This window comes from Apium graveolens, chromosome 9 (assembly GCF_009905375.1).
Source record: "Apium graveolens cultivar Ventura chromosome 9, ASM990537v1, whole genome shotgun sequence".
In the NCBI taxonomy this organism is placed as follows: domain Eukaryota; kingdom Viridiplantae; phylum Streptophyta; class Magnoliopsida; order Apiales; family Apiaceae; genus Apium; species Apium graveolens.
The window spans coordinates 230603847-230675935 of record NC_133655.1 but is presented as its reverse complement, the minus strand read 5'-3'; the positions used below and the strand labels follow the sequence as shown (position 1 = coordinate 230675935).

Sequence of the window (72089 nt, the reverse complement as noted above, 5' to 3'; positions counted from 1 at the left end):
GCGTCTACCTCGACAAGGCTATTCATCCTTGGAGGGCACATCCTCTGTAAGAAGAGCATCTACCTCGAAGGGTCTTCCACATAATATTTCACACCCCCCTTGGCCTTGGGTAATTTCTCCAATGAGATCAATTCCTCACAACGCGAAAGGCCTAGGACTGGTCAACGAAGTGATAAACGTTACTGGTGCATTAGAATAGTTGGCATATCATTGGCAACGATCGCATGCTTTAACAAACTTGAAGGCATTCTCTTTCATTGTTGGTCAGTAATATCCTTGTCTGAGGACTTTTAATGCCAATAAATCACCCCCGAGTGATTGCCACAAATGCCTTCGTGCACCTCACTAAGGATGTAGTTTCCTTCCTCCAAGTCCACACACTGTAACAGTGGTTGGTTAAAACCCCTTTTTTTGCACAATACTCCATCATATTCGACATACCTCGCAGCCTGATAGCGAAGGCGCCGAACTTGTGATTTATCTTCCGGTACTGCTCCCTTTTGAATGTAATTATGAATCGGAGTCATCCAAGTCTCTTGTGAGATCACTTGAGTCTAGAACACCCCTATTTCTGGGATACTTGGGATTTATTGGATCCCCAAAGGGTTTTGTCCAAGCAGCACGCTATCCATTTATGATCCCATTTTAGCCAAGGCATCAACATTACTATTATCTTCCCGAGGCACACCTTCTAGTTTAACACTTCCAAATTTCTCTAGCAGATGCCGCGCACATCTCATATATATCTCCGTTCGAGGTCCTCGAGCTCGAAAACCCCCATTGACTTGGTTTACTACCAATTCTGAGTTACTTCGAACGATCAGGTTCACAACTCCCATTTCCTGAGGGAACGCCCTGTACAACAAGGGCATCAACCTCTTCATTTCTGGAGGGCGCCCCCTGTACATCAGGGGCATCAACCTCTTTTACATTTCTTGATGATAAGGGCGCGCTCTCAGGGAGAGAGGCATCTACCTTATGTGTGTTCATCCCAAGACTCTGCAAGATGTTGAGTCTTCCTTTAAGCTTTTCCCCATTGAAATCTGCTTGGACTACTTGGCCCGGAGATCCTTCATCATCTAACATCTCAATTCTGATAGTATCTTCCAAGAACTGTGTCGCCGAAGGCAATTTAGAGGAGCATTCACCTTCCTGTTCGACATAGTAATGGACTCAAATTTCTTCGATTGGTTGTTCGATGCTTCTTTCTCGTTCGTCATCCAACGCATCCCCAGTTTCTCCATCTTTTCTCCTGAAGCCTCTCATGGCTTGTCTGTAACATTCCCTGTCTTGGGAATGTCATCATTAAAAAAGTAGCTTTGGTCTCAGGACTTAAACACAATTTGCTGAGTGTGAGTCAAATCTGTGACAGAGGTTATCATGTGGATTTCTTTGAAGAACACTGTGAAGTTGTAAGTAAATCTATAGACAAAGTTGTTCTGAAAGGATACAGGCATGGTAACATTTATGAAGCTAAGCTTTCAACAAATTCTGATGGTTCTACAATCTGTTTGCTGGGCAGAGCATCAATTGAAGAAAGCTGGAATTGGCACAAGAAACTCTTTCATTTAAATTTCAACAATATAAATGAGCTTGTCAAGAAAGATCTTGTGAGAGGACTGCCAAAATCAGTATTTGCTCCTGATGGCCTTTGTGATTCTTGTCAGAAGGCTAAACAAATAAAATCTACTTTCAAGAGCAAGACTGAGTCATCAACTCTTGAGCCTTATCACTTATTGCATGTTGATCTATTCGGTCCAGTGAATGTCATATCTATTGCAAAGAAGAAATATGCTATGGTCATAGTAGATGAGTTTACCAGATACACATGGGTGTATTTCTTGCACACAAAAAGTGAGACTTCATCTACCTTGATTGATCATCCTTGATTGATCATGTCAGACAGCTGGATAAATTGGTCAAAGATTCTGTGAAAATCATTCGGAGTGATAATGGCATTGAGTTCAAGAATTCGATTATGGAAGAGTTCTGCAAAGACCATGGAATAAAGCATGAATTTTCTGCTCCTGGAACGCCACAGCAAAATGGAGTTGTTGAAAGAAAGAATAGAACTCTCATTGAAGCTGCACGAACTATGCTTGATGAAGCAAAGTTACCAACTTACTTTTGGGCTGAAGCTGTGCAGACTGCTTGTTTTACTCAGAATGCAATACTTATCAACAAGCATGGAAAGACACCATATGAGATGGTGAAGAAAAAGAAGCCAAATCTGAAGTATTTTCATGTATTTGGATGCAAGTGCTTTGTTCTTAAGATTCACCCTGAACAGCTATCCAAATTTGATCTAAAAGCTGATGAAGGAATTTTTGTTGGATATCCATTTTCCACAAAAGCATTCAGAGTCTACAATTTAAGAACAAGGGTTGTCATGGAATCTATCAATGTCTCATTTGATGATAAGAAGATTACTGGACTTGAAGATTTCAATGAACATGATCAGCTGAGATTTGAGAATGAACTTCTAAGTTCTGACAATGTAAATTCTGATAGTCTAAATCCTGATACTGCAAACTCTGATGGATTAAACTCTGATGTTATTGAAACTGTGGTGACTACGCCAAAGGAAGATGCACCTGTGCAGGGGGAGCATATTGAAGATTTAACCACGTCTCAAGAAGCATCAGAACCTAGAACAGGCTCTTCAGGTTCTGACTCATCAAGTTCTGATAAGCCAAGTTCTGATAATTCTGGAAACTCAAATTCTGAAGGATCCAACTCAGAGAGCATAATTTCAGGGGGAGCATCAGAAAATGTTGATGGAGACAGCATGGATTATGGGGGAGCATCCAGTTCTAGAGATCAACTTCCTTCTACAAGAAAGTGGAATAAAGCACATACACCTGACTTGATTATTGGAGATCATGATGCAGGTGTCAGAACTAGAACTGCAACATCAAATGAATGTCTCTATCATTCCTTTCTCTCTCAGACTAAACCAAAGAAAGTTGAAGAAGCTCTTCAAGATGCTGATTGGGTGCAAGCAATGCAGGAAGAGTTAAATGAATTTGAAAGAAATAAAGTCTGGACCCTGGTTCCAAGACCAAAGAACAGATTAGTGGTTGGTACAAAATGAGTGTTCAGAAACAAGACTGACAGTGACGGCATAATTACAAGGAATATAGCCAGGCTGGTTGCAAAAGGCTACTCTTAATAGGAGGGAATTGACTATGATGAAACATTTGCACCAGTTGCAAGATTAGAAGCCATAAGAATCTTTTTGGCTTATGCTGCTCACAAGAAGTTCAAAGTCTTTCAAATGGATGTGAAGAGTGCTTTTTCTCAATGGAGAATTGGAGGAAGAAGTATATGTTGAACAACCTCCAGGCTTTGTAGATCCCAAATTTCCAAATCATGTCTACAGGCTCGACAAAGCACTCTATGACCTTAAGCAAGCTCCAAGAGCATGGTATGAGACTTTAGCCAAGTTCTTACTGGAAAGTGGATTTACCAGAGGAACTATTGACAAGACATTATTTTATCTCAACCATGGGAAGGACTTACTTTTGGTACAGATATATGTTGATGATATCATTTTTGGTTCTACAAATGACAAACTTTGTAAAAAGTTTGCCAAACTGATGCAGTCAAGATATCAAATGAGTATGATGGGAGAACTTAGCTATTTTCTGGGCCTTCAAGTCAAGCAGAATGATGAAGGAATTTTTATCTGTCAATCTAAGTACACCAGAAATTTGCTGAAGAAATTTGGAATGCAAGATTGTTCAAGTGCATCCACTCCCATGGCCATTTCTACAAAATTGGACAAGGATACTGGTAAATCAGTAGATATTACTGATTACAGAGGTATGATTGGCTCATTACTCTATCTCACTGCAAGTAGACCTGATATCATGTATGCTACCTGTCTTTGTGCAAGATTTTAAGCAGATCCAAGAGAACCTCACTTAATAGCTGTGAAAAGGATTTTCAAGTACCTTAAGGGTACAGTTGATCTAGGATTGTGGTATCCTAGGGAATCAGACTTTAAGCTAATAGGTTACTCAGATGCAGATTTTGCAGGTTGCAAAATTGACAGGAAAAGCACAAGTAGAAGCTGCCAATTTCTTGGAGGCAGATTAGTTTCTTCGTTTAGCAAGAAACAAAAGTCAATTTCCACATCAACTGCAGAGGCAGAATATATTGCTGCAGGAAGCTGTTGTGCACAGATTCTTTGGATGAAGAATTAGTTACTGGATTATGGGTTAGAACTTTCTAAAATCCCTATTTACTGTGATAATCAAAGTGCTATTGCTATGACAGGTAATCCAGTTCAGCACTCCATGACAAAGCACATCAGCATAAGGTACCATTTCATAAGGGAACATGTAGATGAAGGTACAGTGGAATTGTATTTTGTTCTAACAGATCAACAACTAGCAAATATCTTCACAAAACCACTGTGTGAAGCTACTTTTACAAGACTGGTAAATGAACTTGGAATGATTTCAGGTTCTTTCTTTAAATCTGCTTAGTTTATGTTTTGTTACATCAGATATTATGATCAGTATTTACAGATATAACTCTCTTTGTGTATTATGTGCTAAATTGAAAAATTTCTTAAGTGCTGATTGTTGTCTGATGTGAATTTCTAAACTCTGATAGTGATATGAATGTTTCTGTGACTATTCAATCCAATGAGGAAAACTGTGCTAGATGCTGACTTAGTATTCTTTCATATACTAAAGATCCCATGTTTGAAGTAATTATTTATGTGGAAATCTCTTAACACAAGCAAATTCTGATATTGAGCTTAGTTAAAGTTTACTTTGTGTATCTTATTACTAAGTCAAAAACTAGAATAGTGCTTCTTATCTGTTAAGTTCTGATGTTAGTAAACCTGATGGATGTACTAAGTGCTGATAAACCTCATATATCAAAAGAAAAAGAAAAGAAAAGAATAAATATCAGGTACTCCTTTGAGATCTAGAGAAAAATAAATGTGAAAGGGACGACCCAAGTGCATTGCTGGTATTAAGTAATATGCATTAGAAAAGAAAAAATAAAATTTTCTTGGTGACTTTTCACATTCTCTGATTACTGGAGAAATACTCTAATAAACAGCATAAATTCTGATAAGCAGTCGTGACTCACTTACACTGAGAAGCCACTGTCAAAAGGAATTTCAAAAGATGCATAAAATGAGCACAAAATAGTTGAGGTGGACTTATGCATAAACTCATTCTAAAGTAGACTTCAGAATCATGACAGATTTTGAGCAAAGTTCTTAGTTATGCCTTATTTTTAAGATGTACTGAAGTGAATCAGACTTTACTCCTTGTCTGATATTTAGCTGAATGCACACACTTACACTCCATATGAATGATGAAAATTACTGTGGTGATCAATGTTATTTTAGATGAACAGTTAATGTGTCATTTGCATAAATTCTGAGGATAAGTGCTGATGGAAGTTCTGAGGAAACCATATCAGTATTTGTGTGAAGAATTACAGGAATAAAACATTCACTTTTCGAGTTAAGAAGTCATGTCCTGATGACTGTGAATTTTTGATATAAGTCTAAGTTCTGATGATAAATTCTGATTCTTTACTTGACTTATTTGTGGTTAAATCTAAAACAGTCCTTCTTGACCTGACTTATATTTTTGGATAAACATATAAACAGTCACATAATTTGGGTTGGTGGTACTTGAATATGAGCAGTCATTACTACTTGTTTCGTGTGCTCATTAACTCCAGTTTTCAGTTTTCTATGGCTGTTATAATTACTCATTAGTCTAGGGAGATGAGGTATAATTAATTTTACCTGTACCTCTTCAAATTCCTTGCGTCTCCTGATACTCAGTTGGTTATTTAAACCAACATCTCATTTCAGCCAACACATCTTTCACTTTCTCAAATACTTACTCTCTCTACATACTCATTCACAAACATGGTTCTTTAAAATTTGTTCATGAACTATGAAACCTACACCGTAGAGCTGAGTTGTGCTGAGTGGCAGCATGAGTGGCATATCACTTCCATTCCTGAAGACGTTTGGAACTCAGTTCCACAAGAGGTGCATACAGACCTCTTGTTCTTCGAGGTGGACTACCAGCTCCATCTTGACAGGCTGGAAGAAGACATGAGAGAAGCTCTCCGTCAGCAAGAATGGATTATCCGTCTTGCAGTGCTCTTCGTCAATAGTAGGAGAAACTAGTCGTTAGGTCTTCTTAGCCTAGGACTAAGGCTGTTGATGTTAAGTAGCATAGGACTATCTTGTAATGTTTGCATTTAATTGCTAAATTTCATGAAATGTACTCCTCTAATATATTAATGAAATTTCTTTTACTTGCAAGATTTGTTCCTTGTTTCTCAAATTCATTAACTGTGCAAATTATTAATCTTTACTTCATCGACTTTAACTTTATCTTCTGATGAATGTTTTGATTAAATTCTGTTGATTTGAGGAAATATTTGAAGCAACAGGTTTTCTGTTGAAGTTGAAGCGATATTCTGATGACTTTTAAATGATGATACAAATCAAGTTCTGATGCTGACGTGGCAGTATTTGCTTACTTGATTTATTTTGGTCATTCCCACAAATGAATATTTTTTACAGAATATTGGCTTTGCAGTATAAAATGGTTAAATAAGTGGGAACAGTTTAAATTTTGAATTAAAACTGACTTACCTCGATTAATGGGATTACTTGGTAAGTGGGACGGTTTTTCCTTGAAAAACTGCATGTGGTAAGTAATGATTACTGTTTTCCCGGACCCATTAACTATTTTTCTACTGCATGTCTGCCAGGTGTTCAACGGTTACTTTTTGTGTTAAAGTAAAAGAGAGGAAAGATTGTCAAATCTTTTAGTTACTTTCATATTTTATCTCTCTCTTTACTTTTGTTCTCTCTCATCTACTGACGATTTTTCATCTAGACATTTTATCAAACACAATACAGGCAACCAAATTTCTCACAAATTCTAATGGCACCCAAGGACATAATCTTTGATGGAGCAACATTTGTTCCTAATAACTTTTCTGCTATTCTTAGCAAGTCAGAAGCACCCTCTGAACTTCACTTCATTCAGGACTTTCTTGCTAGTTCTGATATTGGGTATGCTCTGACTCAACCCGAAGCAGTTTTTGGTACTCAAGTACTGGAGTTCTGGAGAAGCGGTGTGTATGATGATGGTGGTGCTCAAGGGTCCCCAAGCATCATTTTTTCTTCAGGGGAGGATGAGTACATTGTGACTTTATCTATGGTTCGACAAGCACTGCAGCTACCTGAGAACTGTGTCTACTCTACTGTTGACGAGCCAGTTCTTTAAAACTTGATGGCCAGTCTGGGATATGAAAGGACTTTGGCAAAGCTGGGCCAGTTGAAGAGATCTTTCATAAGGAGGGAATGGAGTTTCTTCTTTGACTGTATTACCAAGGCTTTTGCAAACAAATGCTCAAATTTCGATGCAATTCCCATATTCAGCCAACAAATCGGGTATGCTCTCATAAATCAAACTGATTTTGATTATGCCAGTGCTGTCTTAGGTTTCTTTGGGGATAGAATGACAAAAGATAGATCTACTGTTTATTTTGCTAGATTCTGTCAGCTTATCTATAGTTTATGTTGTGAAAATAAGCCCCAAGGTTTTGGTGATTTAATTTCATCTTTCAGAATAGCTAAAAGAGCTTTCACTGACTTATTATCTACTGATAATAAGAAGGTTGTGTTAAAACCCCTCTTAATTCCTTTATCTGTCAAACAAGCCTTAATAACCTATGATCCCGTTCAGTACACTGCATTATATCCTGATGTTCAACCATCCACACCTACCACCTTTACTCAGTCACCTCGAACCTCTCAATCTCAACCTTCAAAACCTACTGTGCAGCCTTCATCTTCCAAATCTAAGAGAACTAGGAATGTACGTCAGCCAAAGTAGAAGAGAAGGAAGATTGTTTTGCGAGATGAGACAGATAGTGAGGAACAGGTTCCAGTCTCGAAACCTGTTAAAGAAGCTGAGAAGGTTCCTTCTCAGAAAGATTCTACAATTGGGGGATCTAAGCTTCTCAAAAGACTTAGAAGAATGACTTCTGCTGAGCCTCCTAAGGAATCCCCACCTTCAAAAAGATACAAGAAACAGAGAGCGAAAAGGCCAACTTCATATGATGAGGAAGCAGCAGCTAAGGAAGGAGGTCAGGAATCTCTGATCTCAGAAGAACCAGAATTTACTGCAGCTACTGCATCTCCATTTCTATTGTCACCATTTCATGAAGCTGCTACAGATAAGGTACAACCACAATCTGTGTCTCCTGTACATGAACCTGTATCTACTGAAGACCTAGGCACAAGTGCTGAAATTAATATTCACAACCTGGTTGTGCCTGAGGTTATCTACCTAGAAGCTCCAACAATAATCAATCCATCTACAACACCTTTTCTTGATGCTACTCAACATTCAGAATTGCCTACTATACCTTCTTTGAATCTAGATGCTGAAGATCAGATATTAGGTGAGCATCAGAATGAGGTTGTTGATCAGAATTTAGCAGCAGATCAGCACTTAGAAGCTGATGGTGAAGCTTCAATTGCATCTCACACTATTCTTTTATCAGAAGATGCTGATTCTGTAAGTTCTGATGCTGATAATGCTGAAGTTACTGGTAATGCTGCTGTAAATGTTAATGCTGATGCAGCTGGTCCATCAGGACATGCAACCTTACAAGCTTCTTCCAAAGCTGAATTAGTCAAGAAGTTTGTTACAAGGGAAGCACCAGTACCTTGGAGTGAAACTCCTAGAGGACAAGAGTGGACTAAGGAATGGAACACAGTTACTTTTGTTCCATCTGAAAAGATTCTTGTTGAGCATTTAGCAAAAGCTGATGAGATGTTCATTAATGATGATTTCAAGACACAGCTTCGAGTCACTGCATTGGGTACTAGACATCTGCAAGGTCTACATTCAACAACTCATGTAGAGGTACATAAAATTCAGGAAGAATTGCTCAAGCAAGAAACGATTAAGAAAATTGAAAAGAAAACTTTCTTTCAACCTATCTTTGATAGAGTTGTTTCCATTGAGAAAACACAAGAGAAGCAACAGACCCAAATTGTTGAGGTTCTGGCTAATCAAGCTTCTCAGAAAGCTCAATTGGATGAAATCCAATCTTCAGTTGAACTTCTTCTTTCTCTCTTACTTCCTAATGATGCCAAAAAGGGGGAGAAGGTAGTTAAGTCCAAATGCTCACCAACTCAAGAACTGAAGAAATATGATGATGTAGATGATGACCAGGGAAACTCTAATAAGAGAAGAGGTCAACAAGGAAAATCTTCTAACAAATCAAGTTCTGATATTCTGATTAAAGGTGGAAGTCAAGATTCACAGCAGTTCATGCAAACTCTTAAGTACAAGGGGAGGCAGACTACTGTTTACTACAAAGATCCTAAGATTCAAAAATTTGATGAAGAAATTGCAAGAAGATTATTTCTGAAGCATAATCCTGGAATGGATTTGGAAACTCTTAAGGAGGAAGAAGCTAGATTTAAAGATGAAAAGAAAAATCTAAAGTCAAAAGCTTTTGTTGAAAAGAAACCTCCAAAGCCTAAGGAGAAAGGAATTGTGATCAGAGAGAAGTCAAATTCAGAGGCTTCACAGCTCGTGACAAGATCACAGATTGATTTCAAAGATAAAGGGAAAGGGAAAGTTGATGAACCAGTAAAGTCACAGGAGATAATAATTTCTCAAATCCTGATGAAACCAGTTTTCAACATGGTTCAAGTTACTGATGATACTCTTTCTGAAGAAGAGGATGTTCAAACTTTGAAAAGGAAGAAGATTTCTGCAGATTCAAAGACAACCTCTAACAAAGCTCAAGTTGTTCAGAGTGAGGAACATCAAGCTACAGCAGAAATAGCAAGTTCTGATAAAGTCAGGAAATCAACCTCTGACAGTGCTCAAGTTGATTTGGACAAGATGAAAGTAGCTAACAAAAAGAAACTCCTATGGAAGAATGTCAAACCATCAGATCCAAAGAAAAGTCAATTGTTATCTGATTTCATGACTGTTGGATTGAAAGCCAGAGAAGCAAGGAACAGGGCTGGACTAGGTTCTGATAAAGCTAAGATCATGACAGGAGTTGAAGTTGCTACTAAAGATCCATTTATGTTAACTGATAAACCGCTTGAAGATGTTACACAGAAACATCTTAACAAGGTCATATCTATGCAAGTGGTATTGGATACACTTGATGAGGATGAAGTGAAAGAAAATCTGATTCTATTTCTTGAAGATGGAAGGACATTTCAGATGTCAGAATCAGATGTATTGAATAAAACTCTGAAAGAACTTCAATTCTTTCATTACCTTTTAGAGGTAAAATCTGATATTATCAGGAGATGGTCAAAATTTATATTGAAGACCATCAGAGATAAAGCAAGAATTTCTAGTTCAAGATTTACAGTGTTCACTCCAAGCATAGTTGAAAATGATGGAAGTGAGATTCCAATGAAGAAGGACTCTGTAAAGCTTGAAATGATGTTGAAAGAGAAATGCTTGTGCTATAATGAAGATTCAACTCGTCCAAAGGTAATCAGATTGAATGATGGTTTAGAAAGAAACCATATTTCTACAATAAGGACTGCAATCTACCAGATTGGAAGTCAGAATGAAGAAATGAAGCAAGTCAAGACTACACTGTCTCAGGTCCTGAGGATTAAAGAAGAAAAGCTAATATCAAACTTTGTCAAGAATCATTCTGGATTCAAATTGACTCAGTAAGATTGGTAAAAGCTACAAGGACTGTAAGTTGTAGTTATCTAGTTAAATTCTCATGCATTTGTACTTAAATATTTTTGACATCATCAAATATCTATTGAACTTGTATATTATGTTAATTTACAAGTTGGGGGAGATTGTTAGATATATTTGATAATGTCATGTTTTATGTGTTTCATGTTTAGTCTTACAGATCTTACTTACAAAGGAAGATCAATACTATACTTGAAATCAGCACTTACTGGAAGTCAGAACTTAAGGATATCAGTACTTAAATTATCAGGAGATAATTATCAGAAGATGGATATCAGAACTTAAGTGTTGAAGGACGAACAGAAAAGGAAAGGCTGATTGAAAGGAAAGAAGATCAAGACAAACATAAGAAGAGATGTGCATGAAGAAGGAATTCTATGAAGAATAAAAGACTTGTGAAATAAGATATCTGAATGATATATTTTAGGAAGCAGAATTATATTCCATATCAATTAGAAGATCTTGTAACTGTGTACTATATAAACACAGACATAGGGTTTACACTATATGTGTTATCATAATCGAGAATATTATTCATTGTAACCCTAGCAGCTCTCGTGATATTTGTTCATCACTGAGAGAAGACAGTTTCACATTGTAACAGAGATTATTGAGTTAAATAAGATCTGTGTTTTGTTATCTGTGTTCTTTAAACCGATTTGATTGTGTTATACACTATATTTAACCCCTTTCTACAGTGTGTGTGACCTAACAGATTTAAAAATAATTTAATTTAATTACCTAATAAATCAAATGAGATATGTTGGAAATATTTGAATTTTGCATAATTATTAGAATAAATTTAAAATTATATGAGTTGTGGACATAATGTTGTATTAGCGGAGAAAAAAATATTGATTAACAATTTTGGAATGAAAATATATTACATAATTTTTGTAAATTAAAAAAATAAGCCTTTGGCATTTTTTATAATCAAGACTCTGACATTTTTTAGAATACAATGAAAATTATATGAGCTGTGGACGAATTTAAGTGTTTGTGGGGATAAAATATTCTCTTTATGAATCAATAAATTTATTTTATTGTAGCATTAACTAATTCAAAACTAATTTATTTTAATTACGTAATAAATCAAATGAGATATATTGAAAATATTTGAATTTTGCATAATTCTTAGAATAAATTTTAAATTATATGAGTTGTGGACGGAATGTTGTTTTTGCAGAGAAAAAAATATTGATTACCAATTTTATAATTGAAATATATTACATCATTTTTGAAAATTTTAAAAAATAAGTCTTTGGCATTTTTTATAACAAGACTCTGACATTTTTTAGAATACTAGGAAAATTGTATGAGCTGTGGAAGAATTGTAGTGTTTACGGGAATAAAAAATTTCAATATGTTGTAATGAAAATATAATACGTAAATTTTTACAACTTTAAAATTTAAGACTTTAGCATTTTTTTAAGTAAGACTTTGGCATTTTTTAGAATATAGCTAAAATTATATGAGTTGTGGATGAATTTTTGTGTTAGCGGACAAAAAACATATTTTCATAATTTTATAATGAAAATATGGTACTACTTCGATTCACTTTTCATATCTATAAACGATAAACGAGGACAGATGCACGAAAAAGAACAAATGCAGTTAGTTAAATATAATAATATATTTAAACGTTAAACGAGGACAGATGCATAAAAAAATGGAAGCAATTCGTTAAATTTAACAAAATTTTAATTTTCTTTCTTAATTAGGTTCGTAAAATAATTTAATATACTTATATTAAATCATGGAAATTGGGAAAAAATTATCGTAAAAATTTAAGAAAATAAAAAAACCCGTGTGCGTAGCACGGGCATATTACTAGTATAGTATAGATAGTATAGATAGATTTGTCAATATATTATTAATAATGTTAAATTTCTAAAGAATGAGTTTGATAATGAAAATTCTTGAAAACAAAAAAATAGTTTAGATATACAGGTTAAGGCCTGGATCACTTATCTTTAAGTGTTATTTATAAAGAACTAACAATGAGATTTACAGAAGGGGGGTTGAATGTAAATCTCAAAACTTTTTCAAGTTTTGAGCAGTTTTAAGACTAAGTGAATACAATACAAGTGTGTGTGAATTACTTTAAGCTGGTGCACACATATGTAAATTCAGGAACACAAATGTAAATAACACAAAGACTTTAAAAACTTTTCTGGTGGATTTGTTGTTCCACCAGAGATGGTATTTCGAAAAATCTGTGATTCAAAGAATTGATCACAGCTGCGTCCTAGTACAAACTAGATGATTTTCTCTCAAGGTTTTTCTAAACAGCTCTGGAAAATTCACATATAATTAGTAGCTGCAACTTGGTTTATATACCACCAAGTTTTACAAGTGAAGACAAAGATAAAGTACAATAATAAAATAAGTTCTCCACTTGTTTCTACTCCATTTCTATCCAGTACAATATTGGAATATCCGTTGACTATTTCCCTTTTGTACCAGAGTAGAACGGCTGCTTTTTCTGTTGTCCTCCAAAGAGGCTACTGCATTCCAGTTGTCTCTGTCAACCCATGTGCCTCTGTCTGCTTTGTTAACTGTCACTATCAACTGCTATGGAACTGAACATCCGTTGAAGCTTTCATCCGTTGATGGCTTTATCCGTTGATGCTTTAGCAGTTGAAGCTCTATCCGTTGATGCACTCATCCGTTGAAGGATGTTATCTATTGAAGCTTTAGAGACATCCGTTGAAGCTTTGTTTCTCATCCGTTGAAGGCCTTTAAGTTATCAGTTGATACCACGTCACTTATACAAAATTACAAGGCATGAAATATTTACAATTGGCCTTCCTATTTGCATATCCTCTAGTAGTCAACATGACTTATAATTTCCCACAACTTCTAAGAATTATATCTCAAATACAGAGACTGAAATGTGCTACAAAACTAGACTTATTTCTAAGTAAAGCTACACCATCAACGAATAGCCAAAGTGGTCTTATCCGTTGAGGCTACAAACACTAGATTTCTACTTAAGTGTTTTATTTAAACATATCATCAAACTAATGTACATATATTCCTAACATTAAGCATATTTGTTTAAAGCAAAATTTTGATCAATTTTTTTTTTATCGTAGATAACCCGCAACCGCTACCATTCGGGTGCGTACTAGGTAAACTACACGGGCTCACACAATATCCTGCAAATCACGTGAATCAAGTTAAACCGCGTTTAAGCGACAGACTCTAACCTAGGAGACATAATCATAAATTATCCTCCCGTATGATTCGAATCTGTGATCAAGAGGGTAGTTATCCCCTCTTTAATTAACTGAGCCAATCTTGCGGACAATGCGGACAATTTTGATCAATTTTACGTGGATTAAACGTAATCATTTATTATGCAGGTTGATCAAACACTTAATTACTTGAAGTTAAAAAGATCCATCACATCTTTAAAAATAAGATGAATATGCTCTTAAATCTTAGATTTCGAGCCTAGCCAGTGATCATTTGTTGAAACAATATTGATCTTGAAGTTTGAACCAATTCCAAAATCCAGAACTCGATTAATAAGATTGTAAACTAACAGTTCGCGGATAACTCAATCACTACATCGATTTTTGTTGGCCAATGGATCTGAGTTGATAATGTATAGACGTGACATTAATGATTTATGGGTGACAATAATATTTTTATTATTCATTCACTTTTTAATTGTTAACTTGTTATTAGTTATATTTGGTGTGCAAAAACTTTTTAAAAATGGTTTATAAAATTTTGATTTATATTTGGAAAAATATTATTACTAGCCAAATACCGGGCAACTTTTTCTATTTTATGTTTTTAAGTTTTTTTGTAATAATATATTTGAATTAATTAAATAATAAATTATATTTAATTTAATATTAATTAACATTATTAACGTTTTTTTAAAAATAACATGTTTATAATTATAAAAATAAATTCAATAACATAGTGTCTTACACGGTAACTAGTCTGATTTATATAATGGAAAGTAATCTATACTATACTATAATAACCGGAATGGAGTATAATTTGTAGTTTGGTTAACCCCTCATTTTGGTTATCCCTTTACATCACGACCGTCCGATCTTCTTCATCAAATAATCAGAGCCGTTCGATCCACATACTAAAAAAAATACACTCCACAAGTTCTGAGGTTCGAATCCCGTCAACAACAAACATTTATATTATTATTTATAAAAATACATATAAGTTCTCAGGTTGGAATCCCCTTAACAACAAACATTTATATTATTTATAAAGATACATATAAGTTTTCAGATTCGAATTTCACTCAACCACAACAAACATTTACATTATTATTTATGAATAAGATATCATCAATCATATATTATCTATACTATTTGAACCTAACTTGAAATTATAATTATATAATCATTATTTAGTATTTAATTATTTATATAAAATTTTAATAAAATTATATAAAATAAAATTAAAAATGTAAGCTAGTGGAAAGTAATAATTGAACTCCTCTTATTTAAAAAACAACAATTGAGACAGGATTAAGGGCTTGTTTGGCCATCCCCTTATCGGGGGCTTATTAACTTATAAGCCGTAAGTACTTATCGAAGAGTGTTTGTCGACGCAACTAATAAGTCGAATTTACAACTTATAAGCTGATAAGTTCAATGTTGGTAACGACGTACTTTTTCTCAACTTATTTTGAATTTTCACTTTTTTATTAATTTTAGTTTTTAAATATATGTTTTAAATGTTAAGTTAATTTAAAAGTCATGAATTAAGATAATAATATTTAAAAATTATTTATTTTAGTTCATTTAAGTTAAAAAAAATTCTAACTTATAAGTAAAATTAACCAAACACTTACATAACTTATAAGTATTCATCTATTTATCACTTTTAAGTTACTTATTAATTTTAAGTCATAACTTACTTATTTTAAAATTTCCCAAACGGGTACCGTCTCCCCAACATATCCGTACACACCGATAGTACACTACACTTGGGTCTAAACAGTTCCTGTTTGCCTTCTCTCTCTCTAACATTTCCTGTTCAAGCTCCAGCTTTTATGAACTCTCTCCCAACCTCGATTCTCCATCGAACATCAATCTAAAGCTAATCTGAAGGTAACATCAACTTTTACTCGCTCTAACTGTATTCTAACTGTATGATTTGCTATGAAAATTTATACTATACATATGTGAGTCTCCTAATTTAGTAAATCAATTTATGTACTTTGTAAATTTTAGGATTTTGGATGACTTCATGTATTTGTTTGTGTTGCTTGATGTATCTATTTGATTGTAACTATTTTAGTTTTCTATCTATTCGATTGTCTTAATTAGGTATGTCCCTTTATTGAAGAATTTACTGCTTGCCTTAGTTGTTAACATAAAGCTTATTATACTATAAAGTTTTTTAATCTGCAGTTTCAATGGAGGGAGTCCAACAACGTGTTCGTGTTGTTTTCGTTGGGGATCAACACACGGGAAAAACAAGCTTCATTTATAGTGCCGTATATGGATACAGTTACGCCATGTGCCTGCCTTCAACCCTCCATCCTTTCCGCATCGCTGATACGGATTTAATCGATACTTCTGCTAATTACAGGTTACATTATTTTCCCCCCTTTTTCGTTACAATGTTACACACATGTATTGTGTACATTAAAACTTTAAAAAAATATATCCAACAATTTCTTCATGCTTTCCTTTCTTAATGTTAATCCCAATTATTTACCATTTCTAAAGTTTCTAAAAATAGTATAATTTTATTACATAAAAATTAAATTAACTACCCTCAGAATATGTATTGATCGGTCCTCCTTACTTTCTTTAACTGCTTTACTTGAGGCCGTTACTCGATCCAAACCCAAACGCAAACAAACGAGCGGGAGTCCAAATTTATGGTCTCATATTCTGTACATTTTGATTAATGGAACTTAAGACAAATTAAAGGCAAAATGATTAAAACACAGTGTGCTTTTTTAACTATCCACTATATATTATTCGGCACCCATAATTTATTTTCATGTAATCTAACATTTTGTTGCAATTACTAATCTGAAGTGGACAAAAACTTCATCAAGAACTGAAGCAAGCTGATGTCATGGTGCTAACTCATGCTTGTGATGTTCCTGCCACTCTTGCTCGCATTCATACTTTGTTAGTCCCTTAACAATGAAACAAGAATTACAGAAGGGGGGTTGAATGGAATTCTTGAACCTTTTTCTTAAATAAAAATGTTCTACTCGAGTATATAAATATAAGTGTTTTAACTAGCACAATGCGGAATAAAAATTAAGTGAATCAAAAACACAAGTAATTAAAAACAAATGCCTTTAAAAACTTTCTGGTGGATTGAATGTTTCCACCAGAGATATATTTATAATATATCGAAGGAACTCTGTGTGCTAGAAAGCTCACAGCTGCTTACAAATTGAACAACTAAGAGAACAAGGAGAAATGCTAGAAATACAACTTACAAAGATTTCTCTCTTCTTAGTTTTCTTTTGTTTCTACTCTCTTGGTTGTTTCTATTTGCTACTCCTTGATTTATATAACATCAAGGTTACACAGTAATAAAACTAAATGAAATAAGACAAAACGAAGTAAGACAAAGTTCATTAAGTCTTATACAGTGCTGCTTCATTGCTCTGTTCCAGTAGTAGTCAACGTTTCCACTTTAATACCGGAAATGGCAATGTTTTTTTGCCCTTAAACCCTGTCAATGGGCTCCCACACCTCCGTTGCATACATTTGGCGCATATGACTGCAATGTCACTGTCAACTGATATTTGAATCCCTTATCCGTTGAGTATAATATTATCCGTCGACAGCTTCTTGATCATCCGTTGACAGCTACCTTGGACATCCGTTGACAGCTACGTTTGTTATCCGTTGATAGCTACATTTGTTATCCGTTGGTAGCTGTTTTAGTCATCCGTCGAAGCTTTGCTATTCATCCGTTGATAACTCACTTGGTACTTGACTTCACTTCACTTATGCAGAATTACAAGAAATCACATATGTATAATTAATCAACCTATTCTGCATATCTAGTTGACACCAACATACCTTGTGAACTATTACAGAATCTAAGCAAAGGTGTATGCAGAGATGTGCTACAAAACTTATTGTTACATAAGCTACTCACTCGATGAATAATGGAAAACATTATCCGTCGGGACTATATAGAGTTATCCGTCGGGATTAGTTTCCATATCGGTCGAGTGCTACATTATTTGCTAAAAAAAATTAACTAAGGTGTTTTGTTGAACAAATCATCAAGTTCACAACATATCCACAACATACTTACTGGCTTCCTATATTACGAGAATTAGAGGTTTTCTTATTACCTTTTTTTAATACTTTCCCTTTAGATTAGAACATTATCCTTAATGTAAGTTCGAAAGCACATAAGTAGTTCCAAAACTAATCTTCATATCCTCTTTTTTGATGAAATGTTTGGATTATGGTGGACATGTTTGAGCAGGTTAAGGTGCAAGTGATAGTAGTGGGTTGTAAGCTGGATTTTCTAGATGAACGATAAAAATTTGAACTAAAGCACTTGACATCCGTTGTTATGAAACAGAATCCCGAGATTGAGATTTGCATAGAAAGTTCCGCAAAGGAGAATATAAGGGTACATATTTTGCTTCACTCTTGTTTTACTTGCACCATCAATGTCATTGCTTTGTTACTACTTATTTCATGTATTTTATCCACATGTATGATTTGTTTATTGAAGTTGTCTACTACATTTAAGATATAAGTTGATATTGGCTATAATCTGTTTCCAGGAACGATTTTTTTTTAATATTAAAACCATAGATAACTTTTAACAGTCAGTTCCTGTTAAAGATCTCTTCACTTCGGTCCGTGTGACATTTGATTTGTTTTCTCAAACAAATTTTTGAAGTCTAGACAGTTAAGAATTGTATCGAAAATTAACTTGATCGTTTTGCAGATTCGTAAGGTTTTGGAAGCTTCTAGGATTGCAGCGAATTATCCTTCATCACCGTTATTTGATCAGAATCGAATACTAAAACCCCAATGCATGAGTGCACTGACCAGAATCTTTCGTTTATTAGACACGGACAATGATGGTTGCCTCAGTGAGGAAGATGTTGACTCTTTTGAGGTTTATGTTACTTTATCAATGTGCTCTATTGAAGTCTCCATTGGTACTTCATTTCGAGCTAGTATTTTAGTTTACAATCCTATAATGCACGAGCAAGAATTTTAAATTATTTAATAATGAATTGCAACAATATACATGTTTTCATACTCTTCGCCTTCCTCCTGAAATGAACAATCTCAAGAAAGAAGTGGCAGAAATTTTGACAGACGGCGTTTATGATGGGGGTCTTACTTTGACTGGATTTTACCATTACTTTAGACGGTTAAGAGAGGAAGGCCGATTAGATCTAGCATGGGAAGTCCTAAAGTCATTTGGCTGGAAAGATGACAGCAACTTTGAAATTAAATTTAACGTCAATTTTGACCAATTTAATGGGGATGACTTTCAACAAATAGAAGAACAGACTCGCGATATTGTAAATTTTATGTGCTCTTGGTTCATGTTTCATATTTGGTGTGATCTTATTTCTTTTTGTGAAAAGACATAGTTTTTATCATTATCACGAACAACATCTTATTATTAAATAAGATGTAACTAAGAGGTTGAGGGTTCAAAACTTTACCCAAAAAAGTAAATGAATCGGTTCAATTTCATGAAATGTTCAGCTTAGTAATTGAAGTTTGAAATGTTCATGCAGTGTTACAATGTGTATGAGAATTGCCACATCCTTTAAGATTGAGGGGATTCTGTATTACAATATTTGTGTATTTTGCAGTCAAGCTCTTCTTACTGGTTCTGTTTCTTGTATATCAATTCCACCAGTTGCATATTTTAATATTGGTTATTAAAAACACTAATGCCTATTTGTCTTTTACTAGATTGTGGAGCTTACAAATGAAGCCGTTGAGTTCCTTAAAGAGATCTTCTATACATATAACATTGATGGTGTAAGTTCGTGTTTCTATTGCAAGTTGTCGGCACTTAAAAATTATGCCTTGAGTATATTTATAAATCTTTATTAATTGTTAACCTAATAACCTACGTGGTATTGAGATTTTTATAGCTAATTTAGTTCTATATATTACATTGAGAATATATTTTCCCCTCCATGTGCACTTTGTATTCATGTATATATTTTCCCCTATAATAAGGCAGACCCAATAATAAAGGCCCAGGGCCCAATTACAAGAGCCCAGGGAGTACTCAGCTTTAACCTGGAAGGGCCCAGGACACGTGGCAACATCACCACCGTCCAGGTACCCGGGATTCAGAACGTTCCTACGGTCCGGATCGGGTAGTACTCTGACGCATCCTAGGCGTCCAGATGCCCTACACTCCAAAAGGCAAACCTACGGTCCAGATTAAAAGGTACAAACCTCTAAACCCTAGTAGGAGGCCTATAAAAGGTAGAACAGTAGGAAGATTACAGGTTACAATCTCACATACTCTCTCTCACCTATACTTGCATACACACACGTACACACCATAAATATACTCGCATAATTCTTGTTTTGCCTCTCTTCTCCTTAAAACCCTTTCTCATTCTCACGCCGGAGGTGCCGCGGGGACGCCACCCCCCTCCAGTTCTGTTTTGTAGGTTCCCACCCTACAGCTACACCGCACGCCGCCGCCATTTCCGTCCAAAAGGAGTTGAGTCCGGGCCCGGCAAGGAGAAGGCCCTATGGTGATTTGGGATTATCATTGGCGCTAGAAGGAGGGGTCGGACCTCCGTCCAGTGGTTTTCATATCCTCAACATCTACCCTATCTAGCAATTCAGAATACCACCCCTCACATTGAATAACCATGACTACGAGAAAGAGCAAAGCGGCCGTTTCTACTTCTTTCCTTCCACCTCCACCCCAACCCAGGGATGGAGATATGGAAGATCTGGATGAAGGGCCCCCCATAACCCAGACTCCATCTCAAAATCTCCAACTAGGAGATCAAAGAATAGTCATCGAGAAAGCTGCCCATAAGCACACGGGGACTTCCGCCAGCCCGTGGGGAAGTATGACCCCAGAACAGATACAGGCGGCGATGGACCTGTGGAAGGAAAAACATAATGCCGAACCTGAGATCCGCCCAGGAGATCAACGAGAACGCTCCGGAGAATCTCGAGGATCTGTCTTTGACCGGATTGCAAAGAACTTAAAAAACCCACCAGAGGATGCCAGGGATGAAATAAAGAAAGCTGCCCTCCGTGAGAGAATCCGGAAAGAAGAAGAGGCTAAAGCCCAAGAAGCTATCGAAAGGTGAATCCGGGAGGAAGAGGCAAAGCTAAAAAGAAAAGCACATCGGATTCAGGTTTCTTCTGACTCGGAGCCCGAAAAGGAATCCAAGCAAGAGCAAATGGCCCGGGCCCTCCGGGATCTTAAAAGAAAAGTAGAAGGCGATATGGAAGTGGGAGCAGCAGCCACCCCTTACACCAAGAAATTGGAATCTACCCCCAGAGAAGCAGGGCTCAAACACTTTAGTTTTGACTATTTCGATGGATTAGCCGACCTCGACGAGCATCTGAACTATTTCGAGCAAATCTCCAATATTTATGATTATAGTGACCTGACCAGGTGCCGCTTCTTCACATCAACACTAAAGGGGGGAGCCCAGAAATGGTTCAGCCGCATTCCGTCCCGGAGTGTGGACTCCTGGAAAGACTTCCGCGAGATATTTTTGAAAAGGTTCAGAGCAAATCGGATGAACGAGCTGCAAATGTGTCATTTGGAGACAATCTAGCAGAGAAGCAAGGAATCCCTCCCCGAATTTATCAAGAGATTCCAGGAAGCGGTCAATCAACTTTCTAACTTGGAAGAAAATGAAGCAGTAAACATCTTTCGGAAAAACTTGCATCCAATATCCTGCGAAGTATACGTAAAAGATTTGATCCACAGGGAACGTCAAAGCCTGGCGTCTGCTTATGCCTTGGCATCAAAGTTCATAAAGGAAAATGATTTTCTCAGGTCAATGAAAATGAATCGGAGAATTCAGGACGACGACGAGTCCCCGGTGCGTCGCTCGTCGTCCCGAAAAGACAAAAGATACAAACTGGACCAACAGGCCAACTACATTCAACAATCTCGGGGAACCCCACCCCGGGAAGGCTACTCTGAACCAAGGAAAAATGAAAGAAAATCTAAGGCCAAAAGGGAGCCCAAGCCGGAACCCGAATGGACCCCCCTCAACCGGCCCCGGGTAGACATTTTGCGCGAGGTTGAGGGTAAGCCGTTTTATTATCCACCGAAACCTTTACTAGCACCTCCGGAGAACAGGGCCCGGGACAAGCATTGTGGCTATCACGAAGATCATGGCCATACCACAGATAACTGTTTCTCTCTCAAGATGTTCATAGAAGACCAGATCAAGAAGGGAAACATGAACCAGTATCTTCAGAGGAGGTTGAATGAAAAAGACAGGGCCCCGGGAATCGACAAAAATGTGGTGAATGTGGTCTTCGGAGGCACAACTTCTCCGCCCCGGAGCCTGGACCAGGAGAATGACGTGATGATGATCCAGCCTCTAGAGGATGAGCCAATCTGCTTCTCTTACTCTAATTATGAGGGACTCAATCCGGATCACAATTTGGCATTAGTGGTCACCCTAGATGTTGCGAATAACGAGGTAAAGAGAATTTTAGTTGACAATGGTTCCTCTGCTAATATTGTATTCGAACACACACTTAATAGGATGGAGCTCGGCCACCTCCGAATGGACCCCTGTCTTGAAGATCCCTTGTACGGATTTGGAAATACAATGATTCCAATCCGGGGCATCATTTATCTTCATATTATCTTTGGTACTACACCCCAGCAGCTCTCTCATGTGATGAAGTTCTATGTGATAAGTGCAACCTCATCATACAATATGATCCTGGGGAGGCCACCATCACCAAGCTCAGGGCAATCCCCTCAACTATTCACTTAAAGCTCAAATTCCCCACCCCGGGAGGCGTCGGAGAATTGAAAGGAGATAGGGAGATGGCAAGGAGATGCTATGGTCAAGCCTTGGTCATGGCAGAAACGAAACCAGAGAACAGGAAAAAGATAATATCCCTACCCAAGGGACAAAGCAGAAAGAAGCACCGGGAACATCTCAATAAAAGGGCCCGATTGGACGTAAATATGATTGAAGAGTACGGGTACAACGTAACCAACGCTGATGCCCGGATTCAGAAATTTGTGGAAGGCAAGGAGAAGACAAAGGTCGAACCTGCCCAACAGACAATTAAAATAGAGTTAGAACCCGGGAACCCCACTCGGAAAATCAAAGTCGGAAAAGGCCTGGAAACCACGTTCCAAAAAGAGCTTGTGGATCTATTGAAAGAATACGCTGATGTATTCGCTTGGTCCCCGGAAGATATGCCGGGGATTGATGAATTTGTGGCAATGCACAGTCTGGACGTAAATCCAAAACAAAGACCAATCAAGCAAAAACGAAGAAACTTTGCTCCGGAAAGACAATAGGAAATCGATCAAGAAGTTGAAAAGTTGTTGAAGGTAGATATTATCTATGAAATCAAGTATCCGGATTGGCTAGCAAATGTTGTGCTAGTCAAAAAACCCAATAGAAAGTGGCGAATGTGCATGGATTACACAAGCCTCAATTCTGCATGTCCTAAAGACTCCTACCCCCTGCCCAACATTGACCAGCTGATAGATACAACCTCGGGTCATGTTATGCTAAGCTTCATGAATGCCTTTTCAGGGTACAACCAAGTTAGAATGAATCCGGCGGATATCGCGAAAACGGCGTTCATTACACACCGGGCTGTCTACGCTTTTGTTATGATGCCATTCGGGTTAATCAACGCCGAAGCAACATATCAGAAAATGATGAATACCATCTTCAAAAGTCAGCTGGGCAGGAACATGGAATCTTATGTTGATGATATGATCTCTAAGTCAGTCACAATCCCGGATCACATCAAGGATCTCAAGGAATGCTTCGACAATTTGAGAAAGTACAACATGAAGCTGAACTCGGAAAAATGCGCTTTCGGGGTCCCCTCTGGGAAGTTTCTTGGTTTTTTGGTCAGTGAGCGGGGAATAGAAGCCAACCCGGAAAAGATCAAAGCTATAATGGAAATGACAGTCCCCCGGACTCAAAAGGACATTCGAAAGCTTGCAGGATGCTTAGCAGCCTTTCGAAGATTTATCCCAAAATTGGCAGAAAGGTGCTTGCCCTTCTTTGAGCTGTTAAAAGGAGCCCGGAACAAAAAGCTGATCGATTAGTCCGCGGACTGCCAGACAGCATTTGAGGAAGTCAAACGACATCTGATGAACCCACCTATCCTGTCAAAAGCAAAGCCCGGAGAACCCCTTTATCTCTATATCGCAGCTGGAGAAAGGGCGGTATCTTCTGCACTCGTCCGGGAGGAAAATGGTTCACAAAGCCCGGTATATTATGTAAGTCAAGTCCTGAAAGATGTTGAGACCCGGTACCCAAACTTGGAAAAATTGGCCTTGGCTCTCGTGCACTCGAGCAGGAAGCTAAGGCAATATTTCCAAGGTCGGGAAATCAAGGTCATCACTAATCAGCCACTTCGGAAAATCATCCATAAGCCAGATGCCTCCGAGAGACTAGTCAATTGGGCGATTGAATTAAGCCAGTTCAATATCAAGTTTGTCCCAAGGACAGCTATAAAAGCCCAGGTGTTGGCCGAATTCGTCATGGAATGCACCTTTCCTGAAGTCCCGGGGACACCTAAGCCCCAATCCGAAGAAGAAAAAGAGACCAACGATCGAGATTCCTGGACACTACATGTTGACGGTTCGGCAACAACCGAGAGGTCCGGAGCTGGCCTGATCCTTTCCAGCCCGGGCGGATTCACGATCCAACAGGCCATAACCTTCGCCTTCAAAGCAACAAACAACTAGGCTGAATATGAAGCTTTTCTCTCCGGACTCAGGTTAGCCAAATCCCTTGGAATAAGGCGTTTAACCATTTATAGTGATTCTTAGATTGTGGTAAAACAAACCAATGGTAAATATATCGCAAAAGATCCCAAACTGGCCCGGTATCAGAAGATGGTAAGGGCAATCCTGGAAACCATCCCGGACCCAACCATCTTGCAGATAAACAGAGAAGAAAACGCGAAGGCAGACGAGATGTCCAAGCTCGTCCAGAATACTTCAGATTTGAGCAGCTCGGTATACTTCGAGGAGCTCAGAGCCCCCAGCACCGATCGGCCCGAGGTATTATGTGTTAGTAGCCCGGATAACTGGATGACTCCTTACATAGCTTATCTTAAGGACGGGAGCCTTCCGGAAGACCAAAACAAAGCGCGATACCTCAGGTATAAGGCGACCCGTTTCTTTCTGGAAGACAATCAGCTATACCGCCGCACTTTCTCTGCCCCCGACTTTAAAATGCGTGGACCCGGACAAAGTAGATTATTATCTCCGGGAGGTACACGAAGGAATCTGCGGGGATCATTTAGCCGCTAAAACCCTAGCTTACAAAGTCATTAGACAAGGCTACTACTGGCCTACCATCCACGCTGATGCAGTTTCCTATGTAAAGAAATGCAGCAAGTGCCAAAAGTTCAGCAATGTGCCGAATCAAGGATCAAGCCTCCCCGGGTCTGTTCTCTCCCCGATTCCATTCGCTGTCTGGGGAATTGACATCATGGGTCCTTTCCCCCGAGCAAAAAGGGACCTTCGTTATGTGCTGGTGGCAATTGATTATATGACTAAGTGGGCAGAAGCCAAGGCCATGAGAACCATCAATCAACAAGACTACATCAAATTCGTGGATTCAATTGTGATGAGGTTCGGGATCCCAATGGTTTTAATCTCAGACAACGGGCCGCAGTTCGTGGGTTCGGATTTCGAAGCCTACCTCAAAGAACTCGGGATAAGACACAGGAAAGCATCTATGGCTCATCCGCAAGGAAATGGACAAGTCGAGGTCACAAACAGGACCATACTCCGAGGTTTGGAAAAGAGACTGGAAGACTCAAAAAAGAATTGGCCGGATGAACTCCCAAAGGTTTTATGGTCAAACAGAACCACCTCCCGGACTGGAACCGGTGAAACTCCATTTAAGCTTGCCTATGGAACCGAGGCCCGGCTACCGGTGGAAACCGGATCCCCCTCTCATAGAGCGGTCAACTTTGACGAGGTCTCCAACATAGAAGGCCTCAGAACCAACCTCGAACTCTTGGATGAAGAGACCGGGCCGTAGAAAAAATGGAAAGCTACAAGGAAAAAACAAAGCTTTACTTTGCGAAGAAGGCCAAAATAAGAGAATATATGGTCGGAGATCTAGTACTCTGGGACACTGAAGCCTCGGACCCAACTAATCAAGGGAAACTACAGCCGAACTGGGAAGACCCCTACATAGTCAAGGAAGTGCTCCGTCCGGGAACTTACAAGCTGAACTACCTCAGCGGGACCGAGGTCCCCAACACCTGGCACGGAACAAGGCTAAGGAAATTCTACCAGTAATAGAAAGGTGCACATTCTGGGAACATCTCTACATTTATACTATGATATTTTGATGTAAACACTATTCCTATTCACCCCAGAATGTAATTTTTGCTTTCAATATGAATGAAAGACTCCACTTAAAGCGTTCCATAGCTTGAATCAATTTCATTATGTTGCGTATTTATTTACCATCGGATTTAAAAACACAACCCATGTGTACTTAGAAAATTTCTATTCTACCCACCCCGGGGTCTGTAAAAACACAACCCATGTGTACTTAGAAAATTTCTATTCTACCCCACCCCGGGGTCTGCAAGAACACAACCCATGTGTGCTTAGAAAATTTCTATCATACCCCACCCCGGGGTCTGCAAAAACTCAACCCACGAGTACTTATAAAATTTCTATAAGTTAAAAATTTTACCCCACCCCGGGGTCTGCAAAAACACAACCCATGTGTACTTAGAAAATTTCTATTCTACCCCACCCCGAGGTCTACAAGAACACAACCCATGTGTGCTTAGAAAATTTCTATCATACCCCACCCCGGGGTCTGCAAAAACTCAACCCACGAGTACTTATAAAATTTCTATAAGTTAAAAATTTTACCCCACCCCGGGGTCTGCAAAAACATAACCCATGTGTACTTAGAAAATTTTTATTCTACCCCACCCCGGGGTCTGTAAAAACACAACCCATGTGTACTTAGAAAATTTCTATTCTACCCCACCCCGGGGTCTGCCAAAAAAAACACAACCCATGTGTACTTAGGAAAATTCTATTTTACCCCTACCCGGGGTCCTATAAAAACTCAACCCACGAGTACTTATAAAATTTCTATAAGTTAAAAATTTTACCCCACCCCGGGGTCTGCAAAAACACAACCCATGTGTAACAAAATTTCCTAACGTATAGAAGTCAACAACAAAGGAAAGAAAGAAAAGCACAATCATATAAAACAACCCCGGGGAAACACACCCCGGGGAGCAAATCAAAGTCATCCAGATTACAGACAAGATAAGTTAACTAAAAGGCTGAATTTAGACGATACTAAAAACAAAGAAACGAAAATTACATGCCAAGAAATGGCAAAGTCTTCAAGCTTCTGCTGCAGGCTCGGCAGGAGGAGAGGGAAGCTGCTCAGGCTCACCTTCCGGAATTTGAGGCTGCTGGGCAAGTGGCGATCCAGGATAAGGAGGGATGTTACTAGATATTCTGACACCAGACTCCATGGCCCGAACGCTTTCCTTCTCCTGCTCCAATCGGGTCTCCTCTTCAATATACCTCTCCAGAAAGACGTCGATTGTACCCCAAGGCTCCTCGCCGAGGTACTTCGAAGCAACATTCCAGCAGATCTGGATCTTCTCCAGCGCTTTGTCGTTCAGCTCTTCGAAGTACGCGGGAGTCCCCCGGAACCCAGCCAGAACCTCTTCGGGAGTGGGCCGGGTGGCAAGATCATCCTTCAGCTCCTTGTTTTCCGCCCTCATCTCCCGGACTGAAGCCTCGGCCCGGTCCTGCCTCTCCCGGATCTCGTCAAGAAGCTTCTTATGAGCAGCAGCCTCCTTGGCACTCGCTTCCTTCAAATCCTGAATCTCACGGGACAACCTCTTAGATTCGGTTTTGTAGACCTCAGCAGCATCAGCCTTCACCTGTAGGCTCCGGGCTATGCAAACCAATCCAGTGACCCGGGAGTGAGCCTGAAATCATTACACATCACGTTTAAACGATACAGATACGGAAAAAAGACAAGTACGAAACCAAAAATCAAATTGGTACGAAAAAAGAACTTACATCGGTAATATCCTCTTGAAGCCCGACCAGGAAGTCTTCGAGAGGCTCCTTTCTATACCTCTTCCTTTTGGCCGTGCTGGCATAGTTCTCGAAAAGCTCCTTCCGGCGAGCCTCCGGGGTAAAGCTAGCCAGCAAGGCCTTCAGAGTTTCCAGAGTATCCGGGGCTAGCTCAATAGCGGCTTTCTTGGAAATATGGTCCTCGGACCCTTCTCCCCCTTTCTCCCCGGAACCAGCAGGAGCACTCTTCCTCTTCCGGGGTACTGGGACCTTTGTCGCATCCCCTTGTTGGACATCTTCGGCCCGGGGTTCGTTGATCACAATCGTAGTCCTCCCCGGACGTGACGGGGCCGTCTTCCGGGCAGTATCGTCGCCCTCACCAAACTTCCCTTTCCCGACATCCACACTCGTCACTCCTCCAATCCTTCGCAACTTGGCCGACAAATCCTTGAGCTGAGCAGACATGTTCGGGGGATAAGGAATTAACTTGGGAATACCTGAAAAAGAAACAAGATATCAGTCCCGGATACAAGAAAACGATAAAGTTTAGAGCAGCAAAATAAAGATAAGGCAAAAGACTTACAACCGACAGCTTGCATGTTTTCATTGCTAATAAAAGTGTCCCGGGTCCATTGCGTCCCAAGTGCCCCATAGAAGGCATAAACCATCACGAGAGCTGCTTGCCCGAGCCGATGGACCGGAAATCTATCTGTTTTAATTTCGAGTTGATGGAGTGGCATGAACTCCAGATCCCCACCCCGGACGAAGATAAACTCCCGGTGCCACCCTTTAAGTGAGGTCAACATGCTAACCGGTAATACCATCTTATCTGAAGGATATCCGCAGTCCTCGATCCTAAACAAGAACTCATATATCGGTCGGGAAGTGGATCTCTTAATCTTAAAGATATGGGGGAAAAGTTTGAAAGTGGGAAGGTAATCTTTGGCATGACAACAGGCTAGGAACCAACTTATCCATTTTACTGAATTCGGGGCCAGTTGGGTGAAAGGAATCCCATACACGTCCCGACAGAGAGACTTGGTGAACTGGTGTAATCCGAGGCGCATGCCCCGGAGGTGATCTAAGGGAATTCCAACCCATCCCCCCTCCGGTCTGTGATACACCCTCTCGTGACTCTCGGGCCATCTCCATTCGTTTTATCCTCAAGGTTAAACGCTAGCCTAAGGGCGCCATCTACCTCGGCATCTGTATACTTATCCTGAACCTCTTTATGAACCACCCCACACTCATACCTGGTCCCCGGGGCGGTGAAAAACTTCCTGTTCATATCGTCCTCATCATAAGGCTCCCTACCACCTAACCTATCCGGGCCCCCGTATGCCTCAGATAAATCTCTGTAATAAAAGCCCAAGGGCTTAGGGTTCACTCGGCACTGGACAAAGTAGTCATCTACATCCTCCCAAGATCCATCCAGATTGGACAAGGTACCCCGGGGCCTAAAACTAAAGTCTGGGCTAGAACCTGTCGAGACTGGTCACCTCGGGGAGGCATCTCTACGGAGCTGCTACTGGAAGAAGAGGAAGAAGGGTATAATGCGTTTAGTTTGGCTAAACCAACAGGACGCTCGGGGTACCGGTTCCTAAGAGGAGCAGTACGCTTAAAATGGCTACTAGGCATATATTGTGTGTATCTATATAAACCCACCCCGGAGTCAATGCCAAACCCGAAACCAACAACAAAAACAAAACAAAGAATAGAAGAGTTTTAGTAACAAATCGTGTATGTATCTTATCCCAGAAACAAGATCTACAGCATATATATATAGATACAACCAAAAACATATATCAAGAACACACCCCAGACCCTTCAACTTTTTACACTACTAAAAACCCACTTATTCGCATACAAAACTACCAAAATTCACGATATTTACACAAATCAAACACAAAACCATTGAAGAAGACATGCAAAATCTACACAACTACACAGATTTAAGGTCAAAGCAACAACACAGTGGTGAAAATCGAACAAGGAATATGAAGGGGCGAATCAAAACTCACACAAAATGGCTACATGCATTGCGAGAATGAAAGAAAAAGAAATGAAACAAGAAAGCAAAAAGATCAAGATACTTACAAAGTAGCAGGAGAAAGAAATGCGGCTTCAAAAAATCTCTGCAAGATTTCTCATGTCTCTCTCTCTATCTCTCTGTGGAAGTTTCTGCGTAAAAGAAAAAAGAAGGGGAGAAAGGCGGTATTTATAAAGAAAAGAAAGACAGGTGAAAGGTTTTTTGAAGAAAAATTAACAACACCCACGTGGCAGCCCGTGATTGGTCCCAAAAAATAACGGCATAGCAGTTATTACATGACCTGTCATGTAATCATTACGTGGGCACGTCTTTTTAGGAGAAAAAAGGGGGAAGTTAAAGAATATCACACTCAAAAGATACGCATAAACGTATGTATCTTTGACCCCAGCTGGAATCCTAACAGTCGTCTGACACCCCGGATTTGCAGCGTCAACTTTTCACAGTCCGGTCAAATCAAATGTCAGGAGTGTACTTGTCCACCAAACCGTTCCCAAAATTCAGAATCAAATGACTAACCAAGTCAATCCCGGAGTCTCATTACCATTTGACCCCCGGGGTTAGGGGGCAACAAATCAAAAAACCCCAAAAAAATTTCTAAGTACTTCAAGGAATCCCACCTTGAACTAAAATGAAAATGACTAACCAAGTCAACCCCGGAGTCTCATTACCATTTGACCCCGGGGTTAGGGGGCAACAAATCAAAAAACTCTAAAAAAAAATTCTAAGTACTTCAAGGAATCCCACCTTGAACTAAAATCAAATGACTAACCAAGTCAACCCCGGAGTCTCATTACCATTTGACCCCGGGGTTAGGGGGCAACAAATCAAAAAACCCCAAAAAAATTTCTAAGTACTTCAAGGAATCCCACCTTGAACTAAAATCAAATGACTAACCAAGTCAACCCCGGAGTCTCATCCCCATTTGACCCCGGGGTTATATGGCAACAAATCAAAAAAAAAACCCAAAAATTTTCTAAGTACTTCAAGGAATCCCAGCTTGAACTAAAATCAAATGACTAACCAAGTCAACCCCGGAGTCTCATTACCATTTGACCCCGGGTTTAGGGGGCAACAAATCAAAAAACCCCAAAAAATTTTCTAAGTATAACTACTATACTCCCCCATCCGGGTAAACCCGCATAAGGGAGTGGGGGGCAAATGATAGCCTATAATAAGGCAGGCCCAATAATAAAGGCCCATGGCCCAATTACAAGAGCCCAGTGAGTACTCAGCTTTAACCTGGAAGGGCCTAGGACACGTGGCAACATCACCACCGTCTAGGTACCCGGGATTCAGAACGTTCCTACGGTCCGGATCGGGTAGTACTCTAACGCATCCCAGGCGTCCAGACACCCTACACTCCAAAAGGCAAACCTACGGTCCAGATTAAAAGGTACAAACCTCTAAACCCTAGTAGGAGGCCTATAAAATGTAGAATAGAAGGAAGGTTACGGGTTACAATCTCACATACTCTCTCTCACCTATACTTGCATACACACACATACACACCATAAATATACTCGCATAATTCCTGGTTTGCCCCTCTTCTCCTTAAAACCCTTTCTCATTCTCACGCCGGAGGTGCCGCGGGGACGCTACCCCCTCCGGTTCTGTTTTGTAGGTTCCCACCCTACAGCTACACCGCACGCCGCCGCCATTTCCGTCCAAAAGGAGTTGAGTCCGGGCCCGACAAGGAGAAGGCCCCGGGGTGATTTGAGATTATCAGAGGGAGTCCAACAACGTGTTCGTGTTGTTTTCGTTGGGGATTAACACATGGGAAAAAAGCTTTATTTATAGTGCCGTATATGGATACAGTTACGCTATGCGCATGCCTTCAACCTTCCATCCTTTCCGCATCGATGATACTGATTTAATCGATACTTCTGCTAATTACAAGTTAAATTATTTTTTCCCCCTTTTTCGTTACAATGTTACACACATGTATTGTGTACATTAAAACTTTAAAAAAATATATCCAACAATTTCTTCATGCTTTCCTTTCTTAATGTTAATCCCAATTATTTACCATTTCTAAAGTTTCTAAAAATAGTATAATTTTATTACATAAAAATTAAATTAACTACCCTCAGAATATGTATTGATCGGTCCTCATTATTTTCTTTAACTGCTTTACTTGAGGCCGTTACTCGATCCAAACCCAAACACAAACAAACGAGCGGGAGTCCAAATTTATGGTCTCATATTCTGTACATTTTGATTAATGGAACTTAAGACAAATTAAAGGCAAAATGATTAAAACACAGTGTGCTTTTTTAACTATCCACTATATATTATTCGGCACCCATAATTTATTTTCATGTAATCTAACATTTTGTTGCAATTACTAATCTGAAGTGGACAAAAACTTCATCAAGAACTGAAGCAAGCTGATGTCATGGTGCTAACTCATGCTTGTGATGTTCCTGCCACTCTTGCTCGCATTCATACTTACTGGCTTCCTATATTACGAGAATTAGAGGTTTTCTTATTACCTTTTTTAAATACTTTCCCTTTAGATTAGAACATTATCCTTAATGTAAGTTCGGAAGCACATAAGTAGTTCCAAAACCAATCTTCATATCCTCTTTTTTGATGAAATGTTTGGATTATGGTGGAAATGTTTGAGCAGGTTAAGGTGCCAGTGATAGTAGTGGGTTGTAAGCTGGATTTTGAAGAACAACCTGCAACTTGAGATATATATATATATATATATATAACTGTATGTGTATTGCGTTAAACCTGAGGAAACAAATATGCAGAAACTGAACTGACTTTTATTGACTGCAATGCTCTACTAAATAATACAAAACGAGACTCAAACGTTAACCACGTTCCCTACAAACCAGGTACTAGAAACTGACTCCTACTAAAACTCTACACTACTAACTTATTCAAATGCAGGCTCCTAAAACTACTCTCACGACCAGACTTGGTCAATACATACATGTAACCAAAGTAAACTAGTTATTTAAATAAACTAAACGTAATAAATATAAACTTAGTTTAGATTAATTCCAACAAACTCCCCCTTAATCTAAACTAGTTTATTTCAGACAAATTTTTGACACCCAGGAGACTCCGCATCTTCTCAAACTTAACAATAGGCAATGCTTTAGTGAGCGTATCAGCTCGTTGTTCCTGCGTTTTCACATACTCCAGTTTAATGTCTCCGCGTTCCACACAATCTCTGATGAAATGATAACGTATGTCAATGTATTTCGATCGACCGTGAAACACTGGATTTTTGGCTAGGTTTATAGCTGATTTATTGTCGACATACAATAGCACTGGACCTGGGTCTTTACCTGCAACTGCTGCCAACAAGTTCTTCAGCCATATACCCTGACAGGCAGCCACTGTGGCTGCCATGAACTCCGCTTCACAGGAGGATAGAGCCACGCATTTCTGCTTCTGAGAGACCCATGTAATGACACTTTCATTTAGATAGAAAACAACCCCCCTTGTGCTTCTTCTGTCGTCAATGTGTCCTGCCAAATCACTGTCCGAGTACCCTGTGAGTTCATTGTTGCCGCTGTTCTTGCTGTACATCAAGCCATAATTAGTTGTACCCTTTATATAACGTAATACTCGTTTAACAGCGTTGAGATGCAGAACCGTGGGTCGTTCCATATAACGACTCACTATACCAACCAGAAAAGCTATATCCGGCCTGGTATGAACTAAGTATCGAAGGCCGCCCACCAAACTCTTATACTCTGTTGAGTCAACAGCCTTTCCATGAGGATCTTTTGTAAGCACCAATTTTGGGTCCATCGGATACTTTGTTGGGTTACATCCTGCCATACCAGCCTTCTCAAGAATCTTATTAGCATATGCAGATTGTTTGAGCTCCACGAAGCCTTCCCCCTGTGTCACCTGAATTCCCAGATAGTAAGACAACAAACCAAAATCACTCATCTCGAAATGTTGCTCCATTTGTTGCTTGAATTTCTTTATGCCTGCTGTGCTCGTTCCTGTTATTAGAAGATCATCAACGTAAACAGCAACGACCAGGCTTTCATTTCCTTCCCGCCTCGTATACACGGCATGCTCGTAAGGGCATCTAGTCAGACCCATCCCTTCAAGGCACTTATTCAGTTTTGAATACCAAGCCCTTGGGGCCTGTCGAAGACCATACAAGGCTTTGCTCAATTTATAAACTAAGTGCTCCTGACCTTTCTTTATAAATCCTTCTGGCTGTGAGACATACACTGCTTCACTTAGTTCACCGTTCAGAAAAGCCGACTTTACGTCTAAATGGTGGATTTCCCATCCATTTTTAGCAGCCAGTGCGAGAAGGAGCCTGACCGTTTCAAGTCTTGTCACCGGGGCAAAAATCTCATCAAAGTCAACGCCCCGCTCTTGCACATAACCTTTTGCGACGACTCGAGCTTTATACTTCACTATGTTCCCACCAGTGTCTCGCTTAGCCTTGAATATCCATTTTAGGTCAATCGTCCTTTGTCCATCAGGCAGCTTAGTGAGGGTCCAGGTCTGATTTCTTTCAATAGCTTCTATCTCTCTTTCCATTGCTTCTCTCCATTCCCTTTTCTTTGTTGCTTGGCTGTAGTTGATAGGTTCATCCACACCCATCAGTAATAATTCATCTGACAGCTCCACTTCCTCTGTTTCATCGTACAGTTCACTCAATAATCGTAGTTTTCGTGGTTGGCTGCTTTCTGAACTCTGATTTTCACTACCCATCGAGGATGTTATAGACTGCGGAGTGTTTTGATCAGAACTAGTGTTGTGATCTGAACTTGTTGCCTCTATTGAATTTATACTCCCACCTCCAGTGTACCGTGACTGCATTGGAGTGTTATACTCTGCACCGAATTCTGTACCGCCCGTCTCGCCAAGTGCTTTGTCAAATAGAGTATAATTCCCATGATGAGCTGTTGTATAATTTTCTACCTGGTTCCATGACCATCTCGCCTTCTCATCGAATACGACATCTCGGCTTATTAAAATTTGCTTGGTCAAAGGATCATATAATCTATATCCTTTTGTGCCAGCCTCTCTACCAAGATTAATTACAGTCCGACTTCGATCATCCAACTTTCTTGTATGGACAGAAGGGACTTTCATATATGCAATACACCCAAAGATTTTTACGTGCCCAAAGTTTGGCTTCTCACCTGTTAACACCTCATGAGGAGTCTGTGTAGAGAGTGCTCGTGTGGATAATCGATTCAGAATGTATACGGAGTGCCTGACTGCCTCTCCCCATAAGAAAGCCGGTAAATCCATAGATTTCAGAAAACTTCGAGTCATTGCTACCACCGTACGGTTGCGCCTTTCGACTACGCCATTCTGTTGAGGCGTATACGGGGTAGTATATTATCTGTGGATACCGTTTTCTTCACAGTACGAGTTGAAACTCTGAGAACAAAATTCACCACCGCGGTCTGTGCGCAATGCCTTTATCTTGTCTGACCCATTCTCTACCAGAGCTCGAAATCTTTTGAAAGCGTCAAAAGCTTCACCCTTTTCCCTGAGCATATAGACCCACATATATCTAGTATAATCATCAACGAGGAGAAGAAAGTACCTGTTTCCACTTGGTGTTTCGGGTGTCATTGGACCACAAAGATCGCCATGGATCAGCTCGAGAATTTTGTTTGCTCTGTATTGTGACTGTGCGGGGAATGGTTTCCTGACCTGTTTAGCCATCAAACAACCCGAACAAAGTTCTTTTGGAGCAGTTATAACCGGTAGACCCTCCACCATCTCATTCTTAGACATGAAGCTCAAAGCCTGAAAATTAACATGCCCAAGACGCTTGTGCCACAGCCAAGAAGTCTCCTCTGCTTTGGTTAACAAACAAGTAGATTCATGATTTTCAAGTTCAATTTTATACAATCTATTTCCTGATCTCTTGACCCTCATAAGAAGTCTTCCCCATTCATCATATATCCAGAGCCAATCCCCATTAAGCACTACTTTATTTCCATCCTCAGCAAGTTGTCCAAGACTTATAATATTATTACGGAGATTCGGGATGTAATATACCTCACGAAAAATCTTTTCTTCTCCGTTCTTGCATTTAAATGCCACTGTCCCTTTACCCTTTATGTCAACCGTAGACCCGTCTCCGAAACGAACCTCCCCTGTCACTTTCTCATCCAACTCCCTAAATTTGAATCTTTGCCCGGTCATGTGATTACTTGCGCCGTTATCCAGGTACCAAATGTTTGACACTCTTTTGCCATTTTCACCGTCTACAATCAAACCTGGGATTACATTCCTTTCGTTCAAAAACAATTTTCGTTGTCCGCATTCTGCCATTAACAGCGCTGGTTCATCATCAGTGGTCTGTAACATGTTGACCTCCGCATGTTGGTCCTTCTCTCGTTTGGGCTTTCGACACTCGACCGCATAGTGACCATAGGCGAGACAGTTGAAACATCTAATTTTGCTCCTATCTCGCCCCGTACGAACACCTTCCTTTCCACGATAGTCACCTCCATTTTGACGTCCCTTTGAGTTAGACCTTTTGAGCCACTCATCTCTGGTTAACAACAATTGACCACTCTCTTGTTTTTCTCTCTTAACCCACTCATCCTCTGTGAGTAATAATTGTCCACCCACAGGTTCTTCCTGACCCTTGAGTCGTTCTTCATGGGCCTTTAAAGACCCGACTGCCTCCTCTACCGACATTTTCTCGAGATCACCAAACTGTTCAATTGTGGAAGCTATCTGCAGAAATTTTGTTGGTACTGCCCTTAATAATTTTTTCACAACGTAGCTTTCTTCCACACTTTCACCCAAAGCTCGGATGTTTGCAACTAACCCATTCAATTTAAAGCAAAAGTCGTCCAGCAGCTCCCCGTTTTTCATCTTCAAGGACTCGAAATCTGCTTTCAATGTTTGTACCTTTGCCCTTTTAACACGCTCCGCACCGAGACACATAGTTTTAAGTGCCTCCCATGCTTCTTTAGCAGTGGTTTTCTCAGCAAGTGACAAGAGGAAATCCTCAGGTATTCCTTGAAAGATTGCTGCTAAAGCGAGTTTATCGACGGTCTCGTCCACATTCCCCTTAGGATCTTTGGGTTCTATAGCTTGCCATACCCCATGTGCTTGCATGAACACCTTCATCTTAATAGCCCATGCGGTGTAGTTTTCTCGCGTCAACATCGGATAGTTCAGACCAACTCCACCCTCTCTTACTTTCCCATTCCCTGCTTCCATCGTTGTTCCCCTGGGCATATATTTTGTCATCCGCCAGAGGTCTGGCTCTGATACCACGTGAAGAACAACCTGCAACTTGAGATATATATATATATATATATATAACTGTATGTGTATTGCGTTAAACCTGAGGAAACAGATATGCAGAAACTGAACTGACTTTTATTGACTGCAATGCTCTACTAAATAATACAAAACGAGACTCAAACGTTAACCACGTTCCCTACAAACCAGGTACTAGAAACTGACTCCTACTAAAACTCTGCACTACTAACTTATTCAAATGCAGGCTCCTAAAACTACTCTCACGACCAGACTTGGTCAATACATACATGTAACCAAAGTAAACTAGTTATTTAAATAAACTAAACGTAATAAATATAAACTTAGTTTAGATTAATTCCAACAGATTTGCTAGATGAACGACAAAAATTTGAACTAAAGCACTTGACATCCGTTGTTATGAAACAGAATCCCGAGATTGAGATTTGCATAGAAAGTTCCGCAAAGGAGAATATAAGGGTACATATTTTGCTTCACTCTTGTTTTACTTGCACCATCAATGTCATTGCTTTGTTACTACTTATTTCATGAATTTTATCCACATGTATGATTTGTTTATTGAAGTTGTTTACTACATTTAAGATATAAGTTGATATTGGCTATAATCTGTTTCCAGGAATGATTTTTTTTTTTAATATTAAAACCATAGATAACTTTTAACAGTCGGTTCCTGTTAAAGATCTCTTCACTTCGGTCCGTGTGACATTTGATTTGTTTTCTCAAACAAATTTTTGAAGTCCAGACAGTTAAGAATTGTATCGAAAATTAACTTGATCGTTTTGCAGATTCGTAAGGTTTTGGAAGCTTCTAGGATTGCAACGAATTATCCTTCATCACCGTTATTTGACCAGAATCGAATACTAAAACCCCAATGCATGAGTGCACTGACCAGAATCTTTCGTTTATTAGACACGGACAATGATGGTTGCCTCAGTGAGGAAGATGTTGACTCTTTTGAGGTTTATGTTACTTTATCAATGTGCTCTATTGAAGTCTCCATTGGTACTTCATTTCGAGCTAGTATTTTAGTTTACAATCCTATAATGCATGAGCAAGAATTTTAAATTATTTAATGATGAATTACAACAGTATACATGTTTTCATACTCTTCGGCTTCCTCCTGAAATGAACAATCTCAAGAAAGAAGTGGCAGAAATTTTGATAGACGGCGTTTATGATGGGGGTCTTACTTTGACTGGATTTTACCATTACTTTAGACGGTTAAGAGAGGAAGGCCGATTAGATCTAGCATGGGAAGTCCTAAAGTCATTTGGCTGGAAAGATGACAGCAAGTTTGAAATTAAATTTAACGTCAATTTTGACCAATTTAATGGGGATGACTTTCAACAAATAGAAGAACAGACTCGCGGTATGGTAAATTTTATGTGCTCTTGGTTCATGTTTCATATTTGGTGTGATCTTATTTCTTTTTGTGAAAAGACATAGTTTTTATCATTATCACGAACAACAACTTATTATTAAATAAGATGTAACTAAGAGGTTGAGGGTTCAAAACTTTACCCAAAAAAGTAAATGAATCGGGTCAATTTCATGAAATGTTCAGCTTAGTAATTGAAGTTTGAAATGTTCATGCAGTGTTACAATGTGTATGAGAATTGCCACATCCTTTAAGATTGAGGGGATTTTGTATTACAATATTTGTGTATTTTGCAGTCAAGCTCTTCTTACTGGTTCTGTTTCTTGTATATCAATTCCACCAGTTTTATATTTTAATATTGGTTATTAAAAACACTAATTCCTATTTGTCTTTTACTAGATTGTGGAGCTTACAAATGAAGCCGTTGAGTTCCTTAAAGAAATCTTCTATACATATGACATTGATGGTGTAAGTTCGTGTTTCTATTGCAAGTTGTCGGCACTTAAAAATTATGCCTTGAGTATCTTTATAAATCTTTATTAATTGTTAACCTAATAACCTGCGTGGTATTGAGATTTTTATAGCTAATTTAGTTCTATATATTACATTGAGCATATATTTTCCCCTCCATGTGCACTTTGTATTCATGTATATATTTTCCCCTTCGTTTTTAATTTAACTTTTCTCATTAGTCGATTATTTTTTTTAAAAAAATAACTTCACCGCATTTTTCTTCATCTCCCACTCATTGATTTGTATAGCATATTTGTTGTATTTTGACGACAAATCAGTAGTTAAACTTACCCGAATCACTAAGCTGAAATCAGTACTATTTCAGAACCACTACATTATAGTGATTCTCGTAGGCATAATTAGTGATTTATCGCCGAAATTTATCAAATATGGTATTCATACTGATTGTTGGAGGATGTAGAAAAATATATTGAAGTTAGATTTTAAAAATAGATCACCAATTGACGGGAAAAATTCAATTAAAAATAGAGGGAATTAGATGGAGTTGTGTGTGGGAGGGTATATTTAAATAGGGTGGGGTGCAATTTGTAGTTTGTATTTTAATTTAATTTGTACTGGAGCGCTATATATAGATTATATATATATCTTTCGAATTAGTAATGAGCATGAACTATAAATAGGTCATGATAAATGATGATTTGATAAAGTAAGGAATATCTCCTGTAGGCAGGTTTTCCTATTTCTTGTCTTGTTAGAATTCTATAGACATTGTTTCACTTGTTTGAATTTTTATCAGGATGGAACTCTTAAAGGGAGTGAGGTTGAGGATTTTCTTCCCACTGCCCATGGGAGGTGATTTAGTTTTTTGTTTATACTAAAATTTAATAGTATCTTATCCTTGTATTTTTTTTCCCAAATATGTTGTATTCATGTTTCAGAATTTTTACAGCTGATGAAAATTTCGAGTTCTATGTTTTATTAGTTTTCCTGAAAAAGGTGCCTCCATGTGATCTCATAGCAATAAAATTCTGTAGTTAGAAGATTGTATAAGTATAGGAGTTATTAGAATTAAAAGGATATGAAAGAAATTTGGTTTATTGACTAGTGTCTTTTGATATCCAGTTGTGATTGCGAGTACATATTAGAATTTCTCAGTTGTAGTCATGCAGGGTCTTTTGACTCTATGTGCTGATCATATCTCAAATTTGCTGGACAGCCAGATTAGTTATTATTTTATTGCTAATTAATTTTTCTTGTTTGGCATAATATATCTTAAATTTGATGGACAACCAAAATACATACTAAGCCATTAAATTTTTGAAGAAAAGTTGCACCTTAATTTTGTTAGGTGTGGTCGTTTTAATAGTTGTTTCATTTTGTATTCTAGCTAGTAGCTACTATATCTAGCTAGTAGCTACTATCGTGGAAACTTGAAAATATCCAGAAAAAGAAAGTTAAGATTCCTCAAATTTTGAAAATGTGAAGAATTAATTTCCAAAATGTATTTCTTTTAACCTTATTTTGGAACATGTATTAGTAGTTACTTTTGTAGTTATTTCATATCATGCATTAAATTACCAACTTTTCTCAATAAATTACTTCTATTGAAAGTAATATTTTACAAAGACTTAGACACTTAGTTTAACAATCAATAATGATGAGGTGCAAGCAACTCATGATAAGTCTGTATTGTGGTGACGTTCATCATGCTCCTTGATGATTCCTACTCACAGTGTCTCCATGTTTACCTCTTCAACCTGCAGTGATTGGAGCAAAGGTTTATACGAAGTTGTTGCAGAGTTGGGAGGGCTTTCAATTGATAAGTTTTTATCAGAGGTGTGGTGCCATTCAAAATTGTTATTGTGTATATTCTTCTATTGTAGCGATGTTCGTTTACATAAAATGTTGATGTAATGCATGCATGTTCCATTTCTAGCGGAAGTTATCAACTCATTTCTACCAATATCATAATATATTTATTATAAACTGTAAAATAAAAAATGCACAAGGGATAGATGCAGTCACTCATCTGACCATGCAGGAGCAGAGATCACTTAGAGAAGTATGAGATTATGTATACATATATTTTATAAAGGAGTACTCTCATTACATATGCATATTTTTTATGGAGTACTCTTGTTACATATGCGCGGAACCTATACATTTTGCTGTCTTATTTATAAACATGACTGTACTAGCATAATTCTTTGACCTCACATCACCAGTCATATAATTCATGTGTTGATACCTTCTTTGCAGTTTTAATACAATGTCTTCAAAAACATTCCATACATTATTATTACATTTGTTTCACTATAGAAATTTTTTGGATATGCATGTAACTTTGGTGTGTGGTTGCGTGTTTGAAACCTTTTTAGTTCCCTTCCTCACTTTGTCACAAAAATAAATTTTGGTGTGTAGTGGGTTCTTTTGACTTTCCGAAATCCTGCTACTAGTGTTATGAACCTAATGCTTATTGGCTATCATGGCACTCCTTTTTCTGCCATCCGTGTAACTGAAAGAGGGAGCATAAACGGCGATAGGAATTACTAGTTTACTCTTAATATGTGATAAACCTGTTCTTGAGTTAATAGTTTACTATGTATTACTCCAGTTTACTGATTTTTAGCAGTCAGGATATTTTACGGTTTAAAGGAGGAGTCAGAGTGTCTATTGTATAAAAGTTCTTACTTTTAATTTAAATGACAAGAAAGTTGGATTTCTAGAGCCGGATGATTTGTCATTTGACAGATTAAGTATTCATGACCTCAGAGGTGCTATCTAACAATCCCCCCAATTGGTGTATTATGTAAATATGTACAAGTTTCTAATTGATAATGTCAAAACTATCTAAATGCAGAAATAAAACATAAGTATAGTCTTACTGTCAATGTATCAAAACTTAATCTTTCAGTCTTCAACCTTGGTAAATCCAGTAGCATCATCAAAGAATTTCTTGAATAGATTTTCTTCAAGAACATTTAAATACATTTCCAATTTCTGTATGATATCCTTGATCTAATCTGTAGATTCATCATTCTGATAGATAGCAGCTCTGAGTTCATGAATACTAGATCTGCCAAGTGACAAATCATCTCTTTATTCTTACAAAATTGTTTAAAAATCTTATGATTCTTCAGTATTATCATATCTTGTTCAAGTGCTAGCTTGAGATTTTTGATTCGATATAATCTTTATCTTAGAATGAATGTGTGTAGTGATGCTTGCTGCTCATTGCTCATTTCTCTCCTTATAGAGTTTTATGCATATCTTATATTCAGTCAGTATCTTACTATCAGTCAATAGTACTCATAAGATTAGCGGATATAGATGATAGTATATGTTTGATGGCCCTATATGGTTATTTAATATAATGATTTTTGTGGCAGCAGAATGCCATCAGGGAGAATATCGACATCTTCTGATCCTATGCAACAGTTGGCGGAAATACTCCAACAAGTGGTAGGGAATAATCGCGCTGAAAGAATCTCACCTTTTAAGCATTTTAAGGACACGCAACCACCAGAATTCAGAGGTACAACTGATCCTGCAGAGGCACATGGTGGATTAAGGAAATTGAAAAATCATTTAAAGTGGCTCAGACTCCAAACAACTTGAAAACTACTTTTGCTGCTTACATGCTTAAAGGAGAAGCAAATTTCTGGTGGGAATCAGTTGAACAAAGAGAAGATGCAGTAGTTATTCAGTGGTCTAGATTCAAGGAGCTGTTTCTTGAAAAATACTTTCCAAAATGCTTAGAAAACAAGATGGAGATTAAGTTTCTTGAACTCAAGCAAGGTGACATAAGTGTCGCAGATTACGAGGCAAAATTTACTGAATTATCGAGGTATGCTCTTCACCATATCCAGGATGAGAAAAGAAAAGCAAAAAGATTTGAGCAAAGTCTCAAGCCATGGATTTATCAAAAAGTTGCGGTTTTTGAGCTTGAGAATTACGCAGCGGTGGTACAGAAAGCTTTGATTGTGGAAGGGAGCTCAGAACACCATCATAATTACCAAGATAGCAGGAAAAGGAACTTTGACGACAAAGAAAGTGAGTAGAAAGAGAATAAATTCAGAAAGGTGAACCAATTCAAGAAAATGAAAGGTGGAACCAAAATAAAAAGAGACGAGGATGATACAAAATCTGGAAGCAATGGGTGCAAGTACTGTGGGAAGCAACATAAAGGTGAGTGTATGAAAAGAAATAACACTTGCTTTAATTATGGCCTGATTGGACATTTAGCAATCGCGTGCAAGAAACCTCGGACCAATCGCTATTTCAAATGTAAGAAAGAAGGGCATTTTGCAAAAGAATGTCCTCAAAAGGAAGATAAATCTCGCGAAGAAAAAGAAATAAGCGGGTCAGCTGGAATGCAACCAAGGAATAGGGCTATTGCGCGCACTTTCAACATGTCTGTTCATGATGCACTCGAAGCAGATGACGTTATAACAGGTACCTTTCCTATTTGCTCGATAAATGCTTATGTTCTGATCGATACAGGTGCAACTAAATCATTCATTTCCACACAATTTGTTGGTAATAATAATTTGCAAGTTGAAAAGCTACCTGATACTCTTTATATTGAAACCGCAAAGGAGGAAGTTCTTACCGCTGATTATATTCTAAAAGAATGTACTATTCGTATAAATGAGTGCGAACTTTTTGTAGATTTGATCCCTATTAATCTAGGTATTTGTTGTTATTGTCTAACAAACAAATAAGGGGAGATTGTAAGACATATGTCATAGCCTATTTGTTTATTCAAGGATTCAACTCAACTCAAATAAGAATGTAACAAGTAAATAGTGGATCTACCGTCAAAGAGATCTCACAAAGTAACATCTGTCAAAGGATTCAGAAATAATGTTCATCTACAGACTTGAGGAATTACTTCACTGGAAGAAGTTCAAGAAATTGATCAAGCCTCAGTGATATAAATCAAGATTGTGGATTTAATCAAGTGACAGAGATCTTGTCAGGGTATCAAAGAATTACAGAGATTTAATCTGAAAAAAATCAAGTGATCAAAGTCAAGATATGAAGAAACGTCACGGAAGTTGGTCACTCATGAACCAGACAGTACATCGAGTGTCAACATTGAAGTGGTGGAATTGATTCATAATTTTCAGTGATTTTCAGAAGATCTTCAGAAGAATGGTTGCTATTCAAGAGTAGTATTAATTCTCTATTAATTAATTAAGTCATATAATTTAATTAAGAAAATAAATTATATCTACAAAGATTAATTTATTTATTATTTAAATTAATTGATTAATTAATTTCGAATTAATATTATTGATTTTCAGAAGTGTAATTGAATTAAAATCAGTTTTAATTCAATAAGACAATTAAACTTGAACTGGCATGACAATCTGGATTGTCATACCGATTGTCATGCCAGGTCATTTCAGTTGTCTCACCGAAAGTTCTACTAGTTCAACAGATTGACATGCTAGTTCAATCAATTGTCTTGCCGATAGTCTTGCCAGTTCATTCAATTGTCTTGCCGATTGTCTTTCCAGTTCAAGTGGATTCTGTTGATTGAATTATAAAAGACAGAAGCAACAGATCATTCAGATAACATAACAGAAGTCAACAAACCAAGAACACAGAAAAAAGCAGCTGCAGAAGAAATATTTTATCTCTCAACTGCACTTCAAGATTATCAATTTCTAGGAATCAAAGTTAAATCTAAACCACTAGAAATCATTCTCTTGTTCTTGTGTAACTATCTAGCGGATCAAAATCCCTAGAACTTAATCTCAAATTGCATTTAGCATTTGATCTTTTTATTGCAAAAATAGAAAAAGTTCATGTCGAATTTATTCTAAATTTGTGATAATTTATTTGAGATTAATCCCTTGTAAACGATACCGTTGTTGTAACACCTTTCAAGTTTAATAATATTTTTATTTAACTTCAATTTTGTTTCACTTTTTTATTCCGCATTATATTTGATTAAACGGTATAGTTTGTAATCAACCCCCCTTCTACAAATATATTGGGACCTAACAATTGGTATCAGAGCCTTCTGATTAACGAACAAATCAAGATCCTAGACTTTTGTGATTTTTCAACTCCTTGAATTTTTATTTTTTCAAAAATTCATAATGACTTCACAAAAAGTTGGAACCGTTAAAATTCCACTTTTCGATAAAGAAAATTATATTATGTGGAAGAAGAAGATGCTCTTGTTTTTACAAGTTGCAAATCTCAAATATATGAACTTGTTAAAGAAGGGTCCAAAAATTCCGATGGTTATTAAACCAGAGATGATAGAAGATGATTTTGTAATTACCAAAGCTAGAACCTATGTAAAAAAGCCTGAGGATTTTACTCCTGCTGAAAAGGAAGAAGCTTTCTTGGATGCCAGCCTTCAATTAATTTTAGTTGATTCTCTTGATCCCTTGATGAACAGACATGTGATGAACTATAAAAATTCCAAACACATCTGGGAAACTATTGAGGTGATTAATGAAGACACAGAGGAAGTGAGGGAGAACAAGTTAGAGATCCTAACCTCTGAGTATGAACATTTTAAGTCCAATCCAGGAGAAGGAATTACTGAAGTGTTTGAGAGGTACAATGCATTGATCAACAACCTGAATATAAATGGAAAATATTATTCATTCAGGGAGGTCAACAAAAAGTTCCTTTTAACACTGCCAACTCATCTTGAACATAGAATCACTGCCATAAGAGAAGCGAGAGATCTGAGTGAGATTTCTTTGGAAAGGCTCTATGATGTGTTAAAAACCTATGAGTTGGAGCAGATTCAGCAGAAGGAAGTCTACGGGAAAGGGAGAGTGGTCAACACGTCTACTGCTCTAGTAGCTGAAGGTCAACAACAACAACAACATCAACAACAACAATAACAATCTCAACAGTTAGAGAGAATGGTACAGTCTTCCAAGGCTGAGGAAAATGTGATAGTAGAAGAATATGATCCTTCTACTAAAAATCAATCCAGTGATGATTTTTACTCCTTGGAAGAGCAGGAGCAATTGGAAGATGAGTCAATGACCCAGATTGTCAAGAGATTCTCCAATGTTAGATTCAAGAGGAATCCCAAGTTCAAGTACAAGTCCAACTACAACAGATTCCAAAAAGGTGGATCTTCATCCTCTAACACCAGCAGTGGTGGTTACAAAACAGGGATGGTTGATCGGAGCACCATTCGATGCTTTAACTGCGATGAGTTGGGACACTTTGCCACAGAATGCAGGAAGCCAAAACAAGTAAGGAAGAACTCTTATGATTCAAATCAGAAGAGTAACTCTGAAAGGGCTAACTTGGGAAAGGGAAGAAGCTGGGATGATACTGATAGTGAAGATGAAGAAGATGGGAATCTTGCTCTTATGGCTATTGATAGAAAAACTTCATCGTCAAGAAAAGAGGTAAAGTTTACTGATGCTGAATTAGTTTATCATCTAGGAGGTTCCTTAGATTGTGCTCGTCGTGATAATGAACTGTTAAGTCAACAGATCAAAGACCTTGAGAAAGAGGTCAATGAATTAAGACTTGTGCACATTAATCAAGACAAGTTAAAAGAACAAGTATCTTTTCTAGAGAATAGAGTTAACTGTTATAGACAACTCGAAACTATTCTCAAAGATAAGATCACCGGTCTTGAGACTAAGGTTAAAGCTTACTTCAATTCTCGTTCGAAGGCTAAAGAGTTCTACAGTAAGCATGCTGTTAATCAAACATCTAAAATAGGTTTTGATTACAATGATGCTATTGGAGAATTAGGCATAAACTCCCCTCCTCATCTTTTTCTTATTTGTTAGTTGAGTTATCCTCTAGGTATTTGTTGTTATTGTCTAACAAACAAATAAGGGGAGATTGTAAGACATATGTCATAGCCTATTTGTTTATTCGAGGATTCAACTCAACTCAAATAAGAATGTAACAAGTAAATAGTGGATCTACCGTCAAAAAGATCTCACAAAGTAACATCTGTCAAATGATTCAGAAATAATGTTCATCTACAGACTTGAGGAATTACTTCACTGGAAGAAGTTCAAGAAATTGATCAAGCCTCAGTGATATAAATCAAGATTGTGGATTTAATCAAGTGACAGAGATCTTGTCAGGGTATCAAAGAATTACATGGATTTAATCTGAAGAAAATCAAGTGATCAAAGTCAAGACATGAAGAAACGTCACGGAAGTTGGTCACTCATGAACCAGACAGTACATCAAGTGTCAACGTTGAAGTGGTGGAATTGATTTATAATTTTCAGTGATTTTCAGAAGATCTTCAGAAGAATGGTTGTTGTTCAAGAGTAGTATTAATTCTCTATTAATTAATTAAGTCATATAATTTAATTAAGAAAATAAATTATATCTGCAAAGATTAATTAATTTATTAATTGAATTAATTGATTAATTAATTTTGAATTAATATTATCGATTTTCAGAAGTGTAATTGAATTAAAATCAGTTTTAATTCAATAAGACAATTAAACTTGAACTGGCATGACAATCTGGATTGTCATACCGATTGTCATGCCAGGTCATTTCAATTGTCTCACCGAAAGTTCTACTAGTTCAACAGATTGTCATGCTAGTTCAATCAATTGTCTTGCCGATAGTCTTGCCAGTTCAATCAATTGTCTTGCCGATAGTCTTGCCAGTTCATTCAATTGTCTTGCCGATTCAAGTGGATTCTGTTGATTGAATTATAAAAGACAGAAGCAGCAGATCATTCAGATAACATAACAGAAGTCAACAAACCAAGAACACAGAAAAAAGCAGCCGCAGAAGAAATATTTTATCTCTCAACTGCACTTCAAGATTATCAATTTCTAGGAATCAAAGTTAAATCTAAACCACTAGAAATCATTCTCTTGTTCTTGTGTAACTATTTAGCGGATCAAAATCCCTAGAACTTAATCTCAAATTGCTTTTAGCATTTGATCTTTTTATTGCAAAAATAGAAAAAGTTCATGTCGAATTTATTTTAAATTTGTGATAATCTATTTGAGATTAATCCCTTGTAAACGATACCGTTGTTGTAACACCTTTCAAGTTTAATAATATTTTTATTTAACTTGAATTTTGTTTCACTTTTTTATTCCGCATTATATTCGATTAAACGGTATAGTTTGTATTCAACCCCCCTTCTATAAACATATTTGGACCTAACAACTGGCTACATAAGCATGCAACTTCCGTTAACTGTCAAAGAAAAATAGTGACACTAAGGCAACCAGGAGGTGAGAAAATTGTATTTTGTGGCCAAAAGAAACAAGGTTTTCGACGATATCTAACGATTATCCAAGCAATGAAGCACATCAAGAAAGGTGGAACCGCATTCTTGGCTCAAGTTAGGGACACAACTCGAGATATTTCAAGACTAGAAGAAATTCCCATTGTGCGAGAGTTTTCTGATGTTTTTCCAGAGGAACTCCCTGGAATGCCACCTGATCGGGAGATTTACTTCACAATTGATCTCATACCAAGTGTTGTTCCTATTTCAAAGTCGCCGTATAGGATGGCACCAAGTGAAATGAAAGAATTGATGGTGCAGTTGAAAGAAATGCTGGAGAAAAAGATTATACGTCCAAGTGTATCACCGTGGGGAGCTCCTGTCTTGTTCGTAAAAAAGAAAGATGGATCGATGCGACTTTGCATAGATTATCGTGAACTGAACAAAGTAACGATAAAGAATAAATACCCCTTACCTCGAATAGATGACTTATTTGACCAATTAAAAGGAGCATCATAGTTTTCAAAGATTGATTTGCGATCCGGTTATCACCAACTGAAAATAAAGCCTGATGATATGTCAAAGACAACATTTATAACTTGTTATGGGCATTACGAGTTCTTGGTGTTGCCTTTCGGATTAACATACACACCTGCTGTGTTTATAGATCTTATGAATCGTGTTTTTCAGGATTATTTGGATAAATTTGTAATAGTATTTATTGACGACATCTTAATCTACTCAAAGACTCGGGAAGATCATGAAAAACATTTGAAAACGGTTTTAGAAAGGTTGCGCGAAAAGAAGCTTTATGCAAAATTTTTCAAGTGTGAATTTTGGCTCAGAAAGGTGCAATTTTTAGGTCAAATTATAAGTGAATCAGGGATTGAAGTTGATCCATCAAAAGTAGAGGCTGTTCTGGAATGGGGAACTCCAAAATCACCATTAGAAATTCGAAGCTTTCTCGATTTAGCGGGGTACTATCGGAGATTCATTCAAGACTTTTCAAAGGTAGCTGCACCATTGACCAGATTAACAAGAAAAGGCATGAAGTTTATATTGACCGAAGAATGTGAAGCTAGTTTCCAATAACTGAAAGAAAAATTGGTTTCTGCACCAATACTCGCCTTGCCAGATTCATCAGGAGGATTTAAAGTGTAATAACCCCAATTTTTGGAAATTTTTGAAACCCTGATGAATAGTAACTTTTGCTGACTATGCTGATTAAGAAAAATTATCAGACCACGATATATAGGAGTACTGTTATGGAAATTCTAAGATCGTATTAGTATTCCATAAAGTAAATGAGTGTATGTAAAGGTCGTCATAATTCGAATTCGAACCCTTTGATTTTTTTCCCGAAAATCCACCAGATACCGACAGAATTGAGTATAAGGTAACATGATTAAAAGGATCTTAATTCAAGGATTATAAGAGAGGATCATAAAAGGAATATAAAATATTTAGAAAGGTTTAGGGGAACCCAAGTAATAAGATCCCAGATATGATCCCTCATACGACGAACGAGAACAAAAGTTAAGCGAACCGTATATCAGATAAGCGGTCATTAGCCAAATAATTAAGGGTTAATCAAAGAGGTTAGTGGATGATGATGTCATCACACCACAAAGGGAAGACAGGTGTAAAAAGATGACATAAGCTTGATGACATAAGCATGACAAATGGATTTTGTTTTGTTGGTTGATTTTGGACCATGCAAAATTAACCATGGTAAAAAATTTAAATCATTTTCTAAGACAAAAAGAGAAGCAACCAAGCATTATTTCATAAAACAAAAAGGAGAGTTGACTTTTGCTTCCAAGAACAAAGCTCTCGGCCAAAACAATACCAGCAACTTCAAACTTCCATATCTCCTTCAATACTCACTCAAATGTTGTGTTCTATAGCTCGTTGGAAAGGTATTGAGATGGAATACAACTCTTGTTCACAAGTCTCGTCAAAATAAGCAAGGTAAGACCCTCATTTTTACAGTTCCTTCAATAGGACTTTTAGAAACTTAAAACCTAACTTTGTGTTCTTGATTTCTTTGGAAAGATCAAGCTTGTAGGAGGCTCCCTAAGGCTTCCTAGAAACTTAACACCTCCCAAGGAAGGTATAAAATTCAAACCTTAGCCTTTACTTTATTTGTTAGTAAGTTTAATGGTTGGTTTCGTGAAATGAGAATCATGGATTGTGATTATTAGTAGTTTGGTTTGATTTGGAAGTGTTTTGGTAATTGAAGCTTGATTAAAGTTCATAGGTCTTGATTGTGGTTGTTTGAGTTGAAAAACTTGGAGGTTATGGACTGATGTGGTATGGTTTAGGTGAAGTTTGGTTGTATTGGTGGTTGTGAGTTGATTTGTGATGGATTGGAGTAGTTTAAACATTGGTAATCACGTAAACATAGCCGTCGTAATGCCCGTTTTATTCAACTGCTTGTACTTAGTGTTTGGGGTAGAAAGCTCACTGACCAATCTGTAACCTTGCCATGTTTAGCTAGATCATGTCGTAAGCTTCATTTTGGTATGTGTTTCGCTTAGATCCAATTTACGGTTTAGGAGAAATGACTGTTTTAAGTTACGGTGTTTCGCGAACGAACCTTTACCCCTCGCTTAACTTTGAAACCTTGTTTAAGGCCCTTAAAAGATTAATTGGATTACAAAACAATTATTTAAGATTAATTAGTCAGTTGGTAAAGTTCTCGCGAAAGAGTCGCCTTAAAATTCATAACGATTAATTTATTAAAATTGGTGGAGCCGAGGGTACGCGAGCGATTAATGCAAATCGTTAAGCGTATAAGCGACCGTAAGCGACTGTTAGGGTATGAGTGAGTTTTGACTAGTTTCTTAAGCGACCGTGGTCTAATTACGGATTATGTTGTTGTTCATAGGTTACCGGACCCACTTTAAGCTTAAGTCTACCCTGGAACACTCAGGAAAGTTTTCTACCCGTATAACTGTTGTTGTGATGTATATATGTATATGCATTATCTTGTGATAAGTGCATGATTATTATTATCAAAGTCTTGCGATATATTGGAGCTTGTGATATGATATTTATATGCATGCCTGTTTCGTAATCTTGATATTCTTTTATCAATTTAAATGCTTATAAGTTGCATAATACCTATGCTAGAAATAAGCAGTAGTTGCATATACCCTTAGTATAGGGGACCCGAAGGTGAACATTTTTCTAAACCGGGAGTCGATGTTCCCGAGTATAGTATATGTATATATATATATATATAAATAGTTTTCAAAACTATTAATCGAATAAGGTTTATTCGATAACTTTATTTTAGTTAATGAATATTATTTTGAATATTCATTCGAGGACTTAAGACTCCGCTTATTTTATTTAATGAATATTATTTTGAATATTCATTCGAGAACATGACAGAGGTTTTCAGGAAATGTATGAGAGATATATATGGATATATATATCGGGACTTAATGAAGTATCTCGTAACTTCATTTCTTTTGAATGATATTTCAAGGATTGAATCTATTCAAGTCTTATCTTGTAGTCTCATCTATGTAATGAACTTTTGAACTGATTATAACTTGAACGGTGGTAGTTCAAGTAGTATTTGGGAAAGATATAAGTATATTGGAGTATCCTGTAACTTCATCTTTTCAACTTATATCTGGTTAATGATTATCTTATGCATGACAAGGATTTTCAAAAAACGTTGAGACAAGACTAGATATATGAGATCACCTTGCAACAATATTTTTATACAATTATAAACTAGGACTCTGTGTATATTATGCATGGAAGAGGATTTCAAAGATTTTCAAAAGTATATATATATACATATAAACTGAATATTTTGCGACGTGGTCGTGTTACAATATCAAACTTGGTTCATTTCTTCTTGACCAAGACTTTCATGAGTACTTTGAGAATGCTCATATATTGTAAATTATTATACATATTATTTCGGTGGGCTTGTTGCTCACCATTGCTTTCTTCTTTCATCACACAACAACAGATAGACAAGATGAACAGGATCAAACTCCCAATTCGTGAGCGGATAGGAAACGTTCCGTAATTTTCTGTAGGTGTTGATGCCGTTGTAGCTGAGGTAGGAACTACCAATAGGCTAGGCTTTCAACTTTTGATGTACCAGACTTATGTATATTTATGAATTGTAATAATGACAAAGAATATGTAAATTTATTGAGAGACCCTTTTGAGGTGTAATGACTTATAATTGTGGAATAAAATGACTTGTGTTATTTTTGGATATTCATCTCTGAGACTATAACTTGTGGTGTGTGTGTATATTGTGGGGTCACAGTACGCAGTAGTTGGTTGATTATTAAGATTAAGTAGTATTAAGGGAAATGAAACTCGTGACAACCCGGATCCCCGACCCCGGATTTGGGGGTGTTACAGAAATGGTATCAGAGCTAAGCGTTATAAACATCAGAGATGATGTGACGTTAAAATAATAAGTTCACTAAGATAATAAGAACTCTTGCCAAGTTCATAGTCGGACTACCTAACATAGTACTGACAGTTAAAACCCTTATGGGAACCCTTATAAATATCGTGATAGAAGCATAGTTCGTTATCTTATATGGTAGCGGGACTCCGAACCCTGAGGTTGAGGAGCAACAGCGCGATGATGTTTTATTACTTATTGGAGATCAGATTGTGGATCCGATAGAGCGTCCTAACGCGGGATCAGATGATGTTCATATTGAGGATGTAGCGGTTGAGGATGTTGTCCTAGAAGGGATTGTTGCTGAGGAGGATCCCGTGGAGGATCCTGACAAGAATGAATAAAGGACCACTGAGGAATTGATGACCATGGTTAGGGCGACTACCAGAGGTAGGATTGGTCGGTCACTACTGGAGGTTCGTTCAAGTTTGTAAAGATAGTAGCCCCTTTAACGCGGCTTACTCGTAAGACTGAGAAGTTCGAATGGACAGAGAAATGCGAGAAAAGCTTTTAAGAACTGAAGCAAAGGTTGGTGACGACCCCTATGTTGGCATTGTCGGATGGAAAAGGAGATTTTGTGATTTGTAGTGACGCTTCGCATAAGGAATTAGGGTGCTTCTTATACAACACAACAAGGTAATCGCGTACGCGTCAAGATAATTAAGGGAATATAAAATTCGATATCCCCACCCTCGAGCTTGGGCTCGTGGCAATAGTTTTGCCCTAAAGATTGGAGGCACTACTTGTATGGAGAGAAGTGTGAGATTTACACAAGCCATAAGTGCTCTAGTGCATTTTCACGCAGAAAGAGCTCAACATATGCTAGAGGAGGTGGTTAGAGCTAATCAAGGATTACGATAATGAGGTTCTTTATCATCCAGGGAAAGCCAAAATGGCGGCTACTGCCCTTAGTATAAAGGAGAGACTCAAGATGATAATGTTTTTGGGAGAGTTGATAAGAGATTTTGAGAAAATGGAAATAGAAGTATAGGTAACCGGAGCCAGAACTGAAAAGCTGTTTGAGATCTCGATGCATCCAGAGTTATTGGAAAAGATTAGATTGTGCCAAGAAAAATTACAGAATGAAAGCAGAGAGTCAATGATTGGAGAAGAGATCCATACCGAGAAAGATGATAAGGGAATAATGAGGTGTTCCTACAGAATTTGGGTTCCAAACGTTCAAGAGCTTAAGGACGAGATCTTAGATGAAAGCCATAGTTCGAGGAATAAGATTTAGGGCAAACCCTGAATGTGATAGTCAGGGAGGTCGCCATCAATAAAGAAAGAACCCATAACATAATGAAATGGAAAACAAGGATTTTAACGTATAAGATAACCCTGATTATGGGAGAAGGATGAAACATTTCATATTGAGAAAACAGAAGTCGAGCAAGATAGGGAGAACCAGGACGGTACTCCTATGGGGCAATTCATGGACCTGCCTAAACAGAACTTATACTTTTACCCCCCAACCACCACCCCGAGGAAGCAATGCGATGGGAAAATCTTTGAGGACCTTTAAGTCGCTAAGCTCTCAGAGTTCCAAGGAACAAGTTAACCCAGTCGAGGCAAGAGCCTGGCTAAAGGAAATAGAGGAATCATTTAAGATTCTAAATGATTGACAAAGCGTAAAAGACTGTTTTTCCACTTACCTTCCTAAAAGAGAGGCCACCCGCTGGTGAAAGGCCAAGGAAGGCACGGAGCCAGAGGTTATAATAAACTGATTAAAGTTCAGTCAATTGTTTTCGGGAAAGTACTTCCCAAGGATATGGAGTTAGTGTAAAAGCTTTAAAGCCAGAACAAAGGCGAACGAGTATGATGAATTGTGAATCTAAGTTGTAAAAGTTGTCAAGATTCGTTCTGAGGACACGAATCCCAGAACGACGTGATGTTTGAAGTCAATGATTAGTGGGTTCATGAAATGATTGTAAGAGAAAGGAAAATAAAAAGAAACTGAAGTGGAAAGGAATATAAAGGCAATAGAGTTTGAGGAATGATAAGGGAGTTGGGTATGTGAAACCCTAAGAAACCCTAGCAATAAATATAGAGAAGTGTGTCATCATCAGCGCGATGGTGACTGATCATGAGATAAAGTCAAGGTTTGAAGGCGTAAGCGATACGTATAATTAATCCCCTTTAAGTTGAGAGTATTCGATGAAACTTTGAGATAGACCGATGGATTAATAAAGAAACACGGATGGACTGAGGAGACAGGATAACAAGATATTAGGAAAATGGGATGGAGGAAGTGACCTTCAAGAATGTGAAGTGTATGTAAGGCCGGTGGCTTGATACCCAGAAAGGGAGACGACAAGTATAAAAGATATCCCAACATTAAGATGACGGTTGAGATAAATAATGGAGATAAATGAATAGTTAGAACTAAAAAGTTCACATTGAACACGAGCAATATCTTCCAGAACATCCCTGTTATCATTACCAAATCAGGAAAGAAAAGTGGATAACCATTGTTATCTTTTTGAGGCCATATGGATTGACATCAACTTGAATAAGGATGTTATTGTGAAATTTGTATAGACTATCGAGGTGGGAATGATTAAATAAGATAATCTATCAAGGATATATGACTTGATTTATCCATGGAAGGATGCAAGTACCTTTTTAAAGGTGGAATTAAAGATAAAACCTCGATAACTTGAGATGAACCCTAGGGAATGCATAAAGGTTGGCATTTCACCCTTAATAGGGACAGTATGAGTTTTGAAAGTATGAATTGGAAAGGATTAAGGTAACAACAACCTTTAAGGATCAGTGGAGAAATTTTCCAAAAGTATATAGACAATGGTTTTAGTATTAGTAAATGGTATTTTGATATGCCCTGTATCTAGGGAATACAGGATGAACGATTCAAGGATAACCTTAGAGGTCTTACAAGGAGAAAGGTAATATTCAAAGTTCTGAAGAATAGAAATCTTGATAAAGGAAATATGACGTAATAATAATAATGCCAAGTGGGGCAGGTCTTAAACCATGAGAAAGTATGGATCGAACCAGTAAAGGTCAAAATTATTTAAGGCAATTAGGACCTAGGATAAAAGATGCCCTAAGTATGACCGAGAGTCAGTCGTGACAATGTTAACCTCTAAAGAGGCAATAACTTTTGGAAAAATGGTGATATTTTTTTTCTCACCAGAGCATAAGGAAGAGCATTTTCGCACAAGCAGTGATTAGAAATGAGGTAGAAACTTTAGTTGGAGATCGTTCGAAAGACATTGATTATAAGGAACTATTACTATCAGGAAAGGCCAATGAGGTGGCCGACACTCTAAGTGTAAGAGAGCAATTATAGGCGCTCGTGCCAGAGGAATACAGTGATGATGGTTAAAACCGTGAAGGTGTATTATGGTATAAAAGATTGACATTCCTTCTGATGATTGTGTGATACTCAACCGTAATAGTAGTTTGGTAAAGATTTAATTCATGTAATCGCCGTGAGCGGGCTATCTATCTTAGAAGGTCCTATCTTGAGAATAAGCTAGGACCATGTTTCAAAAAGGACTAAACAAACCTTTGAGTTAAGTCTTCTATTGAAGGCATATGATTAAGAATGGTGTTAACCTGCTATCATTTCTTTGATTGAAACTCTTCTGCAATTTTATCTTCCTTATGTCATATGTACGCCAAGCTCAGGAGTGTTCTTCTGGAATCATGAAATGGTGATTATGTTGCCTCTCTAGAAGATTTCGGTACGGCAGGAATGGACTCCGTATGATTAACTATTAAGATTCCAAGGAAAACGAATGACTACAGTAGGTCAGCGCTGGACTATAGTAATGAATCAACGATTCCTTGAATAATGAGACGATAACAACCGTGAGAGTTGTATTGTATGGATGTTGAGATTGAGTACCACTAATTGGGTCATGTTGACGTATAAGTTATCTTTGATAGAAAAACTAGGTCGATTATTTACCTACTGAATATTTATTCCTTCTTATCAATAGAGAGTCGTATTACTATACGAGGAAGGTTGCAGTGCAAGCGTAGAATTCTAGTAACGATGATGTCTAGAATGAAATCCCAGATTCGATTTTCGTTGTCGAGGGAGTTTCAACGGTGATTGTTTATAAGCTCGAGCAAGAGCATGGGTTCATAGAATGATGGACAGAATAGAAAAAATATTCAGGCACGTGAATTGCGATGCGATAATACTGGATATTGATATAGATACTTATGTTTCATTCTCCTTTGATAAACCTCTATAGTTCAGAGGTAGATTCGAAGCCAAATATTTTGTGGCAGTATATTTTTTTATATAATGCTCTTAAATTCGTTCTTTTCTCTCCTTTTCATTTTGTATAAGCTGAGAAGAACAACCCTTCCAGAAGGGGAGGTATTGCTGAATGACTATCTATCTGTGTGATAGAAGCCTAGTAGGATACCATCTATTGTTTAATTGCTTGTCAAGTACTAAAGGTTGACCACCTTCTGTACTAATTATGCGATGTAACAAGTGTTCATGATCATAATGATCTCTCAATAAAATCTTTTACTTATATATGATGGATCAAGCTTTCGAAGATGAAAGCAGCTAGAAAGGAAGTAGTATCAGTGCGGTGGTATTCTGAATCTAACGCGTTCGTGATACTAAGGTTGACGTACTTATTAAAAGATTATAGAATGCTAACGAGCAAAAGTGTAACCAGTATAATATTATGTACGAAAGATAGTAATGACTATGAACTGGAAAAGAGTGGGTATTGAGAAGAAAAACCTATAGCGCAAGAAGCTATGATGAGAGTCTGTGCGATAGACTTATGCTGATAGCAACCCCAGGTTGGACAAAAGAAGTATGCTGATTTGACTCGAAAGGACAAAGAGTATGAAATAGGGGACCTAGTGTTGTTAAAGGTATCCCCTTGGAAACCCTTGGAAATGATTGATGAGGTTCAGAAAGAAAGGAAAGCTAAGTCCATAATTTGTCGGACCCTTGGATATATTAAGACATATTGAGAAGTTAGCATATGAGCTAGCCCTATCCCCGAACCTGTAGCAAGTTCATAACGTGTTCCACGTATCAATGTTAAGGAAGTGTAATCCGGATGCCAGACAAATAGGGGCATATGAGCGCATAGACATGTAACCAGACGTAACCTATATGGAGCAACCAGGAACAAGTGCTGTAAGGCATATGTCATAGCCTATTTGTTTATTCGAGAATTCAACTCAACTCAAATAAGAATGTAACAAGTAAATAGTGGATCTACCGTCAAAGAGATCTCACAAAGTAACATCAGTCAAAGGATTCAGAAACAATGTTCATCTACAGACTTGAGGAAGTACTTCACTGGAAGAAGCTCAAGAAATTGATCAAACCTCAGTGATATTGTAATATCTGGGATATACCGTGTAATTATTTTGCTAATAAATAAATATTATGCATGTTTCGTGTTTATTTTATGAAGTATTTGCTAAGTGGTATATGTGTTGGGATGTTCAAAAATGATATTAATTGAGTATTTTAATTTTTATATGTCCAAAATAAAATATAGATAATTGTTATATCCTCCTGATTATTTTTATGTTGATTTATGATTTTATAGGAAATGTAAGGATTTTGTAAATTCTTTTTCCGAATAGTTATAAACTATTTTATATAATCGGGAACCAACCAACGTCAATCGTTTTTACGTTTTCATAACCCGAAACTCTTCCAAGAACTCCTTCCTAACCTAATTGTAATATTTCGAGCATTTTTCATGTTTCGACTTTTTCGATCCGATGTACGGTTTGTCATGTACGGGTCCCGGCACAATATTTTCGATACATTATTCGTTTCGGTAAATCAATAAAACTCGTATTTTCGATAAAAGGGATCTTTTATTAAACTATTATAATTATCACTTCGTAATACGTGTAACCAGGTGCTGAGACCAAGACCGCAGTACAAATTGTATAAGTTTGGATAATTATCCCGAAAACCGATACCGTTTGGATCAGTTTTTATAAATAAACGTACCATTTTATATCCGGAATGATCCAACATGATACTAATTTTCCGTAATTATAAATAGCCTTTTACCGTATTTTATTTCGTATCAAAATCATTTGCAGTCAGCTAAATGTATAATTTTCCAGAGAAAAATCTTATATTCATATAATTTTCTGAAAATCAAACTAACTTTTGGAGGTGTTATTGATCTTTGTTTGGAAAGCTTGAGTAACCAATTTGAAGGTCTTGAAGAGCTATATCAGATTCTGTGATCCATACACCTGCAGAAATCAAGGTTTATTTTCTAAAAATTTATTTATTTTCGAATTATTTTTATTAAAAATATGAATTTTTGTTCGAATGATTGTCTGAATGATTTGATGCTTGTATATTGTAGAGCTTGCCTTCCTGATGATTTTGGTATATTATATGACTGATTTGGAGTTCAATAACATGTTCAAAATTGAGTTTAATCTTCGAATTTTGAAATTACGGTTTATAACCCGTATGAATGTTTTCAATTGAAATTTGGGCCTTTTTGATTTAGGGATTATTAACTGTTGAATTATGGTGGATTATGTTCCTTAGGAAATTTGCAATCGATTGGTATATAGCTTGTTAACAGAGGATTAGTGAATCGAAGGGAGTTGTGTTTTGAAGATTTACGAAGTTCGCCGGAAACCGACGATGTTCTTGGCCAATTTCCGGCCAACTCAGGGGTTATTAAAATGATTTGAATGCATGGTTGTGTTCCTGGTGTTATGTAGATATGATCTGGAGGTGATGGTGGTGTGAGGGTACCGGAATCGAGTTCTCCGGCCACCCCCGACGTTTTCCGGCGACTGGACTGCAAAATTGCAGTTTAGTCCCTGTACTTTTGAAGATGAAGAAGTTTAGTCCCTGTAGTTTGTAAACTTTGCAAAAATAGGATTCCTGTTTATAAAATGTTTAAAAATCATATTTCCTATTTATTTTAATTATAAAAATTTGTTTTTAATTTCTGAAAATTTCAAAAATTATTATTTTAATTCTGAAAATTATTTTTAATTCAAAAATAAATCTGAATTAATTAGTTAATTAATTTTAGTTAATAATTAATTAGTTAATTGGTCAGTTAATTCGAAAATTAATTGATTAATTAATTTAATTAATTAGTAATTGATTTTAATTAGATTTAATTATTTAAAAATGATTTAAAAATTCTGAAAAATAGTTTCGAGCTTTAAAATATTATTTTAAATTATTTTCAAGGCTCGATAATTATTATAAAATTGTTTTGAAGGCAGAATGGGTCAACCGAACTCTGTTTATTACTCTGAAACTGATCCAACAACCCGTTTTAATTTCGAAAAATGTTTTAAAAATCATATTAAATACCCGAAAACCTGTTTATTACTCGAGACTCAGTTATAAATGATATATCATTAATTGTTTGACGTGTTAAGTGTTATATGTGACTTGTTGGTTGACTATCGGTATATATATTCGATGTTTACTTGTTTCTTATATAACTTTCAATCCGTTAATCGGATTTGGGTAAAACGAGGGGTAGATCGAAGTATGTTTCGAATAGAATCGTATGAGTTAAATATTGATAGATGCTTATGATCTATGAGGAGAAGAGGCAAGGCGTAGAAAAGGAAAACAGATAGTCGAGGAGTAAGAAAGTGGTGATTGAAAGCGAGTGCAGTATAGTAAGCTAGTACCAGGCAAGTGTTCTAAATTTTCTCGAGATATATACTGTGGTTGATTGATAATCCTGTTTTATATTGCAAGTGCTTTGAAGCACTGAACCCTAAACCTTGATTTCAGTTGTTGATCTTTGAGCCGTAAGCCTTATTCTTTCTGAACCATTGATTATTGTATACCCAAATACGAATCACAAATATACGATATTACTCCACAAATACATACAAACTAAATACCAAACACTGAATCAAGATTTCTTACATGCTCAAACCATTATACCTTATGCTTTAACCAACCAAATCCTTATAACCTTGGAACTTTGATTCCTTTGCTATCCAATTCTTTTATTACCTAACAGTCATTCTTTGAAACTGACATATTGATCCTTTGCGAATATTGAAACCATTTCCTTATTGAACATCCAATGTTACTTATGAGGTTGTTTATTGCTTTACATTGTTTATTCTGTTATTATATTAGAATTGGATTGTTTTATAAAATTATGGACCAAATTCATGGTCAGACCAGATTGGTGGTCAAGTCAGGCCAATGTGTGCCTTGGATCCAGTAATTAGAGCAGAGTTGTGTGCCCTGCTCGAGGTTAGTGCATGACTGATCAGCAGCCTAACCTTAGTTTTAAAATGAAAATATAATATCCAATTCTAAATTCATAATCATTGTTCACTCAATACTTTAACCTTTTTATTTGATGATCTTTATTCTCAGTCTTGTCATTATGACTTGCTGAGCTAGTTAGCTCATTTGTGCGATATTGTTCATGTTCTTTTCCAGGAAAGAAGGAACCAGTTGGTAGCGAGGATCTCCAATCCAGTACGAGAGCTAGGGGTCCCGGTTGATCGAGTTAACCTAGCTGGTAGCTTTTGAGATAGTTAAAGTTTGTAAAAGTTTGTAATAATGTTTAATACTCAGTCTGAGTTTGAATAGTTGGGATTTGGACATTTGTAATATAAAGTGTGTGTGTGGCTTGTGTGCATACTTTAACCTGTTGCGGTCCGTGGAAGTTGGTAAGTAGGGTCATTGCCTATTATTATTATCTTTAATTATTATTATAAGCATAAATAAGGTGTGTGTGTGTGTGGACCCCAAACTTCTGACCCGGGTTTGGAGGGCGTTACAGTTTTGGTATCAGAGCTACAGGTTATAAGTCACTGCCACAAGCCTGGGTTGACGGGAGTGGGTAGCGGGTTAGGATTAGAAGTAAGAAAATAGAAAGATAGAATGTCGGGAGGTTGAGTGCAACGGTATATAATAAATTAGAATAATTCGCGTTATGGTTCGAGTTTCTTATATTGCGATATGATTTCAGATCACAGCGATGGCCGACTCTTTTATCCCCGTATCAGCTGATCACTCAGAGCCCTCAGTTAGAGGACCATCTTCGGATCCACATCCTATTGTTCCACCAGTGTTGGCTATTTTACCTCCACCTGTATTGCAGCCTGTACCATTGTGAGCTATTCCACCTCCAGGCATGAGACCACCTATCAGAGGACCCCCGCCTGCTGATTCATCATCTACTGGGCATTCAGTTGCGAGCGCACCATTTCGATCTACTCCACATCATGTTCCTTATTACCGGTATGAGGCTCTTCTATTGGAGCGGGATTCTTTGTTGGCACAGATCCGAGAATTGCAGCATATCATCAAGACTACAGATGTTGATCGTGGTATGAGAGAGCTTAGAGAGGAGATCCATGTGACATGCAGGATTCTTGAGGCTAGGCTACACGGAGCTACATTACCTGGTCGAGGTCCGGATGAACTTATGGGATGGGCTAGGGAGGCGATGGAAGATTTTGAGAGGCTGGGAGGACCCGAGTTTCCTTGAAGTTAGACTCAGAGATGGAGAGGCTGCCCCGTGTTGTTATGGTTGTTTAGTATGTACAGTAGTGTGTAGTATGTGTCAGTAGACTTTTGGGTTGTATTTATAGACTAGATCTGCTGACTAGTGAGTAGGTTGTTGTACCCTTTTTGCTTTTACTTTTGAAGCGTTTTTACGCTTATACTACCCAAACCTTTTGATCTATATATATATATCAGTACCTTTTTCCTTTCCAGTATTGTCATTTACATTACTGCACCTGTTTTACTTTACCTTATCTATGGCACCAGTTATACCTCCTGTGATACCATATACCCTATTCTTTTAATTGTTTATATTCTGTAAGGAAGCATGCAATTTACTTAGTTCAATTGTTACAACTGTTTTCAAAAAGAGATATTTTTGTTTTACAAAATTTTTCTTTTATATAAAGGATTTGATTTAAAGGCTAAATAAATTGTTTGATTCTTTACAGAAAATGCCTCCCAGAAGAAATACCCGTACCAACACCCAGAATGAAGAAACCAACAATAATAATCAAGATGATACAAACCAGAATTTAAACCCAGGACCCATAGATCCAACAATGGCCAAGATTCTTCAAATCTTGGCTCAACAAACAGTTCACCTGACCCAACAGCAACAAAGACAAACTAATCCTTAGGTAACTTTTAAAACTTTTCAGGCAGTAAACCCACCTGAATTCAAGGGTTCTCTGGATCCGATTGAAGCGAATGTTTGGTTAAAGGAAATAGAGAAGTCGTTTGCTTTAGTTAAAGTGAAGGAAGAACAGAAGGTTGAGTTTGCAAGTTATTATCTGAAGAATGAGGCCACCTATTGGTGGGAGATTATGAAGACACTAGAAGGTACAGATGTTATTACTTGGGAGAGGTTTAGGGAATTGCTTTTAGAAAAATATTTTCCCCAGTTTGTTCAAGATCGGATGGAGCTGAAGTTTTTAGAATTAAAGCAAGGAAATATGTCGGTAGCTGATTATGAGAGTAAGTTTGAAGAATTGTCAAGGTATGTGCCATCATATGTAGATACTGATAGAAAGAAGGCCAAGAGATTCCAGCAAGGTCTGAAGCCATGGATCAGAGGGAAGGTAGCCATCTTTGAATTGGATACCTATGTAGGAGTGGTGCAAAAGGCCATGATTGCAGAGACAGAGAGTGAGATATCCCAGAAGGACAAAGAAAGTAAGAAAATGAAGTTTGATGGGAATGAAGAACAGTCACAACTAGGAAAGTTTTCAAATTTTAAGAAGGGCAAGTTTCATCCAGGAAGAAATTTTAATTTCAAAAAGCAAAATGCGGGCGACGGAGGTCAAAGCAACCGTCCAGCCAATGTAAATCAACCGAATCAGTTAAGGTTAACTTTTCCAGATTGTCAGGTATGCGGGAAGAAACATGGAGGGGTCTGTAATAAGTTGAATGTGGTTTATTTTAAGTGTAATCAGAAAGGGCACTATTCGAGGGAGTGCCGCAATCAGCCAGCGAGAGAGCCAGCAAACAAGGATCAGTCTATCCGGAATCCAGCAGTTAAGGTTCCAGCTATTGGATTTACCTATTTTAAATGTGGGAAGCCAGGACATATAGCCAGGGATTGCAAAATAACAACCCCAGTTGGGAATGCATTGAGAATCATGGGATCTACTCCAACAATAAGTGAGGCTCCAAGGGCTAGAGTCTTCGATATGTCTGTAAAAGACGCCATTCAGGACATTGATGTCGTGGCAGGTACGCTTAATGTGAATTCTTTATGTGCGAAAGTGTTAATAGATTCGGGAGCAACTCGATCATTTATTTCTCAAAATTTTATGAGTAAGTTAAATTATCCGGTTGAATATTTAAATGAAATAATGACTGTGGAATTGGCCAATCAAGAACGTATATCTGTTAATCAAGTTTGTGGGAATTGTGAGATTGAGATTTCTGGTAATAAGTTTTGTATAGATCTGATACCATTTAAGCTAGGGGAGTTTGACGTTATCTTAGGGATGGATTGGTTATCTAAGTACGATGCCCAGATAGATTGTCGAAATAAGAAGGTAATGGTAAAGACGCCAGATGAGCGGATAGTAACGTTTAAAGGTCAAAAGCAGGCAAAGAAATTCTTAACAATGATTCAAGCTAAAAAGTTACTACGGAAAGGATACGAGCATTTCATTGCTTATGTAATTGATAAAAGTCAGGAGCCAGTAAAACTTGAAGATATTCCAGTAGTCAATGAATTTCCAGACGTGTTTCCCGATGAATTACCAGGACTTCCTCTAGACCGAGAAATCGAGTTTGCGATCGACTTAGCACCTGAAACGAAACCAGTATCCAAGGCCCCGTATAGAATGGCACCTGTCGAAATGAAGGAGCTAGAAAAACAATTATAGGAACTGTTGGAGAAAGGAGTAATCAGACCCAGTGTATCCCCGTGGGGTGCACCGGTATTATTTGTCAAAAAGAAGGATGGAAGCATGAGACTGTGCATTGACTATCGAGAACTCAATAAGCTTACATTCAAGAACAAGTATCCGTTACCCAGAATTGATGATTTGTTCGACCAGTTAAAAGGAGCCAAGTACTTTTCCAAGATCGATTTGAGATCGGGATATCACCAACTAAAGATTAAGCCTGAAGATATACCAAAGACGGCTTTCAGAACAAGATATGGACATTATGAATTTTTAGTAATGTCTTTTGGATTAACCAATACCCCGGCAGCATTCATGGACCTGATGAATAGAATTTTTAAGGAATACTTGGATAAGTTTGTTATTGTGTTTATAGATGATATTTTAATTTATTCAAAAACGGAAGAGGAACATGCAGAACATGTGAGGACAGCTTTGGAGATTTTAAGGAAAAAGAAATTATATGCCAAATTCTCGAAGTGTGAGTTTTGGTTACAGGAAGTTCAGTTCTTAGGACACATAGTCAGTAATGAAGGGATCAAAGTGGACCCAGCAAAGATTGAAGCAATTACAAATTGGGAAAGACCGAGAACACCGACAGAAATAAGAAGTTTCTTGGGATTAGCAGGATATTATCGACGATTTGTTCAAAACTTCTCAGGGATTGCCACACCATTAACAAAGCTGACACGAAAGAAGGAAAAGTTTATATGGAATGACAAATGTGAAGAAAGTTTTCAAGCATTAAAGCGAAGATTAATCACGACACCTGTTTTGTCACTTCCAGATGATCAAGGGAATTTCGTAATCTATAGCGATGCTTCTCATAAAGGACTCGGATGCATTCTGATGCAACACGATAAAGTGATTGCGTATGCGTCAAGGCAATTGAAACTACATGAACAAAAGTATCCTACTCATGATTTGGAACTAGCAGCTATAGTATTCGCTTTGAAGATTTGGAGACATTATTTGTATGGAGAAAAATGTGAAATTTACACGGATCACAAAAGTTTGAAGTACATATTCACATAAGGAGCTTAATATGAGACAAAGAAGATGGTTAGAGTTGATTAAGGATTATGATTGCACGATTAATTATCACCCCGGCAAAGCAAATGTTGTAGCAGATGCGTTAAGTCGGAAAGAGAAGTTGAATGTGTTGTCAGTACCCGAAGAAATATACAAGGAATTTCAGAAACTGGAATTGGAAATTAGAGTTTGCAAGCCTGAGGAAGCAAAAGTGTATAATATGACTTTCCAACCGGAATTGTTAAAGAAAATAAGAAAATGTCAGGAGGAGGTAATGGAGCAGGACATAAACCGTTTGGTAGGTGAGGAATTGTGCACGTAAAAGGATGATCAAGGTATTCTTAGGTTTTCGTCTAGAATTTGGATTCCACCAGTAATGGAGTTGAAGCATGAAATTTTACAGGAAGCTCATAATTCAAGATATTCGATCAATTCAGGGAGTACCAAGATGTATAGAGATTTAAAGAAAAATTATTGGTGGCCAGATATGAAAAGGGAGATTGCGGAATGGGTTAGCAGATGTTATACGTGTCAGAAAGTTAAAGCAGAGCATCAAAGACCAAGTGGATTGTTGTAGCCATTAGAGATTCTAGAGTGGAAATGGGAGCATATTTCCATGGATTTTATAGTCGGACTACCCAGGACGAAAGCTAATCATGATGCCATTTGGGTTATAGTGGACAGACTTACCAAGTCAGCTCATTTTCTGCCTATAAATGAAAGATTTTCATTAGACAAATTAGTCCATATGTACCTGAAAGAAATCGTAGTTCGTCATGGAGTTCCTGTGTCTATTATATCTGATCGAGATCCGAGATTTAATTCAAGATTTTGGAAAAGTTTCCAAGAATGTTTGGGAACAAGCCTAAATATGAGTATGGCTTACCATCCACAAACGGGCGGCCAAAGCGAGAGAACAATCCAGACAATCGAAGACATGTTACGTGGTTGTGTTATTGATTTAAAAGGAAGTTGGGACGATCATTTACCCTTGGTAGAATTTGCTTACAACAACAGTTATCATGCCAGTATTGGGATGCCACCTTACGAAGCTCTTTACGGACGCAAATGTCGATCTCCTGTATATTGGGACGAAATAGGAGAACGTAAAATACTTGGACCTGAATTGGTGCAACAGACAAAGGAAGTTATTGAAGTTATCCAGAAGAGATTAATAGCAGCACAAGACCGTCAAAGGAAGTATGCAGATCAATTAAGAAAAGATATGGAATTTGAAGAAGAAAATTTGGTTTTATTAAAAGTATCGCTGTGGAAAGGATTGACAAGATTTGGGAGAAGGGAAAACTGAGCCCAAGATATGTCGGACCTTTTGAAATTATAAAGCGTATTGGCAAAGTAGCTTTCGAGTTGGTGTTACCTCCGCATATGGAGCATATTCACAACGTTTTTCATGTATCGATGCTTAAGAAGTATAATTCAGACTCCAAGCATGTAATTGAATACGAGCCCATAGAACTGCAAATGGATTTGTCATATGTAGAGAGGCCGGTAGAGATTCTAGAGGAAAGAGAGAAAGTGTTAAGAAATAAAGTGGTAAAGTTAGTAAGAGTATTGTGGAGAAACCCAAAGGTTGAAGAGTCAACCTGGGAATTAGAAAGTGATATGAAAGAAAAGTACCCTCATTTGTTTTCTTAGGAGATTCTGAGGACAGAATCCTTTTAAGGGGGAAAAATGTAATATCTGGGATATACCGTGTAATTATTTTGCTAATAAATAAATATTATGCATGTTTCGTGTTTATTCTGTGAAGTATTTGCTAAGTGGTATATGTGTTGGGATGTTCAAAAATGATATTAATTGAGTATTTTAATTTTTATATGTCCAAAATAAAATATAGATAATTGTTATATCCTCCTGATTATTTTTATGTTGATTTATGATTTTATAGGAAATGTAAGGATTTTGTAAATTCTTTTTCCGAATAGTTATAAACTATTTTATATAATCGGGAACCAACCAACGTCAATCGTTTTTACGTTTTCATAACCCGAAACTCTTCCAAGAACTCCTTCCTAACCTAATTGTAATATTTCGAGCATTTTTCATGTTTCGACTTTTTCGATCCGATGTACGGTTTGTCATGTACGGGTCCCGGCGCAATATTTTCGATATATTATTCGTTTCGGTAAATTAATAAAACTCGTATTTTCGATAAAAGGGATCTTTTATTAAACTATTATAATTATCACTTCGTAATACGTGTAACCAGGTGCTGAGATCAAGACCGCAGTACAAATTGTATAAGTTTGGATAATTATCCCGAAAATCGATACCGTTTGGATCAGTTTTTATAAATAAACGTACCATTTTATATCCGGAATGATCCAACGGGATACTAATTTTCCGTAATTATAAATAGTCTTTTACCGTATTTTATTTCGTATCAAAATCATTTGTAGTCAGCTAAATGTATAATTTTCCAGAGAAAAATCTTATATTCATATAATTTTCTGAAAATCAAACCAACTTTTGGAGGTGTTATTGATCTTTGTTTGGAAAGCTTGAGTAACCAATTTGAAGGTCTTGAAGAGCTCTATCAGATTCTGTGATCCATACACCTGCAGAATCAAGGTTTATTTTCTAAAAATTTATTTATTTTCGAATTATTTTTATTAAAAATATGAATTTTTGTTCGAATGATTGTCTGAATGATTTGATGCTTGTATATTGTAGAGCTTGTCTTCCTGATGATTTTGGTATATTATATGACTGATTTGGAGTTCAATAACATGTTCAAAATTGAGTTTAATCTTCGAATTTTGAAATTAGGGTTTATAACCCGTATGAATGTTTTCAATTGAAATTTGGGGCTTTTTGATTTAGGGATTATTAACTGTTGAATTATGGTGGATTATGTTCCTTAGGAAATTTGCAATCGATTGGTATATAGCTTGTTAACAGAGGATTAGTGAATCGAAGGGAGTTGTGTTTTGAAGATTTACGAAGTTCGCCGGAAACCGGCGATGTTCTTGGCCAATTTCCGGCCAACTCAGGGGTTATTAAAATGATTTGAATGCATGGTTGTGTTCCTGGTGTTATGTAGATATGATCTAGAGGTGATGGTGGTGTGAGGGTACCGGAATCGAGTTCTCCGGCCACCCCCGACGTTTTCCGGCGACTGGACTGCAAAATTGCAGTTTAGTCCCTGTACTTTTGAAGATGATGAAGTTTAGTCCCTGTAGTTTGTAAACTTTGCAAAAATAGGATTCCTGTTTATAAAATATTTAAAAATCATATTTCCTATTTATTTTAATTATAAAAATTTGTTTTTAATTTCTGAAAATTCCAAAAATGATTATTTTAATTCTGAAAATTATTTTTAATTCAAAAATAAATCCGAATTAATTAGTTAATTAATTTTAGTTAATAATTAATTAGTTAATTGGTCAATTAATTCAAAAATTAATTGATTAATTAATTTAATTAATTAGTAATTGATTTTAATTAATTATTTAATTAGATTTAATTATTTAAAAATGATTTAAAAATTCTGAAAAATAGTTTCAAGCTTTAAAATATTATTTTAAATTATTTTCAAGGCTCGATAATTATTATAAAATTGTTTTGAAGGCAGAATGGGTCAACCGAACCCTGTTTATTACTCCGAAACTGATCCAACGACCCGTTTTAATTCCGAAAAATGTTTTAAAAATCATATTAAATACCTGAAAACCTGTTTATTTCTCGAGACTCAGTTATAAATGATATATCATTAATTGTTTGATGTGTTAAGTGTTATATGTGACTTGTTGGTTGACTATCGGTATATATATTCGATGTTTACTTGTTTCTTATATAACTTTCAATCCGTTAATCGGATTTGGGTAAAACGAGGGGTAGATAGAAGTATGTTTTGAATAGAATCGTATGAGTTAAATATTGATAGATGCTTATGATCTATGAGCAGAAGAGGCAAGGCGTAGAAAAGGAAAACAGATAGTCGAGGAGTAAGACAGTGGTGATTGAAAGCGAGTGCAGTGTAGTAAGCTAGTACCAGGCAAGTGTTCTAAACTTTCTCGAGATATATACTGTGGTTGATTGATAATCTTGTTTTATATTGCAAGTGCTTTGAAGTACTGAACCCTAAACCTTGATTTCAGTTGGTGATCTTTGAGCCGTAAGCCTTATTCTTTCTAAACCATTGATTATTGTATACCCAAATACGAATCACAGATATACGATATTACTACACAAATACATACAAACTAAATACCAAACACTGAATCAAGATTTCTTACATGCTCAAACCATTATACCTTATGCTTTAACAAACCAAATCCTTATAACCTTGGAACTTTGATTCCTTTGCTATCCAATTCTTTTATTACCTAACAGTCATTCTTTGAAACTGACATATTGATCCTTTGCGAATATTGAAACCATTTCCTTATTGAACATCCAATGTTACTTATGAGGTTGTTTATTGCTTTACATTGTTTATTCTGTTATTATATTAGAATTGGATTGTTTTATAAAATTATGGACCAGATTCGTGGTCAGACCAGATTGGTGGTCAAGTCAGGCCAATGTGTGCCTTGGATCCAGTAATTAGAGCATAGTTGTGTGCCCTACTCGAGGTTAGTGCGTGACTGATCAGCAGCCCAACCTTAGTTTTAAAATGAAAATATAATATCCAATTCTAAATTCATAATCATTGTTCACTCAATACTTTAACCTTTTTATTTGTTGATCTTTATTCTCAGTCTTGTCATTATGACTTGCTGAGCTAGTTAGCTCATTTGTGCGATATTGTTCATGTTCTTTTCCAGTAAAGAAGGAACCAGTTGGTAGCGAGGATCCCCAATCCAGTACGAGAGCTAGGGGTCCCGGTTGATCGAGTTAAGCTAGCTGGTAGCTTTTGAGATAGTTAAAGTTTGTAAAAGTTTGTAATAATGTTTAATACTCAGTTCTGAGTTTGAATAGTTGGGATTTGGACGTTTGTAATATAAAGTGTGTGTGTGGCTTGTGTGCATACTTTAACCTGTTGCGGTCCGTGGAAGTTGGTAAGTAGGGTCATTGCCTATTATTATTATCTTTAATTATTGTTATAAGCAGGTAATAAATAAGGTGTGTGTGTGTGGACCCCAAACTTCTGACCCAGGTTTGGAGGGCGTTACAGATATAAATCAAGATTGTGAATTTAATCAAGTGACAGAGATCTCGTCAGGGTATCAGATAATTACAGGGATTTAATCTGAAGAAAATCAAGTATCAAAGTCAAGACATGAAGAAACGTCACGGAAGTTAGTCACTCATGAACCATACAGTACATCGAGTGTCAACATTGAAGTGGTGGAATTGATTCATAATTTTCAGTGATTTTCATAAGATCTTCAGAAGAATGGTTGCTGTTCAAGAGTAGTATTAATTCTCTATTAATTAATTAAGTCATAGAATTTAATTAAGAAAATAAATTATATCTGTAAAGATTAATTAATTTATTAAATGAATTAATTGATTAATTAATTCAGAATTAATATTAAGAATTTTCAGAATTATAATTGAATTAAAATCAATTGTAATTCAGTAAGACTATTGAGATTGAACTGGCATGACAATCTGGATTGTCATACCGATTGTCATGCCAGGCCATTTGAGATAGTCATACCGAAAGTTCTACTGGAAGGAGGATTGTCTTGCCAGTTCAGTTTGATTGTCATGCTAGTACAAATGATTGTCACACCGATTGTCATGCTAGTTCAGGGGATAGTCTTGCCGAAAGTCATACCAGGTCATATCAATTGTCTCACCGAAAGTTCTACTAGCTATGGGATTGTCATTCCAGTTCAAGTGGATTTTGTTGATTGAATTATAAAGACAGAAGCAGCAAATTCATTTTAATCATTCTCAACCAACCAAGAACACAGAAGCAGCCGCCTAAAAATATTTCATCTGCAACTGCAAATTTCAAGATCACAATTTCTAGTTATTAAAGTTAAATCCAAACCACTAGAAATCATTCTCTTGTTCTTGTGTAACTATCTAGCGGATCAAAATCCCTAGAACTTAATCTCAAATTGCATTTAGCATTTGATCTTTTTTATTGCAAAAATAGAAAAAGTTCATGTCGAATTTATTCTAAATTTGTGATAATTAATTTGAGATTAATCCCTTGTAATCGATACTGTTGTTGTAACACCTTTCAAGTTTAATAATATTTTTATTTAACTTGAATTTTGTTTCAATTTTTATTCCACATTAAATTCGATTAAAAGGTATTGTTTGTATTCAACCCCCCCTTCTAAAAACATATTGAGACCTAACAAATGGTATCCGAGCCTTCTGAT

General features: G+C 37.2%; 3 protein-coding genes across 17 annotated transcripts; all 3 read left to right on the top strand.

Annotated features, from left to right (window-relative positions):
- The first annotated feature begins 15730 nt into the window (after window positions 1-15730).
- On the top strand, window positions 15731-62525 carry LOC141687155 (mitochondrial Rho GTPase 1-like). Of its 15 annotated transcripts, none has more exons than XR_012560947.1 (12): window positions 15731-15865; window positions 16169-16349; window positions 19700-19768; window positions 32440-32563; window positions 37747-37797; window positions 38124-38297; window positions 38428-38712; window positions 39116-39184; window positions 39987-40042; window positions 40954-41026; window positions 42580-43645; window positions 61827-62525. XR_012560947.1 is itself a non-coding variant. In XM_074492331.1 (12 exons), exons 3-12 carry the CDS (start codon window positions 18841-18843, stop codon window positions 41741-41743), a joined length of 1074 nt encoding a protein of 357 aa, XP_074348432.1. In that variant the 5' UTR covers window positions 16221-16349; window positions 18333-18383; window positions 18708-18840; the 3' UTR covers window positions 41744-41844. The 15 variants fall into 15 exon arrangements, 12 of the variants coding, with proteins under 12 accessions (XP_074348429.1, XP_074348428.1, XP_074348425.1 ...); XR_012560946.1 differs by lacking the exon at window positions 61827-62525 and adding an exon at window positions 61292-61820; XR_012560948.1 differs by lacking the exon at window positions 61827-62525 and adding an exon at window positions 52402-52552.
- Window positions 42829-43251, top strand: LOC141686019 (uncharacterized). The gene has a single exon (XM_074491085.1). It carries the CDS (start codon window positions 42829-42831, stop codon window positions 43249-43251), a length of 423 nt encoding a protein of 140 aa, XP_074347186.1.
- On the top strand, window positions 43291-49499 carry LOC141686018 (uncharacterized). Its single transcript, XM_074491084.1, has 3 exons — window positions 43291-43882; window positions 48394-48854; window positions 49098-49499. The coding sequence occupies exons 1-3, from the start codon at window positions 43291-43293 to the stop codon at window positions 49497-49499; spliced, it is 1455 nt and encodes a 484-aa protein (XP_074347185.1).
- Window positions 62526-72089: the final 9564 nt, after the last annotated feature.

Excerpts from the sequence above, each read along its gene's own strand:
- LOC141687155 (XM_074492324.1), top strand. The coding sequence starts at position 16,174 with ATGGAGGGAGTCCAACAACGTGTTCGTGTTGTTTTCGTTGGGGATCAA. Across the intron at positions 16,350-19,699 it reads GATACTTCTGCTAATTACAG|ATTGTGGAGCTTACAAATGA; the intron begins GTTACATTATTT and ends GTCTTTTACTAG. Across the intron at positions 37,798-38,123 it reads CCGCAAAGGAGAATATAAGG|ATTCGTAAGGTTTTGGAAGC; the intron begins GTACATATTTTG and ends ATCGTTTTGCAG.
- LOC141686019 (XM_074491085.1), top strand. The coding sequence starts at position 42,829 with ATGCTTAAAGGAGAAGCAAATTTCTGGTGGGAATCAGTTGAACAAAGA.
- LOC141686018 (XM_074491084.1), top strand. The coding sequence starts at position 43,291 with ATGAAAGGTGGAACCAAAATAAAAAGAGACGAGGATGATACAAAATCT. Across the intron at positions 43,883-48,393 it reads TTTGATCCCTATTAATCTAG|TGACACTAAGGCAACCAGGA; the intron begins GTATTTGTTGTT and ends AAAGAAAAATAG. Across the intron at positions 48,855-49,097 it reads ATTATCGTGAACTGAACAAA|GATTATTTGGATAAATTTGT; the intron begins GTAACGATAAAG and ends CGTGTTTTTCAG.